We start from the raw sequence: 71,226 nt of genomic DNA, 5'->3' as shown, positions 1-71,226 counted from the left end.
AAGTACTTTCAATATGGATTCCTGAGAAAACACAAAACTCAACTGAAGCATGTTAAGTCCTACTTGTTTGTTAGCATCAAAATGGAGTATTAAATCTTGTAAGGCCAACAATCTCCCCTTTTTTAATGATGACAAATAAGAAGCAAAAATTTTGAGTGAGCCTTAAAAAGACTCCCCCTTTCAATAAGCTTCATCTTAATAGAATCAAAAATAATTTCATTTGAATCAATAATAATTTCATCAATATCATTCATGCTCATTTCAAATTCAAGCAAATTTTTTTGCTAAACACTTCTCCCCCTTCGACATCAATAAAAAAAATTATAATTTGAGTATATAATGATCAAGGGCAAATATTAATTTGAGTATATGTCTTACAAGTGTTAATGTATTAACATCAATTGATTAAGGATTATTCTCAAGTGATAACTCATAATAATACCCCTATCAATCAGCATACTCAATAATTTCTTGTAATTCATAAGATCAGAAGATGCAAAGTTTTCAGAGTTATCATTAACATTAGAACTTATAATACATCAAACTAATAACAAAACATTGCAAAAGTTTAGAGTTTCAGAGCTAGAAACAAATACATATAAAGACTCATAGTCTTTGCTTACACATACTCCCTCTTTTTACAACAAAAACAAAATACATTCAGAATTTAAGCGCGTGTAACATATAGAATAGCAAAAACACCAACAAAAGTCTATATGTCAGAGTTAGTGTCACTATCTTCAGCAATTCCTTTTCCTTTGGATTGCTGCTTCTTCTTCTTCTCCTTCACCTTCTTCATTTTCAGCTTCTTCCTCATCAGAATTTTTACTATCCTCATTATCTGAATCAGTGTCATGTTTAGTGACATGATGCTCTATCTCAGCAATACGATTGTCTAATGAGGTATACTTGTCATCAATTATTGAGAGTTTATCTTGAAGAGAAGCAAAGTTTTCTCGCATTTTGAAACTAAAGCTAGTATAATTATGATAAAATGGAACAAACCAAGGTGGCATATCAGCTTCTTCAGGAGCTGGACTCCTTTCTTCAAGTGCAAGTCTTGCCAGTTTATTGCCCCGGAACATCCAACCCTCAGTATACTTTTTGTAACCCATTCGTTTCAATGTAGTAGATGAGAAAACATGGTAATGGGTTCTTTTTACTATTTTTGAAGCTGGAGAGAGGACTTGAAAATGGGCAAAGATTAAGGAAAGAATACAGCCATATGGAAGCCCAATTCTAGGAGGTTCAAGCTTCATCACCATCCACTTCAGTATAATACTGGATAAGTCTAATTTCTTCCCTTTTAGTAAGCACCACATAACAAAACAATCAAAATATGACACATGATCAAAGGATCCAGACCTCGGAATTATATTGTATGCAATGATCTTATGCAGAATTTATGCCTGAAGATTAAGCTACTTATATGGTGGAGAATGTCCAAAATACACAAGTGCATCATTCATCACAAGAGGTAGAAATTCTTGTGGTGAAAATCCTTGTTCCATGGTCCATTGCTTCTCAATTGGTGTACACTCAAAATTTCCATGCTTGATATGAAGAATTTTCCGTAATGAGTGTTGGGTAAGTGTAATCCTTTGACCATAAATTTCAGAAGTAATTTCATCTTCCTTCTTAACCAAGTTAGAATAAAAAATCTTAATCTGATCTGGGTAATGCCCTTTTACTTGATGAAGAATGAACTTGTCCCATCCTATAGCTTTGAACATTTCAATAATTTCAGGAAAATTTTCTTCAAAGAAAGTGACATCTAAAATCTTACAGAACATTGGTTCAATTGCATATATGTGATTCTGATACAATGATTTCGTGTGTGAAGAGACCAGGCATTTTTCTATGTCATCGTTGCTTGTAGGCTTTGAAGAAGACGAGGAGGCTTTGTCCTTCTTTCCCACAGTTTTGGTATGAACCATCTTGATATGTAGAAACCCTAGATATGTATGGAGTAGGTGTGTGATGGATAATCGTTGTGTGTAGCTTGGGAGAGAAAGAACTAAGAAGAAAGAGAAGAGAAGATGTTTTAGAGGAAGGAATACGAATGGACATACGTCTGTAGGGTTTAAAAATCATGTTTTTAAGTGAAAAGAACATCACCCGCTGCGAGACAGTCGTCTGTCACTAATTGGATAGTCGTTTGTCCACAGACAGTAGCCTGCCAGTCGACTGCTAGCTCACTGGCAGTCGTCTATCTACTATCTTTTACACAGATAGTAGCCTGCCAGTCGTCTGTCAGCTCTCTGGCAGTTGTCTGTCCTTACCAACTGAACTTCTTCCTTTTTAGTTAACTTCTCTTATATGTAACATGCCTAATTCTCGTCGAATAAATACAAATTGATCCTCAGCTAATGGTTTGGTAAATATATCAGCTAATTGAGCATGAGTATTGACAAATTCAAGAACTATTTCTTTCTTGTCTACATTATCTCTTAAAAAGTGATGATGTATATCAATATGTTTAGTTCGTGAATGTGATACCAGATTCTTTGAAATATTTATCACGTTTGTATTATTGCATTTTATAGGGATTGTTTGGTATTGAATTTTGAAATCCCTTAATTGTTGTTTCATGTATAAAATTTGAGCACAACAGCTCTCAGCTACTATGTTTTCTGCTTCAGCTGTAGATAATGCTATAGAATTTTGTTTCTTTGAAAACTATGAAACTAATGAGTGTCCTAAAAAGTGGCAAGTCCCACTAGTGTTTTTTCTATTTATTTTGCATCCTGCATAATCTGCATCTGAATAACTCATCATTTCGAAATCAGTTCCTTTTGAATACCATAACCCTAAATCTAGTGTGCCTAGCAAATATCTAAGGATCCGTTTTACTGCTGTTTGATGTGATTCCTTAGAAGCTGATTGGAACCTAGCACACATACACACATTGAACATTATATCTGGTCTACTCGCTGTTAAGTAAAGTAAACTTCCTATCATACCTCGATAATGTTTGGTATCAACCTGTTTCCCTTTTTCATCCTTGTCTAGACTAGTTGAAGTGCTCATGGGAGTTCCTATAGGTTTACTTTCTTCCATATCAAACTTCTTTAACATGTCTTTCATATACTTAGTTTGATTTATGAAAGTTTCATTTTTAACTTGTTTGATTTGCAAACTTAGAAAGTAATTTAATTCTCCCATCATGCTCATTACAAACTCTCTCTGCATAGTTATAGCAATATCATTACACAATTCTTCCTGAGTAGCTCCAAATATAATATCATCAACATAAATTTGAACTATAAGCATATTATTATCTTTGGTTTTTATAAATAAAGTGTTGTCTATCTTTCTTCTTGAAAAATTATTTTGGAGTAGAAATTTGCTTAGCCTATCATACCAAGCTCTAGGAGCTCGTTTCAATCCATATAGGGCCTTAGTTAGCTTAAATACATGATTTGGATTTTTAGAGTCTTCAAAACATGGAGGTTGTTTAACATAGACTTCTTCATTAATATAGCCATTTAGAAATACACTTTTTACATCCACTTGGTATCATTTGAAGTCTTTATAGGCTGCATAGGCAAGAAGCATCCTTATTGCTTTCATTCTTGCTACAGGGGCAAAGGTTTCTTCATAATCAATGCCTTCTTCTTGATGGTAACCTTGTGCTACAAGCCTAACTTTATTTCTTACAATAACTCCAGTTTCATCCTTTTTATTTCTAAACACCCATTTAGTTCCTATGATTGACTTGTCTTTGGGTTCAGGTATAAGTTTCCGTACATGACTTCTTTCAAATTGATTTAGTTCCTCTTGCATAGCCATGATCCAAGAGTCATCTTTTAAGGCTTCTTTTATATTCTTGGGTTCATCTTGAGATAAGAAAGCATAATGATTACAAATGTTTTTTAATGAGGCTCTAGTGGTTATTCCTTTTTACGATTCTCCAAGAATTTGGTCTTTTGGGTGACTTTTAGCATATTTCCATTCTTTAGGAAGCTTCAGATTTTCTATAAGGTTTTCATTTGGATCATCATTATTGTTTTCTTCTTTTATTTCAAGATCTTCTTCTTTTTGTGGAGTATCTTCTTTTTCATCATTCTCATTTTTATTGTCATGATTGTTTGATTCATCAAATGTTATGTATATTGATTCCATAATAGTAAAGGTTCTTTTATTATAAACCCTATAAGCTTTACTATTTACAGAGTACCCTAGGAAGATACCTTCATCAGATTTTGCGTCAAATTTTCCTAGATCATCTTTAGTATTAAGGATAAAACATTTGCATCCGAATACATGAAAGTAGGAAATATTAGGTTTTCTACCTTTCCAAAGTTCATATGGTGTTTTGTCTATTTTTGATCTTATTGATACCCTATTTACAATGTAGCATGTTGTATTTACAGCTTCTGCCTAAAAGTATTTAGGTAGATTATTTTCATTCAACATTGTTCTTGCCATTTCTTGTAGAGTTCTATTTTTTTCTTTCTACAACTCCATTTTATTGTGGAGTCCTAAGTGCGGAAAAATTATGGTTAATTCCATATTCATTACAAAATTTTTCAACATTTTTGTTTTTAAATTCCCTACCTTGATCACTCCTAAAGTTTGTTATATTATAGCCCTTTTCATTTTGTAATTTCTTACATAAAGTAATAAACATGTCATAGGCTTCATCTTTGTTTGCTAGGAATAATACCCAAGTGAATCTTGAATAATCATCCACTATTACAAAAATATATTGTTTACCTCCTAGGCTTAAGGTTCTAGTTGGACCAAATAAGTCTAGGTGTAGCAATTCTAAGGGTCTTTTTGTATATATGTATTTTTTCTTTTTGAAACTTATTTTAACTTGTTTTCCCTTTTGGCATGCATCACATATCTAGTCTTTTATGAATTTTTTATTAAGTAGTCCTTTGACAAAATTTTTCTTTGATAATTTGGATAATAGGTCCATGCTAGCATGTCCTAGTTTCCTATGTCATAACCAACTTACTTCATTCATTGTTGTCAAACAAGTTATGTTTTTATTTACTAATTTCTCAAGATTTATGTAATAGACATTATTTATTCTATGAGCTATAAATAGAGCTTCTTTGTTCTTAGGTTTTTGGATAACACATTTTTCTTTCATAAAGATTATTTCGAACCCTTTATCACTGTTATGTTTAATCCTTCTACTAATAGCATATTATCTATAGTGAGTAAAAGTTCTTTACCAATTTTACCGATGTTAATGATTTTACCTTTGGCATTATCGCCGAAGGTGACGTATCCTCCATCCTTTTGTTTTAATGTAGTGAACTTGGTCTTGTCACCGGTCATGTGCCTTGAGCATCCGCTGTCTAAGTACCATTTATCCGTTGACGGTGTTGTCTTAAAGCATACCTAGAATGGAGGATTTTTTGTCTTAGTCTTTGGAACCCAAATTCTTTTAATTTTCTTTGTTTTGTTGTTAGTTCCATTATTGACTCTCCATTCCCTTTGCACTTTAACATACTTTCTCTTTAGTGGGCAGTCAAACATTACTTGACCTTTAGTCTTACACATATAACAAGTGGTGTGTTCATGCTTGTTGTTTGATGAAGTGCTAGCATAGTGCTTGGCCTCCTTAACAAAGTATCTCATATATAATTTCTTATTCTTTTTATTTGTCTTACCATTATAACCTATCCCTTCTTTATTTCCATGTAGCCTTTACTGTCCAATCATCTTTTCAAAATTATTTTTACCTTAGGTAAAGTTATATATAATTTTCTCTTTATCCTCTACTAATATCTTAAGTTTATTTACTTCTAAATCTTTTTTATTCAAACTATTTTTATAAGTTTTGCTTAATTCTTGAGTTACTTTATTTACATCTTCTTCTAACTTCTTAATACAAGTGTCTTTTTCTTTTTCAATAATTTTGAATGATTCAAGTTGCTTTAATAGTTCTTTATTTTGATCTTTCAAAGTTATATTTCTCTTAGAAATTTTTATGAATCTCTTATGCAAAGAAAACAACTCAGCTTGCAATTCCTTATAGGAAGGCATGCTATCACATGACTCATCACATGACTCATTGTAAGATTCTGTAGAGGAATAGTAGAAGTTTACCTCTTCATCATTCGCCATGAAACATATGTTTGTCATCTCTTGTCCGTTTGATCCATTTTCTGTCTTGCTGGAGCTTGAATCATCCCACGTAGCTTTCATAGCTTCCTTCTTTTTCTTCTTGTCTTTCTTGAACAACGGACTGTCTGGTTTGATATGCCTTGGTTTCCTGCAATGATAACATATTGGAGGTTCATTCTTACTTTTACTTTCCTTCCTACTTGTCTCTCCTTTTTCAGGTTTCTTTTTATTGAACTTCCTAGGAAATCTCTTATTTCTTCTATAGAACTTGCCTAGTCTCTTAGTGATGAATGTTAATTCATCTTGATCTAAGTCACTTGTCTCACTTTCCTCTTCACTAGAGTTGTGGCTAGACGCTTTTAGTGCAACAGATCTTTTATGCTTTGGTTCAGGATTCCTTTCTTTTAAGGTCATTTCATAGGTAAGAAGTGAACCTATGAGTTCATCTAAAGAGGTAGTCTTAAGGTTTCTACCTTCAGTGATAGCTATAGCCTTTGGTTCCCATATTGAGGGAAGGTATCTTAGAATTTTTATGATCATTTCGTAGGTAGTATAAGTTTTCCCTAAGGCACTCAAGGAATTTATTATATGGGTAAATCTGGTATACATACTTGATATTGTTTCATCAGAATTCATCTTGATTGCTTCATATTCGCTTGTTAACATGTCTATCCTATTGTCTCTAACATCAATAGTTCCTTCATATGTCACTTCTAATTTGATCCATATTTCTTTAACCGTCTTGCATGTCATGGCCCTATTAAATTCGTTAGCATCTAAGGCACAATATAAAGCATTTATAGTGCTTGAATTGGTTTGAAGCATTTTATAATCTGAATCGATCATATCCCTTTTTTCTTTTGGAATATGTTTTCCTTCAACTATTTTAGTGGGAATAAGGTCTTCATCCATTCCAAAACGTATAATTATGTCACAAAAAATTGGTGGACGAGTTGAGGATTGGCCTTCACCAAAGGGTGCTACTCCTATATTTTCCATTTGATCTTTTTATAGTTTATTGTTAGGAATTACTATAATAAGGCTCTAATACCAATTGAAATTAGGAATATCTTCCCAAGAAGGGGGGGGGGGGGTGAATTGGTTTTTTAAAAAAATTGTTCCTTTAGAATTAGTTCTTTAAAGTTGTAAGTCTTAGAAATAATCACAATCAACATAGCAAGATCAAACACTCAATTTATGTAACAATATATGTGAAAATTCGCTGCACTCAGTATAAGCCCTGTATCATAATTATTCTTCTTCCCAATGTTCAGTTTTTAAATAAACTTTCCGATTAATAGGTCAAGGATAATCAACCAACGTAGTCCCTTTCGGTTTCTGCAATCAATGCTGATTTATCCAAAACGAATTACCTTCCGGTCTATTTAACAACCAAACATTCAGAATTGAAATTTAAAGCAACCACGCAGATTATATCCTTGAAAAATAAAGAGTAGAGTAGAGAAAGAAGAACACATGGATTTTTACGAGGTTCGGCTTCAACACAGCTTACGTCCTCGCCTTTGGCCAAACCGCCAAAGGATTCACTATTACCGTTCCTTTATCAGCCGGAACAAAACCAATTACAAGCACTCCTTGGGTAAGGCTAGAGCCGGCCTTCTCCAAACAATCTTCTCTTATTTGGTCCAACGATTCAATACCCAAATCGTCAACAAACCCTGTTACAAAGATAGAAAAGCAATATGTACAAGAACTTGCTCCTCAAAGAGTTGATTAGTACAGATTTGAAACACTCATGCACTTCAGTAAATTGAGAATATGAATTTCAGAATAAAGCTCTTAGAAACTTATCACCGTGGATATCTTTCAATGAAAGAATCAGAAACTCAATGATCAAACACAGTGAGAGATTTCAGCAAAAACTTCTCTTAATTTCGAGCAAAGATGAGAGCAATTTGAAGCACTTTCAGAAATTCAGAATGAGAGAGAGTATGACAGCAGAATGTTAGTTCTTAATGATCTTGGTGTGGAAATCAATGTGTCTTAAGGGTATTTATAGATGTAGAAAACCTTCTTGCTTATTCCCCAAGAATACTTAAACTTGTTTCCATAAATTAAACTTATTTGAGTTTCCAAATATTTTCATTTCAAAAATTATATCCATTGGAAAACAGAAAAATGCCGCGAGGCAGACAACTGTGAAGTCCTGACAGTCGTCTGTCCATTTAATATAACAGTGAAAATCATAGGGAGAAAGGTGACAGTCGCCTGTCCCTTGAGTGGCAGTCGTCTGCCATCAGAATATGAGGTGACAGTCATCTGTCCATATGGTGACAGTCGTCTGTCTATGTGTAATTTTAAGCCTTTCAATAACATAGAGGGTTAACAGTCGACTGGTGAAACCTTCACAGTCTTCTCACTCTTCACTGACAGTCGTCTGTCGGAGCCTTGACAGTCGTCTGTCAAGCTTTTGTGTTTCAGTTTTAAGCCTTGTTAATTTAGCTAGTCGTTTGTCTATTAACAGACAATCGTCTGTCCACTGAATGATTTTATTTTCTAGTCAATTTTTGATTTCTCTCTCATTGTTGCTTGGAATATAGATTTGTTTTAACTTTAAAAACATATTCTAAGTTTTATCTTAAGGTCTCTAAGTCTCTTTGCCTAATGAGCTTCAAAATGAAAACTTCATACTTGAATAAACTTATAGTACTTGCAAAGACTTGTCCTAAGTACTCAATAATTCTTCTTTGCTCTGAACTTTCTTTGTTGCTAGTCTTTGATCTCTCAGAATTTTTTGATTTTTCATCTCTTTAAACCCTCTTGATATTTCTTCATCAATTCAGACTTTAAGCTCTCATGTTGATTTTCTTTAATCATCATGCTCTGATAGTCTTCAGACTTTGATCCATGCTACATGAGTACTTTCAATATGGATTCCTGAGAAAACACAAAACTCAACTGAAGCATGTTAAGTCCTACTTGTTTGTTAGCATCAAAATGGAGTATCAAACCTTGTAAGGCGAACACTGCTGTAGAGACCTGAAAAATTTTACCGAATTAAGTATTAAAAGAGAGGGGAGAAAATAAGTTTCCTAAAAGTGTTCAGCAGGCCTTGTCGACGAGGCCAGGTCATTCGTCGATGCCTCGTCGACGAGGAGCCTTCTAGGGCATGTCGACAGGGACATGTGTCTCGTCGAGGAGGGATTACCGAGAGAGGTGTTTTCAGGTCTGAAATTTGTCGACAAGGAGTAAGTGCTTGTCAACGAACCTTCTTCTTGCGCTCGTCAACGAGATAACGTGGCTCGTCGACGAGTATGCACTTTCTAAATATGCTAAACTCAAATTTGAAGCAAAAAAAAAATATGGCATGCAATTCCCTCTCTCTCTCTCTCTCTCTCTCTCTCTCTCTCTCTCTCTCTAACTTCGCCCTCCTCTCCTTCTCTCTAGCTTTTTGGCTCGGTTCTTTGCCGGATCGACGATCTGAAGCCTCCACGTTACTCCTAGGAAGATTCTCTACAAATTTACTAGAGTGATTTGTTGGTTAGGCTAACTTGAGAACCATCCCAAAATTTGGGTAAGTTGACTATTTTAATGTTTATTAAGGTATTTGGTATTTTTAGGCTGAGGAAAGGTATTAGATGAGTTTATACTGAAGTTTCGTTAGGGGAAATGTAAATTTTAGGGTGTTGAGCGGGGAACACCATGGGTGCAGGATAGGTTAATTTGTGGGTTTTTCAATAATTCAGGTAAGGGGATAAACTAAGTCAGTCTTCTTATGAAAATATATTTATTATTTTATAGCATTTAATTTCAGGTAAATATGTATATTGTAGAATTATGTTTGGGAATACTGTTGTTGATCAGAAATATGATTTTCATGTATAATATCATAAATATGATTTTAGAACATATTTTATGTTTTGAATATTGCCCTTTCTGTATGGCATGAGTAACATTTACCATGGAAATTATGTTAATGGAATATTATGTTTCCCTAAAATAATCATGTATTACCAATTTTTAGGAAAAACCATAAAATGGTATAGGAACTATGTTCTAATATATTATGTTAAACGGTACAAAGATTTCATGATTCAGTATGCTATGATATGCCAACGTAGATGCCGTGATTTACATATGTTATGCCGGTGCAGATGCCGTGATTCATGTTGGTGCAGATACCATAATCATGTAAGATATGACAGGATTTATGAAACATTAATATGTCAGTTATTGCTATGGAATATGAAACAACTGTGTTCAGTATATAAAACTTATTATATGATATTAGAACCCAGATGGTATGATTTGGTTTAGTTTCAAGAGCACGGTACCGTAACTATATATTCATAATTATGATAGTGTTACCACACGATCAGTAGTGTGGGAGATGGCAGTTGATGTGGCTTTAGTATAGAGTGGAGTTGTCCCCCTAGCAGTCCGGGACGAAGAGGAGCAGGCCCATCGTACTTATAGACTTATGTTTGATCTAGCATGTCGGCCAGCCATTGCTAGGTCCCGCCTTTGGGCTACACAACCTAGTCATGTGGAGGTAAGACATGACATCAGCTAGCTATCCATCTTGAGTGTTATTTCAGTATTGTACAGTTATATAAGATGATTTTCATGTATATAAATCCAGTAAGCTTTATGATGATATGACAATTCATGTTTTACTTAGTTCTGTTATAAACAAATTTTACTAAATATGTTTATTATATTGTTTATATGTATAACACGAAAATGCTCATAACACCACACACTGATGTTAGTTTATTTCCCTTATTGAGAGGTGTCTCACCCCCAGCATTTCAAACATTTTAGGAAATCCAGGTAAAGGAGCAGATAGAGCTCTGTGATAGTAGAGTCCGACCAAACTACCTTGTCAAAAGAGTGAGTGTTAGAGCCAGGGTTGGATTTATTTTTGGGTTATGACCCTAGGGCACCTTTTTGGTCTTTTGGGATGTATATATGTATTTGACGTGTTTCGTAAAATTCTGGTATTGTATTGGTTGGATGACTTAATATGTATATGATTTTATGTTTTCCGCTGCTTAGGTATCAGAGTTGTATTTCTAGTATATCCCTAGTATCCATGGGTCCAGGTTGATTATGTTTTATCAGCTGAACAGGATAACAGAATTATTAAATTAAATGATATTATAAAAAAAATCAATAAAATAGCTCTAGAGTGCAGAGGAAACAATACTAGAGTATAGGAAAAGGATTTGAGGTTTTGTTTTGCAGTTTAGAGGCAGGACTTTCATGGCGGTTTTTGTGTCTTTCTCGGGGTGATGATTTCAGGAAAGTCATAGTAAACTATTGCCAACTTGTGTTTCTAAAGTGTAGGACTGAATCTTGAAATAAGATAAGGATGTCAAGATAGGGGATGTTGGTTATATGCGCAAGTTATAAGGATAGGGTCCCTAAGTCATGTTTATTGTATTTTCAGAATGGACCCTAGAGGAGGTAGTGCCCATGCGAGCGATAGTGATGGTACAGAGCCCTCGAGTGCAGGTGGGGTTGATTCTGATGCGGTGTTACGCAGTATGGCTGAGTAGGTTATGGCTGAGATTGCTAGGAGCAGAGAGCAGGAAGGCCCGTTTGCAGGCTATGGGTGCACGATAGAGAAATTTACCAAGATGAATCCTTAGGCATTTTCAGGAGGAGTTGATCCTGCAGTCGCCAAGAATTGGATGCAGGAGATCGAGAAAGTTTTGGCAGTATTGTAGTGCACAGAGGAGCAGAGGATCCTCTTCGCCACCTATAAATTGAAAGGGGAGACTGAGAGGTGGTGGATTGCGGTGAAGCTTTTAGAGCAGCAGAGGATGACGTCAATAGTAATGACATGGGACCGATTTAAAGAATTATTCTTTGATAGATATTTCCCAGCCACTGTCAGGGAAACTAAAGTGGAAGAGTTCCTGAATTTGAGGCAGGGACAGCAGTTGGTCTAACAGTACATGGCAAGGTTTATCGAGTTGTCCCGCTTCGCCTTGTTTATTGTACCTGATGAAGTAAGGAAAGCAAGACAGTTTGAAAGGGGTCCGAGGCATGAGATCTACAGGCAAGTTATGGTGCTGAAAATATAGGATTTTGTTAAGTTAGTTGATAGAGTAGCTTTGGCTGAGGTCGATGAGCGGTTGGGTGTAGAAGAACAGGGACAAAAGAAGAGGTTCACACCTTCAGGATTTTAGTAGGGCTTTGATCAGGGTCAATGGAGGAGAGGAAACTATGGCAGGGGTCAGAAACAGGAGACTGGGGGGCGTGAGATTCAGGGTGCTCAGACCTACCCTGTATGTCAAATATGTGGAAAGAGGCATCTGGGGGAGTGCCGAGCAGGGAGAGGTGTATGTTATCGTTGTGGAGGATCAGGGCATCTAGCACGAGATTCTCCTACACCTATTGGTACTGCTCCTGCTCCTAGGAAGTTTAGGGGAGGTTACCAGGCGCCTTGTGGAGGTCAGCAGAGGAATGCAGCCCCAGCGAGAGTTTATGCTCTGACGCCAGGAGACACTGAGACTGCCGCAGACGTCATGACAAGTACCCTTACTATTTTGTCATGCCATGCTATTATTTTATTTGATTCGGGTGCTACTCATTCTTTTGTGTCTACGAACTTCATTAAATTTTCTAAAGGTGAGACCCAGTTATTGGATGTAGAAATGACAGTAGCTTCATCGACTGGTTCAGTGGTAAAGTGTTGTAGGGTACTCAGAGGCTATCTAGTAGAAATTTAGGGGAGAGTGCTACCTGTTGATCTAATTGTACTTGATATGCATGAGTTCGATGTAATACTGGGTATGGATTGGCTGGCAGCTAACTATGCTAATATTGACTGTCATTTGAAAGAGGTGATCTTCAAACCACCAGGCAAGCAAGAATTCAGGTTTGTGGGGTCGTGGGTGTATTTGACAAGTATGGTAAAACTCTGGTATTGTAGTGGTTGGATGACTTGATATGTATATGATTTTATGTTTCCCGCTGCTTAGGTATCAGAGTTGTATTTCTGGTATATCCCTGGTACCCATGGGTCCAGGTTGATTATGTTTTATTAACTCAACAGGATACTAGGATTATTAAATTAAATGATATTATAAATAAAATTTGATAAAATAGGCAGGTCATTACACCTACACCCGATGCAAGTCACCCTTATGTACTTTGGCTCAGGTTCCTACACCCGATGTAAGTCACCCTCATATACTTTAGCTCGAGTTCCTAAATCCGATGCAAGTCATACTAAATTCAAATAATATAAATAAATAAATTTGGTGGCTATTGTCTCCACCGTATATGTGTATGATGTGCATGGGTGATGGGTAGCATGACTTATATTATATTTATATATGACACTATCTAATTTATTGTTTTATAATTTACTTATAATGATGTGTAAAAAAAAATGTGTGTATCTTCAAATCAAGAGCATGGTGCTCTTTATATTTTCTAAGTTATACCAAATTATCCTAACTATCCCATTAATTTGGGTAGTCACCCTCATGTACTTTGGCTTAGGTTCCTGCACCTGATGCAAGTCACTCTCGTGTACTTTGGCTCAGGTTCTTACACCCGATACAAGTCACCCTCGTGTGCTTTGGCTCAGGTTCTTACACCCGGTGCTAGCCACCCTCGTGTGCTTTGGCTCAGGTTCCTACACCCAAGCCGTCCTCTTCAACCCTTTGTGGGTCCCTACTAATTACTAACTCCAATCAAAAGCTACTGACTACTAATGGCTTAGGAGACTTACTTAAATGAGGCGTTTCATCCCGATAATCAACAACTCAATTTGCTCTAACCTGGTAAAAATAGGCGTTTTTAAATCTTTATAGCCATATTGCTACAAAATAACATAGGAATAACCTTCACTGTCATTTTCAAGCAACAATGCCTATAAAGAGTAGCAGTTGTAGACAACCTACTTTTTACCAGGTCGTTTTAATTATGGAACACGAGTCCTAAATCAAATTAATCCAAAAGTTAGGATTTTTCATCATTAATTGACTGTTCCTAAGTTCCTAGGCTGATAGGGTTGCAATGGATTTACTTAGCCATGTTCATAAGTGTACCTAATTGAGTATTTCAAAATCATATCATTAGAAATTTAAGTGAGGTTAGGAATTTTTAAAATCATTGCCTTGGAAAAATTATTGATTAACTAAAGATACTTGAATTCTTAATTCATATTCATTTTCATACACGAGTAAGGGCCCTAAGTTGATACAATTACAAATGAGTTACCCACCTAATCATGTTTTTAAGTGCTGATTACTTCAAGACCAGGTCATGGGAATTTAAGTGGTGTAAAATCATTTGCTTTGGCAAAATTCTTTGAATTTAAATTCCTGTTTGTTTTCATACATACATAAGGGCCCAAGCATGCGTGACTAAATGAACATGTTATTAAGGGGGCACGTGCCCAAATCATGAGGTACAAAAGATACAGGGAAAATACAGAGAAATAAAGTACATACAAAGGAAATACAGGGAATTGTAGTGAAAATACAAAGGAAATAAAATCGAATCAAAATCTTCAAATATCATGTGCGAGCATATTCTAATGCTTCCTCGGTGGTCTTGTTCACCAAATTGGAAAGAAATGCAAAAAAGTCATAAATGTTAAATGAAAAATCAAGGGATATTTAAACATGTGCGCAGAAGGTTACCTTGGTTAAGGGACAGTTTGTAAACAAATTCTTAAGAGATATTGCGAAAATTTGAAATGTTCCGTCCTCAGACTCGCTGCCAGAATCTCCATTAATTAGAGAATCAACCCAATCGCGAGAATTAGGGAACATATCACTGTTGGAAGGAAAGCTAGCAATCGATTACTGCTAGGAAGGAAATAAAAGGAAAAATACTGACTCGACCTTGCCTAAACCGACCTAGGACCTACCCTATAAATAGGGAGTCTCGCACAGAGCACAAGACACTGACAATTAAGAGAAAGACACACAATTGACACAATTAAGAGAAGGAAAAGGAGTGCATACTGAGAGCAAGGAGGATAGGCAGTAGCTGAAGGAAAGAAGTTCCAAATGAAGTTTGCAAAGCCGTAGCAACCTTGCAAGGATTTCAAGATTTGGAGCCAACCCCTCAAGAGGCATACCCACTCGTGCCTAACCACCCCATCTAAAGAAGGCACTCCATAGTGCCCGCACTCAGAATTCAGAAGTCATCCCAGAAGGACACCCTAGGCAGACAATCTATAGACTCACAAGAAGGACAAGAAGACTGGAGGAGAGGAAGACACGAGGTAAACTAAAGGCTTTTCCCTTCCTGTTTTACAATCTACATGTTGAACTATGTTTGAGATATGGAATGCAGGAACTCAAACCCAAATTTGGGTTCAATCCTAACCTGAACCTGAACTAAACCCCGACCAGGCCCCTTAAACCTAACTTGAACCTGAACTGAGCCCCCGACCAAGCCCCCTAAACCTTACCTAAACTTGAATTGAGCCCCAACCAAACCCACAAACGTTTTTTGACCCAAGCCCATCAACCCCCTTAAAACCTAGCCCATTTTTAAAAAACCTAGCCCACCTATTTTAAACCCGTCAAGCCTAGACCAAGCCTATGTGCTTTAAAAACAAAACCCAAAGCCCATAAACTTCTTTTAAAAACCCAAGCCCAAGCCCATTTGTCTTAGATAAGACCCAAAACCCACTTTAAAAAACCGAGCCCATTTTTATGAATAAAACCCAAGCCCATTTTTTAAAAAGAAAACTCAAGCCCGTTCATGTTAAAAATAAATCCAAGCCCATCTGTTTTAGAAAATACCCGAAGCCCTTTTAAAGAGAAGCCCACACCCATTCCTTTTTAAAACCAAGCCCATTAAACCCTTTTTAAAACTAAGCCCATTTAACCTTTTTTTTTTAAAATTGAGCCCATTGAACCATTGAACACGAACCCACGGGTTGACTTGCATGAGTCAACCCCGTATCAACTCAATGAGTTAGGGTTTGGACAAGTCAACTCATCCTTGAACCCTAACGTTTTGAATCTGAAACCCTAAAATCGACTAAACACGACACCAACAACCAACACTCGATTCACACACAGTGATGAAGCTTACAGACAATCACATACAGAAAACGAAAAGATTTGAGTAGGGGAGGTTATACTTTTCTATTGCACCATTGAACCAAATAGACCCCCATTTTTAGATATAGCACAGAACTGCACCATTGGAACACCCTCGGGTGTTCTACAGTTTGCCACTGTAAAGGCGAACAAAACTGAGTTTTTCAGTTTAATAGAGAGAGAGAGAGAGAGAGGAACTGTAAAAATGCTTCTAATTTTTTTTGAAAAAACAGAGAGGTGTAAGGGTGGAATTTCTGATTTTAGAGAACAAGGGGTTTCAGAAATAGGCCAGACGAAGATTTAAAACCCTAGGGTTTCAGATCACTCGAGGAAAAGAAAGAGAGAGAAGAGGGAGTTGCTGGTATATGAAGATCTGAGTTAGGGTTTCAGATCTCTCGAGGAAAGGAGAGGGATAGAAGAAATAGTTTCAAAAAAGAGAACAGAGAGTTTCAGAGAGAGAGGAGAGAGCCTCGGAGAGAAGAGAGAGGGAGAGAGAGAGAGAGCAATCGAAAAATGGCAAAAATGAAAATTTTAGGCTTTTATATGCTCTGTTTAAAGCCACCAACACCCGACATGTGGTGCCCCATCCTCCACATCTTCATGGTGTTACGCGGCCTCTTATTAGCCGTTCGATTTGTGCTTCTCCGCGGCGATCATGATCATGCCACGTCGATGATCCGGGTCACTTCCCTTTGCCCCTCTTGCTAGCCGACACGTGGCCTCTAAACGTCATCATGATGTCGTTCCTTGCGAGCCTAAGTAATCGTGTATATATGTCTCCATGTATGCCACTTGTCTTCGCCTGAAGCTGACACGTGGCTCGACTTGATGACCCAGACCAGTTCTCTATGAACTGGTTGACCCACTAAACCAGTTTTTGAACTGGTTCCAATTAGTTTCTTTATTTATTTTCATATTATATTATCTATTTAAAATTTTGGGGAAAGTATAGAAAAATCACCAAAAAAATCAGGAAAATTCAAGAAAAATTATGAAAAATATTTTCGAGGCCAGAAAATAACTTTTCGTACATTTTTCACTTGAAAAAATAGAAATGGGTTCCAAAAACCTCTAGAATTTTCTTGAAATATTGTAAATTATTTAGAAAAATTCTATAAATTTTGAAATAAATTTGGGAGCTATTTTTCATAAAATATTTTCTTGATTTTCGTCCCTATGATTTCAAAAAGGGGGCATGGGCTTTTTAAGCCTCACATGTCTTAGTTCTGAGGGATACTCTATATTAAATATATTGTGTGAATATTTTTATGGTCTACTAGTATTTTGTAAGTTTACAAAGGGAGTAAAATTAAAAGGCTATTAAATTTAAAATGGGATAATTATCAACTAATTAGGTATTGTTCGTAGAACAGGTGTATAGGGGGTGCTAGTACCTTCTCCTCACACAACCGAACTCCAAATCCCGATCATGGTAACACAGATTGATTCTACCCTTAATTAGGTAGTAATCATGTGTTCTAACCACACTCCAAAAGGTTAGTGGGGACTCCAACTCCATTTTTCCCAAAAATATCAAATCACATTTTTCATTCGCCCACCCTGAGGGCACCCTCGTGCTCGAGACATCACGACAACCTGTCAACAGAACCTTCAACGGATAAAAGTTGAGAGCAAGTCTTCTGAAAATTCAGCCAAATCGTCGATGGTTTCCCCTAGTACTGATTCTACTATGTCTTCCTCCTTTATGTATGTCATTCTCTCAACAATATGAGCCACAAAACACAACATATTTTTATTCTTGTTCCTTTCTTTTCTTTCTCCTTCTCCTGTACTCTCAATATCTCTCTTCTCCTCTCTCCTCTCTTCCCCCAATCCTCTTTCTACTCTCTCTCACTCGTCGCAGCCTAGGAGCCACTAGCCACCACCACCACCTCTGATGGCCTCAAAGGTAATTCCCACTCTCTCTAATATTCTTTCTTCTCTCTCTCAAATCTCTCTCTCCAAATCTATTTCAATCGTTCTCTCAATCTCTCTTTCTATCTCACTTTTCTTTCATTTCACTTTCTCTAACTCTTTTTCTCAATCTCCTTTCTGCAGGTTAACTAGGTGTAAGCTTGGGCTTCAAGCTTTTGCCCTACCTTTCATAACAAAATTTAGGAAAGTTAAATTCAAATATCTCTTTCTTTGATCTCTCTTTTCTCTTTCTTTTATGTTTTCCTAGGATTTTCTCACATTTCTTGTGAGTCAAATAGGAGTGATTGGAGGTTGGTTGAACTAAGGTTAGGGTTAGGTTAACCAAAGTTGGGTTAACCAAGGATAGGTTGGTTTTTTTTTTTTTTTCAAATTCTAGTAGTTGGGTTAGGGCTTTGGTTCATGTTTGGGATGGTTAGGCTTAGTGTGGGCTTGGCTTTGTTAGGCTAAGGGCTTTTGGATTTAAGTTTTAGGTGGGTTTGGGCCTTGGCTTTAGATTTATATGGGTTAAAGCTTTCGGTTAGTTAGCTATTAGGTCTTAGTTAGGTTGGGCTAGTTAGATTTAGGACATGAGTTGGGTTTAAGTTTGAATAGGTTGGGCTAAGGGCTTAAGTTGGGCTACCATGGGTTAAGGCTTTGGTTGAAGTTTGGGCCACTGGGTCTTGGGCCTGAGTCAGTTGGGCCTAGGAGGTTTTAGTTGAATGGGTCTAGGTCCAGGGTAGGTTAAGATTGGGTTGACTTGGGTTGGGGTTATTAGACCGGTTTGGGTTGACTTAGATCCAGGTCATATTGACTCGAATCTAGGTTGTTTGACACAAGTATTTGGGTACAATTTAAGGATTTGGGTCAAGTGACCCAAATTTCAAGGACAATTTGTTTGGGTTCTTTTGAATTTTTTTAGGGTTTTTGGTGGGTTTTTAGGTTTTTTTTTTTTTTTGGGGGGGGGGGGGGTGCTCTGTAGGGTGTTGGTTTTGGGATTTTGGTGATTGAATTTTAGGATTTTGGCAGGTTACTACTTTCTTCATTTTTGGATTTTGATGGAAAATTTTAGTTTGAGTGGGGGTTTGAGGCAGGGTCCAGGGTTCAACAAAATATGAATCAAGGCAGTATTCAAAATATTTAGGAATTAAAAAATCAAATTCAAATTTTCAAACAACCCCTTTCATCTTAATGTACTGCAAACTGATTTCTATCCAATCATGCAATGGATTTCAATTTCTTTTCATTTTACAATACACCTTCAATCAAACATTGTGGACAACTTAAAATGAAATAGAAATAGGGGATAGAGTACCTACCTTCTAGGCTTTCCTTTTTCTTGCCTTTTATCCTTTGAGCTTCTCTTTGCAGATTTCTGAATTTTGCTTTACACTCCTCCCTTCTTTCCTTTCTTCTTTATTGCAAATGCCCATTGAGCTTCTCTGTTCTACTCTGAATACCAAAAGCTTCCTCAGGTTACTGCCTTACCCTCCTTTGAATTTCTTTTAGCCAAGCATTCTCTCCCCAACCTCTTCTGAATATTTTGAGCCAAAATTCTCCTCAATAACCTTCTCCAAAGCCCCTCCTTCTCTTTCTTTCTATGAGTTCTGTCAATTCCAAAAGTCTCTAAAGCCTCCTCTTTCCGCTCACTGATTTCTCTTCTACTAATGTCCATCAAAAAGTCTCTCTTAATTTTCCCCTTTTTCCCAGCCTCCTGAATTTTGAACCTCTTCCTATTTTTATAGGTATTCTAGCATAGTAACCAGTTCCATGGAAAAATGCAGAATGTGGTTGGCCATGGGAACCAACCACATGGGAAAGTGAAGCATGGGGACTAGATTTATGGGAATATGGTGCGTAGGGAAGGGAAGGCAGCATGCCATGGCTGCTCATGGGGAACAACCGCGAGAAAGGGGCTATCAATTCCAACTAAAGGCCACCAAATTGGGCTTCTTGCCGCCCTCAGCCCATCCCAAAATTGGGCTTTAGGCTAACAATAGGCCTTAATTCACTCAAAATAAGCCTATAAGAACTATCACTTCAAAATAAGGCGTAAAGTGGGCCCCAAATTACTAATTAGCCCAAATTAGGTTACAACATAAATAGTGGGCCCACTAATCACATCAAGGCCCCAAGGGGCTTTAAATCACAAAATTAGCCTAAAATGGGTCCAAAATGCTTAGAGTGTGAAGCTAACTTGAAAGCTCTTTTGTGCATGAAACCCAATACAAGCAACCCCAAGAATAAAGCTCAACCTTTCTTCTTTTTTTTTTTCTCTTAAATATTGTACTTGTAAAGCATATGGATAAATGAATATAAACAACACTTTGTACAAAAAGCCCCATGAATAAAATTTCATTTCCGCGGAGTGAGGCTGAGATTGTTAATTCCAGGGATCTAATTAGGTGAAGACCTCATATGACACCTGTAACTAATGCCAGAGAGGACTAAAAATTAAAGAACAAAATTAAAATCCCTAAATTTTTTAGTATATAACGGTCAAATAAAATGGGATGTCAACAAATATCATTTTCTTAATTTATAATATTACAATGGAATGAAAAAGGTAAAATTGTCATTTTATTAAGAGTAGATTTTTTTTTTTTCCCACTAAATATAATTATTGAGTAGTATAAGGTTCTTTTGTCTATAAAATTAAATATCATGAGATTTTTTTTGATAGTTTTCAAAAACTCAATGGGTTGTGCGTCATATTCAAAAAAACTCAGGAGTATATTGCTAAATTTTTCCTTTATTTAAAAGTCTATAAATTGAATTGATTTGATTTTCATTTTTTTTAATAAATAAATTTGCCTAAAGAGCCCTCTTTTTTGAAACTCGATTAACTTTCCTCCAAACCTATGATTTTTCAATAAATTCTTGATTTCAACTACCCAAACACATCATTTTTCAAACATCATCAAATCTTCAAATTTTTAAATGAATGAGACAATAAAAAAAATTCATCAATCAAAAATCACTTAAAATTCAATAATTTTAATGTCTAAAATATGAATATTATTGCCTAAATAGTTTCCACAAAAAGACACTAATCTCCTTAGAGGTTTCAAAAATACTATTTCAAAAATACTAAAGACTTTTTCCAAGATTTCAAAAATTCTATAAACCTCTATTTAGGTTTACCTAAAAACCACTAATTTCTTCTTAGATAATTTATTAAAAAGACAAGAATTTTGATGAGTGCAAGTGTCTCAAGAAATCAAATAAATTTGTGAAATTTTGAAACCTCAGAAAAGTCACTTTCTTTTTACCAAACCTGAAAAAGTGAGTATCTTTTATCCTAATTTTTTCCCCCACTTCTTGCATTTTATTTTCTTTGTTTTGGAAGATCATCTAATGCATTTTTTTTTTAGGAAAAAAAGTATTTGCAACAGTACATCCTCATAAAAAACTACAGTCAGAAATTAAAAAAAAAAAATGTTCAACGGCGTACCAAAAAATTGTTTAAAAAGTTCAACATTATGGAATCTCGCATGAAAACCAGATTAAAGGCTATCCATCAATCCAATAGTTAGGCAAAAACACAAGCCAAATTTATATTAAAACAGACTATTCATCTCTTGGGAACATTTACATCCAGGGGGAAAAATGTTAAAAAGTATTTTGAAGCAGTTTTAAGGCCATACAAAACATCAACAGAAGGCAATATATGGGATGATGACCACACACACCACTTCCATTTTCATTTACACGTGCATATCGTCAAGCATCAGCAGCCTTCTCGGTAGCTGCAGCCTCCGAACCCATGCTTGCACTTGAATTTGCACGTTTCACTTCATAATCCTTTACAGCCGCTTTAATTGCATCCTCAGCAAGCATGCTGCAATGCAGCTTAACTGGGGGAAGAGAAAGGTGTTTTGCAATCTCCCTGCAATTCAAATAAAATCAAATCATTAAAAATGGGAATCTGAATACCAGCAACAGCATGAATGTTGCCAAGTTTGCTGGGGTCTGAAGAAAAAATAAGCAAAAGTGAGCACACAATAGGCGCCACCACAAGTTGCAAGGGCACGTTGTGTTTCCTAAAGAAAGGTAACCGGTCATGTGGCCCTTATCTGTATGGCATATCATTGTTCAGAGATAGTTAACAAAGAAGCAGAAATATGCAGGTCATCATAGACCGGTCATAGGGCACCCGAGCAAGAAAACAAAATTCACTACACGAGTGCATGGTATGGATCACCTCATTTAAATTAAATAATATATTGCGATCATTTGTTCTGGTGGCCTCCTGCTTTCAATGTAGATTTCATCATTTTGTGCCCTTATTTGCCGCCACACAATATTGCAAAGGAAAGCACACATTTGGTTTGCAGGATGAATGGAATTAAAAATTGAATGAAGAACACGTGCAAATCAAGTGACTAAAAAGATTCCATTTTATTCCCCTACGTATCAAATATAGTCAATGTAACCACAGCTTTGTGACATTGTATAGTTGAATATAATTTTTTCACTATACACTTGAAATAATGAAAATACAAAATTAGCACAGTATTTATTCATGTCATGTTTTCCCCTCTTCAATTATGGCCTGTTCGGTGACATTGATGTTCCCCATCTTCTATTTTTATTTTCAAAATTTTGGATGTGTTTGGTTATCACTTCCGAATTCATGCTTTTGTCATTTTCAAATATTTCTGTTTTCATTTGTTTTGTTTCCGAAACTCCGGAAACAGAAAACATGTTTGATAAACCAATTTCTTTTCAAATAATCTGAGAACAGAAACATAGAACATGTTCGGTAATCCTGAAAACAAAACATTAAGAAATTTCATTTAAAAAATGATACAAAAGCCTATGGTTCATCATCCATAAACTATAGCACATAATTTGTAACTCAAAAAGTGCCAATTCCAACACACATCACAGCCCGCAACACATAATAATGGCAAAAAAAAAAAGTGACTAATGATAAATGCTAGTGTCAAGATATCAACCTAAACAAGCTAACTTTTAAATTTCTTCTCTAATCTTCTATTGTATCTACTATAATCTGAAATTGAGTTCTACTTCTGTGCTGCTCTTCTATTGTTTTTCCTTTCTATAAAAAGTATTACCATGTCTGATCTTACATATTCATCTCCAATGCTTTTTTCTTGTTTTGAGAAAGGGGATCCAAGATTTTATTGGTTTCCCTGATAATTCTTTTTTCTTCTTGATTTCAATTCTTTAATTTGAAAGACATTTTTTCTTCCAAATGAAAATGTCCATTTCTTGGTTTTCCATTGGCATTTTTATTCTCTTTTAAGTTCACCAAATCATTGTATCCACCACATGGTTGTTAAATCAAATTTATGATTTGTAACATGGTATCAAGGACTATCGCACCAATACCAGTTGCCTTCCATAACAGTCCATCCAGCTTTGCTAGATGACATAATCAATAGTGGTGGACTAGGAAACTTCCAATAAAACAACAACAATCAAGCCATAAGTCCCACACTCCCACTAAATGGGGTTGACCACATGAATCCTCGTATCATTCCACACAAATTAGGGCTATATCTTTCGAAAGTTAAGTGTTGTCAAATTCTTACCATCAAGTTTTATTCTAGCCGTACACCTCCCCTCCTACATTAAGTAGCTCACTCCTTCCAGTGCATTAATCAGCCTGCATTGCAAGCGCCCACACCATTTTAACCACTCTTCCGTTATCTTTCCACAGGTGCTATCCCTGGCCCACCATGGATGTGTTCATTACTTAATTATCTTTTAGAGTTGTACACTTATATTCATCCACCTTAGCATTCTCATTTGAGCAATTGTTCAGATACGTTGTTTCCTAGTTACCTGTCATTCTGATTTTGTAGCCATCACTTTCCTTTTAATTTTACCAGTCACAAAGCATGCCCAAATCATTCCTTCATCTTACCTAACCTGCTTCAACACTATGTACTCTATGCATTATATCTTCTTTTCAATTTCTCCTTCAGCTTGCATAATATATCCAAAGTATTAAAATAGACTAGTTCTAAGAATTTCTTGACTATCAAGCTTATATTTTACCTAATATTCCCTCCTAAAATGACTAAAATTACATTTCAAGAATTTTGTCTTATTTTCACTTATCAACCTCTAAATTCTACAGCTTCTTTCCATAATTCCAGCTTAGATTCTACTCCACCTCTAGCTTCATCAACGAAGACAATATTCTCTACAAACAAAATACACCACAGAACCTCAATTTGGATATTCCTAATAAGTTCATCCCTCACTAAAGCAAGAAGATAAGGATTCAACACACAACCCTGGATACACTTGCTCCCCAGATTCTACCATTGTAGTCAGAACACCAGTCATTACCTAATTCCATATATACTTATGGCATCTACATATAATCCATGAACTCCCTTTTTTGTAGAACCCATCAAAGAACTCCAGTCGGTACCCTACACTTTCTCTATGTTAATAGAAACCATGGGCAAGTCACTTTTTTTCCCCAACCATTTCCATTTATCTTACTAGATATATAGCTTCTACAGTTAATCTCCCAAACATAAAACCTGGTTGATTTTCTAAAACCCTTGTTACAACCTTAATCTTTGTTTGAGTACACTTCCCCAAAGCTTCTGACTCATAAGATTGGTGATTTAGGTGGTGTCATATTACAATGCAAAGTGGAAGAATGGAATAGCATCTCTCATCCATGTTTAGATCATTGCTCACTTCTCTACGTGAGCTCACTAAAAAGTTTCTTACACCCCAAGACATTACAATGAAGGAAATTCTTGTTTGAATAACTGCCTCCAACTCATAAGAAGATTTTTCAAGCTTATCAACGTTTATGTTGAATAATTGGGTAAAATGGAAGACCTAAACTCAGTGATAGGTCTCTCCCTCTGTTTATAATATATGTCAAGTACAATTGGAATGACCATAATACCCTTACTTATACTTATTACAACCAAACTTTAACAATTAATAATAATGCTAAATGACTAAATAACCATTAACATTCGCCCATAATCTGGAGCACATATATCATATGCTCCTAGCTTGTTACAAATGAATTTCACACGAGCACCTCCCAAGGTTTTAGTGAACAACTCAACAAGCTTAAACTCGGACTTCACATGTGTGGTTGTATGAGCTTCTATACAAATTTCTCTTGAATAAAATGACAATCAACTTTGATGTGCTTTATTCACTCATGTAAGATAGGGTTGGAGGCAATATGAATAGCAGCTAGCTTATCACACATCAACTCCATAGGTTGAGAATGAGGAAAACCTAGTTCTTTCAACATGTTCTTCAGCCAAACAAGTTCACATGTAGTGTGTTGTGCGCCATAGCACTGTATTCTGACTCGGCACTCGACCTGGCCACCACAATTTGTTTCTTGCTTTCCAAAGATACCAAATTACCACCAACAAAGATACAATACCCAATTATAGATCTTTAGTCGGAAAGTGACCCGGCCTAATCTGCATCTATATATCCCTAAATATGAGTGACCTCAATCCTGATATAAGAGACATCTCCCTAGTGCACCTTTGAGATTATCTCAAAATGAGAATTACTGCATCCCACTGACTTGTTCTCGGGAAAAAAAGAAACTGATTCACAACACTTGTTGTGAAGGATATATCTGTAGGGTGACTAAGATAATTCAACTTTCCAACAAGTCTCCTATACCAACCTAGGTTAGGCAACAAATCATCCATATCTTACACTAATTTACTATTGGGATCTGTGAGTGTGTGTGTGTCAACATGTTTGGATCCCAATAACCCCATCTCATCTAAATGATCAAGAACATACTTTCTCTGTGAAAACACAATTCCCATACGAGATCCCGATACTTCTATACCCAAGAAATACTTCAATGGTCCCGAGTCTTTGGTCTGAAACTTGATTTGTACGAAAAGCTTTAGGTCTTGGATGTCGATCATCACTAGTGATCACAATATCATCCATATACATAATAAGCAAAATCCTGCCAGATGGAGTATGACAATAAAAAATAGAGTGATCTACTGCACGCCGATGAAGGCCAAACTCAAGTATTACAGCACTAAAACGGTCAAACCATGCCCTTAGAGATTGTTTTAATTCATACAACGATTTCTTAAGTCGACATACTAAGCTTGACTCCCCCTGAGCAACAAACCCAGGTGGTTGCTCCATATATATCTGCTCATGAAGATCACCATGTAGAAAAGTGTTAAAGCTTGATATATAGTGTTGACCCACAACCTAACAGCTTAAGCTTTTAGGTAAAGTGGTAATTTAACATGGTATCAGGACCAATTTCCAGGAGGTCCTGGGTTCTAGTCTTGTTGCCCGCATTTATTGTGGTATTTTAAAAAAAAAATTATCATGTTCCCTACCATGGGTGTTATTTATCATGTGTTTATCTCTCCATGTGTTGTCGGGCTGCACGTGTGGGAGAGTGTTAAAGCTTAATATATATTGTTGACCCACAACCTAATAGCTTAAGCTTAAAGTGGTAATCTAACAGAAAGCATTCTTCATATCTAATTGATGTAGCGGCCAATGACAAGTGGTGGCTAAAGAAATGAATAAATGTACTAAGGCAAGTTTAGCAACCAGAGAGAATGTGTTAGAATAATTCAAACCATACACCTGAGTATACCCCTTAGAACAAGGCAGGCCTTTAAAAGAGCCACAGAACCATCATGATTGACTTTCACAGTGTACACCCAGCGACAACTAACCACAGACTTATTAGGAGGAATAGGTACCAAATCCCAAGTATCATTATCATGTAGTGCACACATCTCTTCAACCATTGCGGTCCTCCACCCAGAATGGGATAGAGCTTCAAAAAAAGATTTTGAAAGAGCAACAGAAGACAGAGTACTAACAAAACAGTAATAAAAGGGTGACAAGAAATCATAACAAACAAAATTAGAGATTGGATGTTGGGTAACAAGATCATCCGACAAGGGAACTAGAGGCACAGTAGTAGAAATTAAAGAAGGCTCTTCCCCCTTGAGTCACCATATGTATACCTACAAATTGGGATGATCCAAGCGACGAGAAGAGCTCAAACTGGATGAAGATGTAGGAGGATTAGGCACAGATACTAGGTTTGGATCTAGAAGGCAAGGCCGAGGAAGAGAATCATTAAGGAGAACAAAACTCAAGGAATCAGAGTAGTATGGCGTATACTCAAAGAAGGTGACATCAGCAGGGACAAATAATTGATGTAAAGTGGGACTTTAACATCGATATCCTTTTTTAGTATGAGAATAGCCAAAAAGATACATTTGATAGCACAAGGATCCAACTTATCTATTCCTAGAGTTAACTAATTGTCAGAGTACACACAACCAAATATATAAGGAATGAAGAATAAAGGAGCCTTAGGGAAGATCACTAAATATGGGATTTTATCGCCAAGGACAAAAGATGGCATTTTATTGATGAAGGAGCAAGCTATGAGCACAGCATCACTCCAAAAAACTTTGGGGACATTCATTTGATACAATAGGGTACAAGTAACTTCAAGAATATGTCTATTTTTCCGCTCTGCAACCCCCATTTTGTTGTGGAGTGTAGGCACAAGAGGACTGATGGATCATATCACTACGAAATATCCCCTAGAGCTAGTCATATGGGTATTGAATTAGGCACTAAAGTACGCCTTAGCATTATCACTACGAAATATCCCAACTAGCATATCAAACTGAGTCCTTATTTGGGAACAGAAAACACAAAAATATCAAACAACTTTGAATGATCTTTCATTAAATATAACCAAATCATCCTAGAGTAGTCATCAACAAGTGTAACAAAGTACCAAAACCCCAACTTTGATATGACACAATTTGGACCCCAAATATCGAAATGGACTAGCATGAAATGACTAACCACTCGTTGTCGACTCGGGAAGCAAAGGGAACACAATGATGCTTGTCCAACTGACAAGACTCATACTCAAGATTTGACACAAAACTCAATGTAGGAACTAGCTGTTTCAACTTCTCCAAGGAAGGATGATCAAGGCGACAATGGATTTGAAGGGTGTAGTTGTGACTGTGCAGGCAATGGGGGGAGAAGCCGACTCAAAGTAGTGAAGTCCACAAGTCTCATGTCTTGTGCCAATTGTCTTTTTCGTCTTTAGATTCTGAATAACCACAGAATCAAGAAAGAAAGTGATAGAACAATTTGGTGACTTGTAAGCTTATTAACTGACATGAGATTGAAAGGAGATTTAGGAATGTATAAAGCAAATGAAAGAAAGATGGAAGGAGTAGGCTTACTGTTCCTATCCCCTTAATAGCAATAATGGACCCATCAGCGAGGGTAACGTGAGAGGTAGGTTTTTAGGATACCGAAGATCAGAAAAGAAGTTGGTTGCACCTGCTATATGGTTAGTGGCAGCAAAATCGATAACCCAAGGACTAGTAGGAAGGATAGCAGATGACATAAAAACTTTAGGATTACCTTTCAGGGCAAAAGAAGCAATGTGATAAGATGCTTGTTGAGAAGATTGATACCATAGAAACTTTGAATACTCTTGTTATGATATAGTCACGGTACACAGTTTGCTCAAACAAGTTAACAAAGGAACCATAACTTTGGGATTTGCAAACTCCATCCCAACATTCATAAACTCATACCAATGACCAGAAGATTAATTGTTGGAACAATCAGAACAACCATGAACAAGGTGACCAACCATGAACAAGTCACGAATAAATTAGTACAAGACTGCCACAACACCAAGAAGCTCAGACAGCCTCAAGAAAGCAACTCACAGCACTGGAACAATTGGAGAAGTGAACTGCTGAAACTACCATGGAGAAATCACCAACTTACTTTAATAACACTGCCACAGCCTCACAAAAACAACTTATGTGCACTGCCACTACTCCAAGAAAGACACCAATGACTGTTACTAACACCAAACAACAACTAAAGAATTACCATGAGTGCATGGTCACAACAAAGGTTGGATCTTTGAGAAAAACACAAGTCAAACAGCATGATATTTTGATATATGGAAGGAGTTAGAACATTGAATCAAAAAACACAGCAAATCCCACTGTTGCAGACCCAATAAACTCAGTAACCATTGATAAAATGCTTCACGAAGCATCAAACAACCATTCCTTGGGTGCTGCACATGAGCAATTAAAAAAGGTGAGATATTTGGGCAAAAAACACCATGAAAAACTCCAATAACATGTTAATAGAGGAATTGGATCACTGCTAGATCATTTCAGGTCAAAACCATGCCTGAAAGTGGCTTCAAGCGCCGACGCGTGGGGTCAGCCCTGGCAACCTTTGTCCGACGTGTGAGGGCACATGGGACACTGCCTGGAGGTGGGATTCCAATAGGAGGCAGATCGGCAGTGTCTGTGGGTGACTATGGTGTTGGTTCTGACAAATCTATAGTGGATTTGATGTTCTCGAACTAGCAGTGTCGCCCAGAAAGTTCCAGCGACTGGACTGAATTTCTGCTGCTGCTGGCTGTTTTCTAGCGTTATAGTATCGCTGAAAAATTTTCTATGACAATAGACATGCAGCTGATTTTGGGTTTTAGGCTTTGGTTTTGATGGTTGTGGTAACACTTAGGGTTTAGGTTTCAGAATCATGCTCTGATACCATGTTGAATAATTGGGTAAAATGGAAGACCTTAACTCAATGATAGGTCTCTCCCTCTATTTGTAATATATGCCAAGTACAATTGGAATTACCATAGTACCCTTTCTAACTCACACTTATTACAAACCAAACTCTAACAATAAATAATAAAGCTAAATGACTAAAAACCATTAACAGTTTAAAAAGAGCTAGGAGAATTATCTCATAAAAGCCTCCAAAATTCCATCACTTGCACCACAGCACCGCTAACAAAATATATTTTTTTAAGAAGAAAATTTTAATTTTTTAAATCCAAGAACATATAGAGATTAGAGTTCCTGAGCAGTTAAGGAGATAAAACTTTGCAATTCAAATACATGCACACATGAGCTGAAGAGTTCCCAGCATGTTCTACGCAACACGTAAATGCTTATGCCTCTACCTCTCCTTCTCCCTCTCTCCACAAGTATTTCAGAAAATGACATGCATGTTTCTGTCCAGCGACATGTCAATCAACCTAAACAATATTGGACATGGCCCCCATATATATGTCCTGATTACTTCTCAATAAAATAAACCATTCACAGAATATGGTCTAAATGGCTAAAGATAAGTCTCTCATCCAAATCATGAAGGCAGAGTGCACTCAAATGCATTCACATGACCTCAAGGTAAATTCACCTCTTCCAAATGCACTCGGCATAAGGAAGCTCATATCAGATTCACATCCCCATAAAAACACACACTGCCTAATTAAAGTCCCTCTCTTATTGCGAACAGAATAGGGGGACAAAATGCCACCGCTACTATGCGCTTCAATCATGAAAACATAAAATGTACCACAGTTACAAGTTGGTCTGGTTGGGGGGGGGGGGGGGGGGAAGGTGGGAGGAGAGGGGGTAGTAGGTGCAGCAGTAGAGAAGAAGAGAAATGTAAAAGAGTACAATCAGAGCGTCTGTGAAGTGTCATATGTACATTAATATTACCAAAAGTACATAAAAAATATAAAATACACAGTATTTCAGAAAGAGAAATGTTCAATATCAAGATATAAAATAGTATAATACATAAAGGCAGTATTTTTTTTTTTTCTTATTTTGTAATAACACCTAATTGGCAAAAATTACTTCATATCTAGTTAACTCAAAATAATGGACTCTTGGACATATAACCTACTAAAAATATTCTGGGATTTATAATGATGGGAACAAGGTTCTATCATGAAAAGAGATATATTCTCCATGGTTAGAGCGATGTTCTGAGAAAGCACTGGGGAACCAAAATTCTAAAAAATGGAATCAACACCTAGTTAGAAGAATTACTGAACCAACAAATGCACACAAAAATGAGTTTCCAGAATGAAACCTTACTAACTATCCAGTTTTTTCTTGAACTGAAATTTTAGCAAGTGAGAATTACTTTAGACATTGAAAAGAAATACTTGAATTAGTGTGTCTAGTGGAAGGCCATCTGATCACTACCCAGTCCCATTTATGCCCTCAAGAAATTTTTTAAACACTGAAACGTGGCTTAACAGGATGGTCTGCATCCTTAAATTTGTTTATGGCTTTCCTCAAGCTTTTCCTGCTAAGAACTAAAATACACTCAAGATGCCATAAAGAAATGGGAAGCAATCCCAGGGGTGGAAATACATGCACGACCCTTCCAAGTTTTGTGAGAAGTGCAATTCCATCCTTATAATTTATCACCAGTCAAAAAAAGTTTCAGAGCCAGTTCCCCAATCTACCCTCGAACTCTTGAATGACTCCTTTACTACTGTTTTGTTACATCCATAGCTTGCCTCCCCTACTTATTATAGATCATGGTTTTAAATCGCGGTAGCGGGTAGCGTAACGTAACGGTAACTGGTGTAACGGGAAGCAGGAGTAGCGGATGTTACATAACGGGAAGTGGGTGTAACGGCCGTGAATTTTTTTTAAGCACGCACAACCTTGTGCATATTAGCGTACTTGCATGTTTTAAGCTTTTGGCCATTCTTAGAAAAGGTTTTAGTGTATTTTGGACCCTTTAGTTCAAGTAACTAAGTTATTTGGTAAGGGCAACAAGTTTACATTTGTTTTAAACCATCATTGATAGAAAATTACGTGTGTGCGCGTATTTATACTTCTCATTGTTCTCATCTGTGATAAATTCTTATGTGTGCTAAATGAATTAATAAAATAAAATACATTATACACTCCATTAATCTATTAGACACATAAGACATACGAATAATATAAATATAAAATAGTTAGAAAAGAAAGAAGGTTGAAGTTGAAAAATAAAGAACATAAATATCACATTACTAATATTATTAAAAAAAAAAATTCCTTAACAAGTTAGTATTTTAAAATTGTTAATTAATGCATCTATTGTGAGTATTTAAAGAAAAAGTAAATTTTGTATCATTGTCATCCTCATTATAATCTTTTCCACCTCTTGCCACTTGGTATATTGATAATGATATATGAAAGAGAGAGAAAAAGTGAAAGAAAAAGTAAAAAATAAAATATTTTTTTGGTGTAACAGTCCTGTAGCGGTTACGTAACAGCCATAGCGGCCTTTACGTAACGGTCGCGGTTCGTAACGGCCGCTACGGCCGTGATTTTTCTTCCCACCGATTTCGCGGTGTGTAACGGTATCGGTAACCCAAAAAACTTTTACGTAACGGCGTTACGTAACGGTCGCGGCCTTTTTTTAAAACCATGTTATAGATATATGCAAAATAATCACATGACTCAAAGAATGAGTGTGATTAGACGAGCACCAACAAAAGTATGCGAGAGAATAGAACTCACGTATTCTTGATAGACAGAATTTCTTCCATTTGTTTCCCTTTCACCCATTCAGTAGCTGAAAATTAGAAAGGTAGCAATTAGAACAGATGTCATAGCTTTAGGACACTGAACTAAACAAATCAGAATTAACTATTTGCAAGATAATGTCTGCAACTCTGCTGGTAGATATTACATGCAAGTAATAGCATTAATAAGTTATCAATACATAATCAAATGATTCAAAATACATGCCTAATCAAAATTATTACTCAGAATTTTTTTAGGAAAAGAAGAAGATTTATTGAGAGTGATAAAAGGACATACAAGAAAGAATAAGAAGGCATTCTCCAGACAAAAAATGAAGAAGCACAATAAAGCAGCCACCCTTGGATTTGGGTTTGTATTGGATTTGAAGAAAATGTAATATAAAATTGTATTAAAAATTTTAAAAATCCACTCAAATCTAAATCCAAGGTCCAAAATCTATGCTCCCAAACGCAGCATAATTTTTTTTAAAAAAAATCACTGCTATCAATTAATTTGCGAGACACATAACAAGTCCATAAAAAAAATAAAATAAAGATAAATCCCTGTTTTTCCCACAGAATATCCTTCAGGAAAAAATTCTTCCCACCATAAAAAAGAGGGAAAAAGAACAGTTCCTCTATTATGAATAGGTTACTGCAACAGCTAGAACTTACCTATGAAGGGTTTGTTTGCTAATTGTGGTCATCAAAATAGTTGGAACTGGCAGTAGTTAGAGCGGTTACTAAGTTGTTTGGCTGATATTAATTTTCGATTAACTGGTTGAGAGAGTTCAAGATACAGAATAAATAGAAGAAGATATACTCGGAGAGCAAATGAATGAGATTACAGTATTTCAATGCCATCTTCTTCTCTTCTTCCTACATTTCATAATTTTTCCATTTATTCTTATTCTTCTCATGTTCCAGAATAATTATGATTACTTCAGTTAAAATCCCAAAATTAGGGCCAAAAACATAATAATTGATATTTGAACAGTCAATTCCCAGCGGGAATTTCACTGGCAGAGAGAACTTGATTTAAATCAATTGAAGAACAACCCCAGAAGAATTAGGATGACTGGTTGGAGCTTCAATCAGCCTTCACAAAATTAAGACAGGAAACAAGGGAATTCATGCAAGAAACCTCTAAGAAATTTGAAGAGCTGCTTTATTTTATCAAGAATGGTTTCAGAAATAATGGTGTGCAGAGCAGGGATAGGACATCAATGATGGAGGTAAATGCAGTTATGAATGACCAAGTGGCTGTTACCCTCTCTTAGAGAAGAATGGCATCTAGGTAAATTTAGCAAAAATTACTATAAACTGACAAAGGTAGATTTACGCCTTCTTAATGACCATGATCCAAGAATTTGGGTTCTAAATAGTCGTGTATTTTCAGATTCATGAGCTTCCAGAGATTCAAAAGTTGGAAGTGAGTTAATTATATATGGAAGGAATGGCAGAGATTTGGTTCCAGGGATTTCAATTTAATAGACCACATGCTTTGTGGGAAGAATTCACAAGGGCATTGTGAGCAAGATTTGGTGGCATTGAGCAAGGAAAAATTATCAAATATTTAAATAAGCAGCAACAAACTTCATTGTCACTTCTTTGAATAAACCCATCACTTGTACCCCCTCATCCATCATCAAAATTCTGCCATCAAATTGTCAAACCTAATTTTTTTAAATGGCGGAACGAAAAATAGATCACAATCCATCAATCAGTTAGACCCTGGTCTTGCTGATGCTCAACTACAAAAGGGAGCAATGATTATGTTTTAAATGTTGAAAAAAATATTTTTGTGGTCGTAGAGGCAAAAATAGGCATTGTATTGTAAACTCCTGAATGTGAAGACAAGAAAGAGGACGGAACTATGGACATCACAGAAGAAAATGATGCTGATGAACTCAATGAGTGTATTACGATTTCTGTCCATGCTTTGGCTAATAGAATTTTCTGGAAGATAACATTTTTTTATGGGCTATGTTACAAGGGGGCCCATTTCTATCCTTCTTGCCAGTGGTAGCACTACTACTTTCATTCCTTTGGTCATTACGGCAGCGGGCTATCCTACAAAACCCACATACCTCTCAAAGTCATTGTGGCAAATGGAAATAAAACAGGATCCAAGGCTTGGAATTCTTAGTGGAAGTCACATTACTAAAGACCTACAGGAATGTGACAGAGTTTGGGGTTGATTGGCTGACACACCACAGCCTGGCTTTATTTGATTAAGGTTTTTGCATTTCTATTTTTATGAGGTAGGCACACAATTTTTCACATGGCACTAAGGATGGACCTACATGTCATATTATGAGTTACAAGGACCTACAAAAGCTGCTCAACAAGAGAGGACACGGCATTTGGGGACAACTGTTATATGTTTCAGCAAAGGTTACTCTCGATTGCATTCATCCTTCCATTGCAACCTTATTAAGTGATTAAGGATGGGTTTGACGAACCCCATAGTTTGCCTCTATCAAAATTGAAGATCACAGGACCACCAAATACCCCTCACTCCCAATGCCCAAGCAATTAACCAAAAGCATAGATATCCTCATATCCAAAAGAATAAGATTGAATACCAGATGTTATCCACAGGAATATCAGACCTAGGCACCATCTTTAAACATACACACAGCCAAACCATTGCCTTGCCCTTCTTATACAATATTTATAGGCTTCATGATCTACAAGAAAAATACCATCATTCATAGTGATAAAATTATTGTTCTGCCAATTTTGGCAAGAATTTTTTTCAAGCTATTGGATACAAAACTTAAGCACTGCTTCATACCACCACCCAGACACTGATTGAGCTAGATGGCTCTATCTTGCAGAGTGGCGGTATAACAATACCACTTATATTCCAGAATAATTATGATTACTGCAGTCTAAATCCAGAAATTAGGGATAAAAACATAACAGTTGACATTAGAACAGTTATTTCTCTGAAAAAAAATTCACTGGCAGAGGGAACTTGATCTGAATCAATAGAAGAACAACCCCAGAAGAATAAGGATGATCGGTTGAAGCTTCAATCGGCCTTCACAAAACTAACACTAGAAGCAAGAGATTCATGCAAGACACCTCTAAGAAATTTGAAGATCTGTTTTATTTGATCAAGAATGGTTTCAGAAATAATTGTGTGCAGAGCAAGGATAAACCATCAGTGATGGAGCTAAATGCAGTTATGAATGACCAAGGGGCTGTTATTTTCTCTTAGGGAAGAAGAATGGCAAGTGGGTGAATGTAGCAACAATGATAAGTTTCAGAGTTGGGAGAACCACTATAAACTGCCAAAGGTAGATTTCCTTGTTTCTTGTGACCATGATCCAAGAAATTGGGTTTGAAAAGTCAAGTATTTTCAGATTCATGAGGTTCCAGAGATTGAAAAGTTGGAATTGGAATCACTTTAAATAGAAGGGCAGAGATTTGGTTCCAGGGATTTCAATCTAATAGACCACATACTTTGCAGGAAGAATTCACAAGGGCATTGAAAGGTTGATTTGGTGACACTGGGTAAAGCAAAACTATCAAAGATTTAAATAAGCAGCAACAAACTTCATTATCACAGAGTACCAAGACATTTTTGAGGAATCAGGGGGAAAAATAAATAAATAAATAATTGGCCGTTGTCTAGGTTTGTCTAAATTCTAATTTGTTCCACCTTTCTGAGTTGATTGAAGGAAGAAATTAGAGCTACAGAACAGATATTTAATCGCAAAATTTGTCTAGATCATTTGAGCTAGCCAGGCTACCAGAAACCACCATAGATACCTTGAAAAAAAAAGAGAACCATTTCTAAACCCATCACACTCTTTGAATGTTACAACTTCGAACAAAAAATTCTCATCCATGTCAGAAAATAATCAGTCCTTGACAAGTTATAACCTGAATTCATATTCTTCTCTCTCATCCATCATCTATAGCCTGCTCTCAAATTGTCAAACCTAATTTTTAAATGACAAACTGGAAAACATATTCATAATTCATCAATTAGGAAAAAACCTGGTCTTGCTGATGCTAAAGTGCCAATGCAACAAGGATTATGTTTTAAATGTGGACAAAAACATATTCATGGTCATAGAAGCAAAAATAGGCAATTGTATTGTAAACTATTGAATGTGAAGACAAGAAAGAGGATGGAACTACTACACTATGGAAGCAAATGATGCTGATGTATTAATAAGTGTATTACAATTTTTATTCACGCTTTGGGTGGTAGAATTTCTCAGAAGACTGAATGTTCTCAGCTATGTCAGAAAGAGGCTCATTTCTATCCTGGTCACCGGTTGTAGCACTACTAGTTTCATTGATCCTTTGTTCATTACAGCAGTGGAATATCCTACAAAACCCACATCACCTCTCAGTCATAGCAGCAGATAAAAATAAAACATGAGTCAAGGGTTGGAACTTTCAGTGGAAGTCAGATTACAAAAAACCTAGGGGAATCTGGCATAAAGTTGGGGGATGATTAGCTGACATTCCACAACCCTGTTTTATCTGATTACAAGGTTTTCACATCTCTTTTTCTGTAAGGTCAGCAAACAATTTTTTACATGGCACTAAGGAAAAATCTACAAGTCAGATTATGAGTTGCAGAGAGTTATGAAAGCTGATCATTGCTCAACAAGAGAGGACCTGGGCATTTGGGGACATTTGATAGAGATTCAGCAAAGGTTACTCAAGTGCACATCCATCCTTCTATTGCAGCCTTGCTAAGTGGATTTAAGGATGAGTTTGACAAACCCTATAGTCCGCCCCTATCAAGATGAAAGATCATTGGACCTCCAAATACCCTCACTCCCAATGCCCAAGCAATTAACCAAAAGCCATGCAGAAGTTTTCTGGCAGTTTTGGCAAGAGTTTTCTCGAGCTATTGGGTACAAAACTTAAGCACTGCTTACCAACAAGACTCAGGCGGTCAGGCAGTGCTATTGATCATTTTTTAGAGAACTACTTACAGTGCATGTGTGGTGCTCATACCACTCTTGCTGAGTGGTGGATAATGCCAACCATCATACCACTTTGGAGATCAGTCCTTTTTAAGCTATATATGGGTATAAGCAGACTCAAGTATTTCTCGTCCCATTTTCTTCTACTCTGCAGCTTCTGTGAAAGAATCATTGCTACAGCAAGAAGTCACAACAGATGATTCAATCTTTGCATAATATCTTGCAACTTGCCCAAAATTGGATAATATGCATGTGGATTGAAATAGAGCATAAAGGCAATTTGAAGTTGGTGATATTGTTTACCTTACTCCACCCTTGTAAGCAACAATATGTAGCCTTATGCTGTCAATTGAAGCTAGCGTCTAAGTATTATGGTCCTTCTATGGTTCTTGAGAAGTTTGAGCTGGCATATTACCGGTAACTTCCCTCTGATACTCTTGCTTATGTTTCATTTCATGCCTCTCTCCTCAAGTAGAAAGTGGGTGACAAAGTGGTGCCTTTTTCAAACTTTTGCAGCAAGTGAAATTACCAAAGGCTTTCTAAACTTGAACCAGTACCTATTCTTCAAAGCAGTTTGGTTCATCGTAACCATCAGGCCAATTCTCAGGTGTTGATACAGTGATCTAACTCCAGCAAAGATGACGCAACCTGGTAGAAAACTGGTTTTTTCTGCATTTTCAGTTTCCTCATTTTCAACTTTGATGACGAAGTACTAAAGGGGCGGCATTTTCACGCGGGTTTTGCAAAGTTGTAAATAACTGATACATGGGGTCAAGGCTATGCTAAGATTACGGTCGTTTTGCTAAGCTGGGTTATCAAATTAGTTGATTGGTTAATGTTCTGTTAATTTTATGTCAGTTTAATTGGAGGTACATTATCAATAGAGAGAGAAGATGTAACTGGAGAGCAAATGAATGAGATTGCAGTATTTCTTCAATGTCTTCTTCTTCTTCTTCTTAAAGTCCTCAATAATTAGGACTAGTTGTTTTAACACTGAAATAGTGCTAAAAGAACAAAACATCCTCCCTGAGCTAATTTCAAGACGGGTAATATATTTTTTCCACAAAAAGTAAATAAATAAAATCTTAGAAGGGCAAAAAACATAAATGCTGTAAAAATCATTTCCTCTGAAAAAATAAAAACCGTCATTAGCATTAAATTTTTCCAAAATTTATCGTGAAGGAACAACTTTTCCCGGAGAAAATTATTCAAAATTTCAAATAAAAACAAAACGAGACCAACATACAGACCTACGGAGGAAGAAGCTATGGCTGATCCACATCCGAATGTCTTGAAGCAAGCGTCGACGATCTTTCCAGACTCTTCGTCGACCTTGATTTGAAGCTTCATGACATCGCCGCAAGCGGGTGCGCCGACGAGACCCGTGCCGACCGTGGGATCGTTCTTGTCAAAGGATCCGACATTGCGGGGATTGTTGTAGTGGTCGACGACCCTCTCGTGGTAAGAACGCGACAGCCGCTGAACGGCCGGCAACTGGGCCTCCCGGAACCCCAGCCCGAGGAGCCTTCTGCAGCTGAGCCTCAGCATTTCGTAAGGTCCGGAACTCTGATGCTTCAGTTACAGGTGCTTTGATTGATGTTTAATGAGAACAAAAAAATAAAAATAAAATAAAAATTAAGAATGGGGGTGCTGTGAAATCAGGGCGGAGGAAGGAGGGGCCGTTCCGAAATTAAGAATACTTTTGGGCTTTGTCGTAAATTGACAAATGTCACACTTTCGAATAAGCGTGGAACGTTCTCCGCGCAACCTTATCCACAGGATGAACAGCAGAACAGTGCAGGGTAGAATCGACATAACAATAATAATTCTTTTTTTAAACAAGATTTTTGCTTAATTAAAATCGAAAATATATATATATATTGCTAATAACACCTTTCATGAAATTTATTTTAATTTTCTAAAATTTAAATTATTAAGAATTTTATTTATGCATTTGTTCAAGTTAAAAAAATAGAGTAGATACTTTATGACGACTTAATTCTATGAATTAAGATAATTAATTATTATATTAATGATCACGCTATTGTCTCACTTTTAATTTATTTTTAAATTATAATATTATTAACTTGTCTCTTTTTTTCAAATTTTAAAATTATCTTCTACTTTTTGTTTAACTAATTATTATATTAATTATTGCACTTCTCTCTCACTTTTCATATATTTTAAAATTTTAATACTCAATAATTCTATGCCTCTCTCAAAGTAAGGCATTTATTTTATTTTTTATTTTTAAACTATTTTTTTCACTTTACTCATCTTATTTTTATTTCTTTTAAGTTTAATTTAATCTTTTTATGCTCTCCTAAATAAGAAATTCTTCAATATTTTTAAAATGTGATAAAATAACTTGAATAATGCAGTTGAAGTACTAAATTTTATTATGAATTTATTGCTTAATGTTCACTATATATGTTATATGTAAAGCCCAATGCATTTCTTAATACGCCAAAAAAAAAATGATATAAGAAATTGTTTCATCATATTAATTTGTGCTTGGCTGTGAATTTACATAATATGGCTAATTGGATCATATTATCCTTTTTCATTGTTTCTTATGCCAAGTAAAATATTTTAAGTCATAACAATTAAGCCCCCGTTTAAGAACACTTAAAAAATAAATATTTATAATATTTATCACTTAAAATAAGTATTTTTATTAAAAAAAAATTAACGTTTGACTTGTACTACAACAAACACTTTTTGCAAAAAATGTTTTTTTGGAAAATAAATATTTTGAGAACTATTTAAAAGAATTTTAAAAAGTATTTTAAGATAATTTTTTTGTCACTTATAAGTGACACTATTCATAGGCAGAGTCAATTTTATAAATATAAGAAAATTTAGCTGCTATATTATAATTTTTAAAAAATACATTAGAAAATAATCATATACTATTTTATTATGTATTATAATATATTAATTATTAATGAAATATAATTCAACTATAGAATTAAGAAGAAGAACCATCTATTAATTTATATTAATATTAAAAATTAAAAATATTAGTTTAATTAATAATATTGTTTTAACATAAATTAACATGATGATCTTATGTTATAAATATAAATTAAGAACAAGACTATTGTTAAACAAAAAAAATAATATTATATTTTTTACTTAATAAAAATATTTAAATATTAATTAAAAATTAGTTAACATAATTATTTACTAATTTTTAAATTAAAAATTAATCAAATATTATTTAAGTATTAATTAAAACATATGAATTATTAATGAAATATAATTAAATTCTGCAATGAATAAAAATAACTATTTCTAAATTTAAATTAACATTAAATCTTCTAAAAATTTTAATTTAGATATTGATACTATTATTAGCATAAATTATTGTGATAATCATATGTTATAAATATACATTAGTAACAAGATTATTGTTAATTGATAAATAATATTATATTATTTTAGTTGATATAAATATATAAATTTTAATTAGAAAATTAATATAATTATCTTTTAAATTTTTAATTATAAAAATATTAATAATTTTATTTAAATTTATTTTAAAATAACTATATATATATTATTTTACTATGTATTATGACATATTAGTTAAAATAAATCAATTATGAATTGAGTAAAAAATTTTATTAATTTAAATTAATATCAAATAAATTAAAATTTTGAATTTAGTTAGCAATATTATTTTTATCATAACCTAATATGATAGTATTATGTTATAAATATAAATTAATAGCAAGATTATTGTTAATCAAAAATAATAATTTTATATTAGTTTTTAAAATAAAATATTTAAATTTTAATTATAAAAAATTAAAATAATTATTAATAAAATTATTAATTAAAATATTAATATTTTCGATTTAAAATATATTTAAAAATAATCATATAGTACTATAACATAAGTAAGTATTGAAATACCACTTATCTTAAACACAGCCAAATACTATTTATAACTTTTAGCACTTTTCCAGTTCAGCATTTATTATTAACTCTCATTAAATTCAACACTTTTTTTAGAAAAAAAAAAAAAAACAATTTTGTATAAGTGGTTCCCAAACTATCCCTTAAACTTTATCAAATCCCTCAAAATTAATTAATTTGTTATATAGTTAATTTATGTGATATTATATTTATAAAATAATTTGAAGCTCATTAATATTTAAACATGTTTATACTTTATGGTTTAAATGAGAACATTATATTTCCCAAATTATTTTTAAATAATAAAGTCCATTTTATATTCGATTAGACATAAAAATAAGAATTATGTTGACCTATTTTGTTGAACTTGTGTTTAGAACCTTATGATACATTATTAGTTTTTAAGCCAAAATGCTAGTAGAAAAACATCCTAAGCACCTTTAAAATGCAAATGTTCTTCTCGCGTGAAATTATATTTTTGATAACTTTCATCATCTTAGATTGAAATTTAAATTAGGCAATTTTGCAACTTAGAGAGACACAAGACCATGGCTATGGAATTTGTGAAGTGAGTTGACATGATTATCCAATTTGATGGTCAAAATTTGAGAATCACTCTACAAAATGATTGCAAGTTCAAGGAGTAAGATGTCAAAACAAAAATATAAAGATTGAATTGTAACTATGTTAAATTTTAAAAGCTATGTAATCCTCTTTTTTACTATTAACTTATTAATGATGAAAAACAATATTATTGGGCTTGGATAAATGGGAAAGTGGGTTGACATCTATTATGTTGATTTTTTGAGTCCAATCCCTATTTTGATTATGACAAATCACAACATCTCATCAGTGTGTTTAGTGTATGAACATGTTCATCCTTTTAAAGCACAGATGATGCTGCAATATGGAAGCCGTAAAAACACTTAGACAATCATACCTCGGCGTATTCCATAAGAATTCAGAGAGCAGAAGATTGGAGACTTTATTTATCTTTCAGTTGTAATAGTAATTAAGTTTGAATGTACATGCATATCATATGAATTAATTGAAGCTCATTAATGACCTTAGATTGACCTTAGAGAACTCCAAGTATCATGAAAAACTTTTTATTAAAATTGTTAAACTTCTACAAAAGGTTTAAAATGAGTTTGAACTTAAAATGAAGGCAAAAATCACTTTTATGAAAGGGTCAGTCGACTGGCCTTATAGGCCTAGTCGACGGGAGTGTTCAATTGCCCAATTTTATAAGGCTTAGTAGACCGGCTCTTGAAAGTCTTATAAGCTCAGTCGATCGACAAATTTATTTGACTAGATTATTAAAGGCCCAGCCGACCAGCCACTTTAAAACGTTTGAAGTCTAGTCGACCGGATCTTAAGCCTGGTAGACCGTTTCTCGTGAAAAGGAAAATCGCCCTAGGGCTAGTCGACCAAACCTCAGGCCAGTCGACTGGACCTTTTGGGTTCAGGGCATTTTAGCCTCCAACGATCAGAAATTTTGAAATTAAAATATTATTAAAATGTTCAACGGTCATATAACAGCTATAATTTGGATTTATCTATAAATATGAACCCAAATCACTTGGAGAAGGCTGGAGAATCTCTTTGGAACTTATTTAAACATCTTTTGATTCTCCCTCCATATTTTATACCCTTTTGTGCTTTAAATTCTAATTTTCTCCTACTCTTCTTGAAAATCGTTTTTAGAGAAAATCCTTTTGGGTTTTAATTTTGAATGGTTTAAGCATATATTATCTTTCATATATATGTTGCTTGATAGCCTTTTTATTCTTATGTTTTTCAAAGATTAAATTTCTCTCATATATTTTCATTTGGAAAATACTTTTTTGAGAAATTTCTTTTGAGTAGTTTGAGCTTATAACCTTGCTCATATATATTGCTTGAGTGCCTTCTTGCAATTTGATAAGGTCAATAATTTTATGAGAAAACCCTAGTTTCTCCCATTTACCTCTTTTGAAAATATTTTTAGAGAAATTCACTTGGGTTACTCAAGGGTGCTTTGAGCATATATTTCATTTATACATACTTGCTTGAAAGACCCCTTAGTCTTGAATGTTTTGAGTATAATTACACTCATATTTATTACTTCAAAGCATTCTTGTTCTTGATATTTTCTAAGGTCAAATATTTAAGAAAAGTCATTTTTCAAACTTTCAGTTTTACTTGAAATATATTTTGAGAGGAAAATCAAATACTCTACCGAACTTCAATTTATAAATCATATGAGTGTGCATTTAGATTTTAAATTTTACAAACTAGTTTTCATAGAAGCATTTTTAATTGAAACAAAAAGTATTTTTCGAAACAGCTCTTCGCGGTTTGGGTTGTGAACCGTGGCCAAGTGAGGGTACATCACTTGGAGAGGTAGCTCCGCCTAGAAGGAGTGGTTGCGGTGTGATCCGCATTGAGCGAGGGTACCTCACTTAGAGAGGTTGGTCTGCCTAGAAGGACTAGTTTACTAGGCATGGGGTATCGCCTGAAGAGGAGGGCTCCATCCTACTTAAGGAGTGTTGTAAAGGGGGTTTCCACCTTGTAAGGAGTGTAAATGGTTTGGTTCCGCCCACTTAAAGGAGCTGATTAGTGAAATCCTTGGGAAGTTTGCCCAAGGCGAGGACGTAGGCAGGATTGACCGAATCTCGTTAAAAATCATGGTGTTATTATCTCTCTCTCTCTCTCTCTCTCTCTCTCTCTCTCTCTCTCTATCTCTCTCTCTCTCTCTCTCTCTCTCTCTCTCTCTCTCTCTCTCCTCTCTTATCTACTTTATATTTCCGCACGTGTATGTTCGCATTCATTGTTATAATTGTTTTGCATACACAATTGAAATTATGATTGGGATATTGATTGGTGAATCGATTTAATTAATCCGCAAAAGTTTTTAAAACCCAATTCACCCCCCTCTTAGGATCACACTATTCCCCTCATATTAGTCAATTTGAACTGTCGAAATTTACATTACTAATCAGCTATAAAAACAAAATATCAAGGAATGAAGAAGGTACAACTTTACAAAATAACAATGTAATTTACCCTTATTTATTTTTTATTATGATGTTAAGTATGATTTCTATCCTTGGTCAAGTGAACTAGTAGAAAGAAATTCATAAAACCGGTCTCATTTAGTGGAACTTAAGGCTTGTTGTTGTTGTTGTTGTTATTTATGATTTCTATATAGTTTTTAAATATTTATGGCAAAATTATACTAAACATGAGTAAGGGTACTACTACCCAAACACATACATGTGTTTTTCTAATTTATTGTTTAATAGTAAAATAAATTGGAGATAGTTCTAAATGAATCAATTGATATCAACTAATACAATAAATATACATCATTATACAAGAAATCTTAGTCTTATTTGAGCCCCGATAAAAATGAAATGGGTATACCTTTTTTTTTTTTGATTACATAGGAACTCCAGCCACCAACAAGCCCTTCAGACCCCCTGGTGCGACACCAAGCTTACGGATCAATGTCCTCCACCCCTAGGTCTCGCCGATCAAGGCAAAGTTCGGATGCATACACGGTTTTCGTGCATCAGTTAGATGTTTAGCCAACTCGACCCCCGAGACACATCTCTATTACCATCCACAGTCCTCACTGGCTTATAGAGTGAACTCTCACTATCCACTGGTATCGCTGGCTCTGTGAGTGTATCTACCTGAAATTGAACCTCCTATGCTCCTTCTTATGTGCTGATGTCTTTCCACCGTGCCATGCCCATGGGGGCATATACCTTCTTTTTATACTAGCTTAGTAGCTTGGATTAAGTTACTCCAATTGGCATAAGGGATGGAGGTCCCTTCGCTGTTCTAGTGAAACCCTAGCCGTCGTCGCGACGAGGAAGACGACGATAGCCTGGAGCGTCCTACTATTCCGTGACGACAACCTTGGCTGTTTCGTTACTTTTGGGTGTCCTTCTCCGGCATCACTTGAACAAGGTCGCCGCGAGGTGCTATTCTCTAGCCGTCGTTGTGAATGATGATGGAGTTGGAGAGTTTCGACTTCTCCAGCTGCACGCGTTGGATCCGTCGCCCTAGATGGCGTTTGGGGGTCCTTTCTCCGACCCTCTTTCTGCCCACGAGGTTGCTGTGAACTCTTGTTGCCGTCGCGACAAGAGACCACGATGACAGCGGTTAGAGCTCTACCTCTGGACTTCGGTGAGGCGCCCTTTGTTCCATCACCCCAAACAGCGTGGGGAGTCATCGTCGGTGTTGTTGGCGGCTAGTGGTGGAGTTGGGACTGACTCTCGTGCAGGTCCAAGGGAAAGTAGGAGTTGCTCGCTAGTGCCGCCATCTTCGCTGCTTCAAAGAACACGTCTGCCTCAGCATTTTTGTGTTGCCATCTCCGTCGTAGGTTGCAATGGCAGTGGTACTCATCGGAGAGCAGTAGAGGCTTCTGTGCTGCGAGAATCTAAGACGGCGACAACGACGAAGTGGTGACAACGAACCTGTGTTGGCGACATATGGTGACGGAAGATGTAGGTCTACCATAGGTTTGGTTTTTTTTTTTATTGATTATTTTGCATTTTATTTTTTGGTGTTCAATATGGAATAACTGTTAGACATGACCGTACCGTCTACAGTAGCTGTTACCAGAGGGTTGAGGGGCGGTGTTGACACTAGTTTATGGGTTGAGGGGAGTGGTTCGGGGGATAATAAGGTCGAAAAGGGGGAAGGTTTAGCTGGGGGGAAATTGTTTGCGGAAGCCTTGAAGAGGTCAATTCTATCTTCAAAATTCAAAATCCCGTTGAGGAAATCGGAACTAATTAATGGAGAATTAGGTTTTGTTATCTCGGATGTGGAGAAGGAAAAGGCTGTTGAGGATCTGAAGTTTGCATTGGTGCTTAAATTTCTTTCTGCAATGTCGTCTATTGATGTCCTTCGGAGGCATATTATCCAATCCTGGGGTCTCTCTGAAGTCATAATGATAAGTTTTATAGACAACTATCATATTCTGTTGCATTTGGTAAACGAAAAGGATTACATTCATGCACGGGCAAGAGAAGGAAGATGGGTGGCAAGGTGCCAATTTCGGCTTTTTAACTGGTTTGTAAATTTTGATCTAAACAAGGAGCCATCGATCGCACCTCAGTGGATTTTCCTACCAGGTTTGCCTTTACATTTATATAGAATGGACTGTTTGCAAAGTTTGGCCACTGGATTTGGTAGATTCCTAGGGACAAATAATGTCACATTATATAGAACATGAGTCACTGGTGGGAGATTATGTGTTGAAGTGGACTTGCAGAAAGATCCTGTGGAGGGTTTTCCGTTAGTGGTAGGACAAAAACATAATTGGCAAAGGGTAATATATGATAAGAGGGGTTTCTATTATAATGAATGTTGTAGACAAGGTCACACTGAAGTAGCATGCCGGTTTGGAGTTAAGCCTAAAGATAAAAGGAAGGTAGGTATGAGGAAGGAGGGAGATGAGATGGCTTGGAAAAAAGTGGGTAGAAAAGAGAATATGATAGTTGAAGAGGAAGGTCCTGTTTTGAAGATTCAGGATCAAAGGGTGGAGAAGAAGAAGGATGAAAACGTGAGTGGTATGTCGAATGAGATTAAGAAAAATAAAGAAATTGTGAATGAGGTTAATAATGTGGGCACTCAAAAAGTGGATGAAGTTAATTTGGTAGAGAAAAATGGTGGAGAGAAAACCGATCGTTGTCAATACCAGAAGTCAGGGGTGGTTGGGGTGCAGGTAGAACTGAGAGGTTGTTTTAGGTCTGCCCAGGAAATCAGAATTGTGTATGAAGGAGGGAGGGGAAAAAGTTGAAAAGGACAAGGATGGGGAGGTGATTTTTTTGGAGGAGGTGGATGAGAGAGAGGGGGATGTGGAGGGTGTAGGGTGTAGGGATAATTATGATGTATTATCTAAGGGAGATATGGAGGTTTGCATTAATACTCAAAAAGAATATCACTTTGATCCAGGTAATGTGACAGTTGGTGAGTCGGAAGGAAGAAATAAAGACGATGGTCAAGTGAGAAAGTCTAAGGGGGCTAAGGTAGTGCCTCAAAAGTTGAACTTATGATGGACAAAATTATGTTTTCGAATTTAAGAGGGTTGGGCACGTCGAAGAGAAGATTAAAACAAATTGTGAAATATCAGAAAGTTTCGATTTTGACAGTTTCGGAACCTTTTCAAGATATAGAAAAGATAAGAAGGTGGACAGTATATTTGCAAATTACTAACTTCTGCTCTAATGTAGAGGAAGGTGGGAAGATTTGGTTGTTTTGGAAAGATGATGTTCAAGTGGATTGGGTGGGTGCCTCTAATCAATGTGTGACAGTTTTGTTAACAGAGGATAGAGGCTCTTTGCTTCTTACTTTTGTATATGCTAAATGTTATCATATTAAGAGAAGAGATTTATGGGAACAGTTTCAGGGGCTGTCGAGTTTTGATGTGGCTTGGGTTGTTATGGAGGATTTTAACGTAATTCAGTCAGATGAGGAAAAGGTAGGAGGTAGACCTCGCTTGGGTTCGTCTATGGCTAAATTCAATGGTTGTATTAATAGATGTGGTTTATTGGACCTCAAATTCAAAGGAAGTCAATTTTCATGGTGTAACAGCCAACAAGGTTTGATGAGAAGTTGGGCGAAACTCGACAAGGTGCTGATTAATAATGTTTTTTCTATAAAATATGGTAAAGCTAAGACATCTTTGTTGAAAAGAAATGCTTCAGATCATTCTCCTATCATTTTACAGCTGTGTGTGGGTATGGAAAGGTATGTGCCAGCGCCTTTTAGGTTTTAGAATATGTGGATGTCGCATAGGGATATTTTGGAAATGGTTGAATCATCTTGGAGAGAACACATTGTGGCGGATTCAGGATTGTGTAAATTGGCGGGTAAATTGAAAAGGCTAAAACAAAGACTTGGGGTGTGGAATAAACAGACTTTTGGGCGTGTTGGTGGTTTTATTCAAGAGTTGGAGGAAAAGGTAGAAAAATATGAGAATTTACTACAGACAAAGTACTCAGAATCAGTTGAAGAAGAGTTCCTTATTTCTAAGGCTGAATTGGAGGTTTGGTATAAAAGGGAAGATGCTAGGTTGGCACAGCAAGCAAAGTTGAAATGGTTGATTAACGGTGATCAAAATTCAAAGTTTTTTCATGTTGTGATTACGCATAAAAGGCGTAACTCTTGTGTAAATTCAATGATGCTTCCTGATGGTTCGGTGTTGGAAAATATTGTTAGCTTTACTGTGATCCCAAGAGGGGGGGTGAATTAGTATTTTTAAAATTTATCCCCTAGTTATTCCTCCTAACAGCAGTATGTTTACAATCCTATGGTCAATCTAGTACAAGTAATATAAATATATCAAGAATTAAGTAAAGTAGTTTAATCAATCACACAAGCACCAGAAAGCAGTAAAGAGAGGGTGACACTCAGATATGTTATCGAGGTTCGGCCAACTGCATACGTCCCCGCCTTGGCTAACTAGCACAAGGATTATCATAATAACTTGCTCACTTAAATGGGTGGAGCGGTACCTATACAAACTAGATCAATTAGCACAGGGCTGACCTCAACCTTTACACCAATCCTTACCGGGTTAAATTACCGCCCCCTCAGGTCACGCCTGGAATCACTCAGATATATAATCAGTTGGTACAATACAAGAGTGCTTTCACGTAAAGCAGATTTGTACCCAAATGCGTTCAATCACATGCACCACAGATGATTTAAAATGTAAGCTCAGTGTGGTATAGATAGTTCAACTCTCAAAGGTATTTTCTATCAGTGTAATGCGTACGTGAGAGTGTCAACAAGCAATCTTTGTATTTCAATATGTTCTCAGTCAAGATGCTTAAACAAAGATATCATGCAAGATTCAAATATCTCAAATAGCAGAATATGTCAATCACTTCAAATAGTGTATATGCTTGGTTTGCAAAGGATATGCAATCTTTGTATTCAGAAAATGATATAAACTTGAATAAATATTGCCACAAAGATTAGTATATCAAACACAAATATCTTTCCACAAAAGTGTCAATATGAATACCACAAGATATTTAAGTAAGTTTGAGAATATTTTTGCAAGTCAAAAACAAATACAAACTTCGTAAGATATTTCAATAAGAATGCAACACTCGGAAGTTCAATACAAGTCTTCTTAGGGTAGGCTTATTAGAGAAGCCTCCTAAGAATACTTAGGTTATGCTCTCGTAAAAATCAATTCAAACACTCACGAAATGAGAGAGCAAACCTCTAAATAAAAACACTCAATACATTTACAAATGATTCAAAGAAGTGAAGAAGGTAAGTTTGAGTGGATTTGGAAAGAGTATGAGCAGTAGGAAATATTTTGCTTGAGAGAGAAATTTGGATTTTTGATTTTGCTAATCAACTTGCTAATTTACCCAAATGAAGGGGTATATATAGACACCCTATGATTTTTGATTGTTGGAGACCTATTAGGAATTATTAGAAAAGTTTAATGACATTTTAAACATTTTAACCCTTTTTAAAAATATTAACTGCGGTAAAAAATGAGGTGTAACCCGAGAGGTCCGATCGACCAGAAAGGTTTCGGTCGACCAGATCTCATATGGTTCGGTCGACCAAGGAATTTTTGAATTGAATGGTCGGTCGACCAAAAGTGCCTTTCCAAAGGCGATTTTCCATTTTACCGAGGTTCGGTCAACCAGACTGTTGGTATTTTTCCCAAGGACCCTCGGTCAACCAGGTAGTTGGAGTACAAAATTGGCTCTATCGACCAGATGGTCAAATTGTCGACCTCAAGGGGTTTCGGTCGACTGAGGGGTTCTGAACTACATAGGTTCGATCAATTAGAGCCCTTGTCAACTGTTGACCCAGGCCTATTTCGGTCGACCAGGGCAAAATGAACTGCAAAATGAACTTCCTTGGCCGGTCGACCGAAAGTGCACAATGTGTGCATTTTGTTCCTATTTCAATACACATTCACCCTATTCAAGTGCCTAAGGCATGCAAGTGCAAAGGTGAGTGTCCTAGAGTCATTTTACGTCCAAAATCAAGACACCGAAGGAATCCGGTGTTGATCGACCGAAGGGTAAACCCTAAGGTCAATTTTGATTTAAGGTTTGTTTGAGCTTACGTAATAAATCATGCATGTGGTATGTGTGAGCTTATTACAAACTAGAACCCTAATTACTATTATAGACCTTTGAATAAATATAAAACACAATACAATTAGAAAATAGGTCTTCAACTTCACTTTTTCTTTGTGCATTGTAATTTGTCAATATAAGTTCCTGCACAAAACTTCAAACACTCATTAAATACAATGAGTATTTATCATAATCAAAACCAGACGTGACCTATAAGGTCAACATTCTTCCCCTTTTTGATGATGACAAATATGACAAAAAAAAAAATATAGGGTTAAGCCTAAAAAGGCTCCCCCTCATAATATGCATCCAGTTTATGTTTAAACATACCTATTATTTTTGCTTCTTTCCATCTCCCCCTTTTGGCAACAGCAAAAAGGGCCATTTGAATTAAAATCCAAGGCAATGGGTGATTATTACATTTATACAAGAATAATTTTGGAAAGAGTTTTTAAAAATTTCGGTGGAGTGCCGTTTGTAAATCGGACTTTCCAAAAGAAAACTTGTATAAGTGTAACCTGTTTGAGTTGAAATTTCCTAGAAATTTATCCACAACTACTCAAACAGTTCAGTATGGTCCAATCAAGCAAATAAAATATCAATATGAACATGAATTGGACAAATTGTGCAACACAGATGATAAGCAATATATGCATGTGACAGAAATATGAATTATGCATACAATCAACTTTTCATAAAGTCTCAAGCAAGAAGATAAGTCAACAATAGAATTATTTGCTAAGACTTGAAAAGTTCCCATGAGAGAGCTCCCCCTAAAATTATGCAAGATATGAGACATTTAAGTTTAGGAAGCTTCTCTACTATGCATTAAGCCTAACTCACGTCTAATTTGTATGAATCTATCCTCGGGTAGTGGTTTAGTGAATATATCGGCCCACTGTTCATTAGTGCACACAAACTCAAGAGCCATATCTCCTTTTTGCACATGATCATGAAGAAAATGATGTCTAATCTCAATATGTTTAGTTCGTGAATGTGAGATAGGATTTTTAGAGATGTTGATTGCACTAGTATTATCACATTTAATCGGTATTGTTTCATAGTGCAATCCAAAATCCACAAGTTGTTGTTTTATATAAAGAGTTTGGGCACAACAACTTTCAGCCGCAATGTATTTAGCTTTGCCTATGGATAAGGCAACTAAGTTTTGTTTCTTGGAGAAACAAGAGATTGTCCTAAGTAATGACAAATGTCACTAGTGCTTTTTCTATCAACCTTACTACCGGCAAAGTCAGCATCCGTATAACTAACAATCTCAAAGGTAGTATGCTTAGGGTACCACAATTCTAATTCAATAGTCCCAACTAGATACCTAAGGATTCGTTTAACAGCTTTTAGATGAGATTCCTTAGGAGCAGCCTGAAACCTAACACACATACAAACACTAAACATAATATCAGGCCTACTAGCAGTGAGATATAGGAGACTCCCAATCATGCCACGATACAATTTTACGTCAACAGGGATTTCTTGCTCATCTTTATCAAGCTTAATGGAATGGTTCATAGGTGTACCAATCTTCCATATTAAATTTCTTTAGCAAGTCCCTAATGTATTTAGATTGGCATATGAAAGTTCCATGATTAGCTTGCTTAATTTGTAGCCCTAAGAAGAAACTGAGTTCACCCATCATGCTCATTTCAAATTCACTTTGCATGCATTTGACAAACTCATTACACAACTCATCATTAGTTGCTCCAAAAATAATATCGTCCACATAAATTTGAACAAGGAGCATATCATCATTTTTGGATTTGATGAAGAGTGTAGTGTCAATTTTGCCACGGGTAAACTCATTTTCTAGTAGAAAACCACTAAGCCTCTCATACCAAGCTCTAGGAGCTTGTTTCAATCCATACAAGGTTTTAGATAATCAGTAAACATGATCAGGAAATTTATGATTTTCAAAACCGGGTGGTTGTTCTACGTATACCTCTTCATTTATGTAGCCATTTAGAAAAGCGCTTTTAACATCCATTTGGAACAATTTAAAATTTTTAAAAGCGGCAAAGGCAAGTAGCATACGAATGACTTCTAATCTAGCAACAGGAGCATATGTTTCATCAAAGTCAATCCCTTCTTGTTGGTTATATCCTTGGGCAACTAGTCTATCTTTATTCCTAGTTACTACCCCATTCCCATCTTTCTTATTTCTATATACCTATTTAGTTCCAATTATGGTGTGCTCATTAGGCCTAGGGACTAAAGTCCACACTTTGCTTCTCTCAAATTGGTTAAGTTCTTCTTGTATGGACATCACCCAATACTCATCCTCTATGACTTCTTTGATATTTTTAGGTTCTTCTTGGGATAAGAAAGCAGAATGATTCACTATATTTCTCAAGGAGGATCTTGTGGCTACACCACGGGATGGTTCGTCTATGATTTGATCTATAAGATGATTTCTAATGTATTTCCAATCTCTAGGCAACTCTTGATTTTCATTTTCATTATCTTCAAGTGATTTTTCATTTGCTTCTTGATTTTCACTTGCATTGTTCTCAATAGAAATTTTCTCTAAGCATTTTCTAATATCTATATCATCTTCATCATCTTTATTAGAAAATGGATTAGACTCATCAAACACAACATGAATAGATTCAATGACAGTTAAAGTTCTTTTATTAAAAACCCCATATGTTTTGCTATTTAATGCATAATCTAGGAAAATACCTTCATCAGATTTTGAGTCAAACTTACCTAGATGTTCATTATCTCTAAGCACAAAGCATTTACAACCAAACACATGAAAATAGGAAATATTAGGCTTATGGTTGTTCCACAATTCATAAGGGGTTTTATTAATTGATGGTCTAATTAACACCCTATTCATAACATAACATGCAATATTAATGGCCTCAACCCAAAAGTATTTAGGTAAGTTATGCTCATTCAACATAGTTCTACCTATTTCTTGTAGTGACCTATTCTTTCTTTCTACTACACCATTTTGTTGAGATGTCCTAGGTGCAGAGAAGTTATGTGATATGCCCTCTAAGTCACAATATTTTTCTATGCTTTCATTTTTGAATTCCGTGCCTTTATCACTTCTTATAGTGATTTAATATCCTTTTTCATTCTGAATTCTCCAACAAAGCTTGGTGAATTGTTCACATGATTCATTTTTATGTGTAAGAAACAACACCCATGTGAATCTAGAAAAGTCATCCACAATTACAAACGCATAAGATTTACCACCAAAACTTTGCACAGAATTAGGTCCAAATAGATCTAGGTGAAGCATCTCCAAAGGTCTAGTAGTAGATATGAATTTCTTTTTCTTAAAACTAGATTTTGTTTGCTTACCCATTTGACATGCATCACACATTTTATCCTTTACAAAAGACATCTTAGGCAAGCCTTTAACTAACTCTTTTCTAACAAGTTTAGACAATAAATCCATGCTAGCATGACCTAAACGCCTATGTCATAACCAACTAGCTTCATTTATAGCAGAAAAACATGTTACTTGTTGTGAAACTAAATTATCAAGAGAGGTAGTATAAACATTTTCATGTCTATCAGCAATAAAAAACACTTTGTGATCTGTTTTATTTTCTACTATGCATTTTTCATTTTTAAAAGATACTTTATATCCTATGTCACACAACTGACTTATGCTAAGTAGATTATGCTTCAGTCCATCAACTAGTAAAACATTATTAATAGTAAGAGAGGAATCCTTACCAACCTTACCTACCCTGATGATACGCCATTTGGCATTGTCCCCAAATGTTACATAGCCTTCATCCTAGGAAACAATTGATGTAAATTTGCCTTTGTCGCCGGTCATGTGCCGTAAGCACCCACTATCCAAGTACCATCTGTCCTTGGAGGAGGACGATCTTAGGCATACCTGCAAAATAAGCTAAATGACTGATGCTGGTCCCCAAATTTAGTTGGGTCCACGGGGGGTTAGTAGCAGGATCTCCCTTAGCTACCCATACCTTCCTAATTCTAGCATTCTTATTTTTAAGTGGACAATCAAATTGAATGTGACCAATCTGTTTACATTTAAAACATTTCAATCTACATTTAGGTTCTTTAGGAGGAATATAAGATTTTGACTCACATGTAAAATGTCCTAAGTAAAGATTAGGTCGTCTAACATTTTCAATACTATTAAAACCAAGACTCTCTTTACTTAAGGAGTTTCTTTGGGCATCAAGTAATTTTTCAAAGTTTTCTTTGCCCTTGGTGAATTTAAAAATAATTTTGGAGTTATCCTCCAATTTTCTCTCAAGCTTAACAATAGTGGTGTCCTTTTTCTTTTAAAAAAAGAGGCATGAGAGGTTTTTTCCATATTAAATATTTTTGACCAATTTTTACATTTCTTTTTCAAATCATTATTCTCTTTGGTTATTTTTCCTAACAATTTTGAAACACGAATATATTCAAACTGTAATTCTCTAAATGTAGGCATGCTGTCAGAATCACAATCATCAGATGAATAATAAGAAGATGATGAACAAGAAGACAATACATCATCCTTGTGTGCCATCAAGCACAGATTAGAGACCTCCGTGTCATTATGATCTGAATCTGAGTCGCTACTGCTGAATTGGTCCCATGAAGTCCCAGCTTTCATGGCTTTCTTCTTTCTTAGCCTCCTTTTTTAGCAGTGGGCAGTCAGGTTTGATGTGCCCCACCTTGTTGCAGTTGTAGCATGTAGGAGCATTTGATTTTTCCTTTCTTTTGCTGGACTCTCCCTTCTCATTAGTGGAGTCTTTATATTTTTTAAATGGCTTCCTGTTCTTCCTGAAAAATCTGCTAAACCTTTTGGTTAGCATGGTCATTTCATCATCAGTGTCAGACTCACTATACTCACTAGATGTTTTATTAGATACTTTTAGTGCAGTCACTTTCTTAGCCCTATTATACTCATTAAGTCTTTCATTTATGGACAATTCATAAGTGATCAAGGAGCCTATCAATTCATCTAAGCTCATGACCTTAAGGTCTCTACCCTCAGCAATGGTTGTAGCCTTGACTTCCCAAACAGAAGGTATGTAACGACCCGAATAAAATGGTAGTTAAATAATAAAAGAAAAGGGATATGGAAATCGGAAACGGAAGGAAGCCTAGCTACACCCTCAGTTTTCATAGGGACATAGTTTCCCTTATAGACAATCCTCCACACCTTCCAATCAATATTCTGAAGGTAGATGCGCATCCTCTGTTTCCAGAAGGTGTAATTAATACCACTGAAAACAGGAGGTCATGTGGAAGATGGTCCCTCAGGGAAAAGGGTCATGGAGCTATGAGTCATATGTGATCTTTTTGCAAAATAACAACTAGTCTATGCTACGTGGCTCTGATACCAATTGTTAGCTTTACCGTGATCCCAAGAGGGAGGGTGAATTGGTATTTTTAAAATTTATCCCCTAGGTATTCCTCCCAACAGCAGTATGTTCACAATCCTATGGTCAATCTAGTGCAAGTAATATAAATATATAAGAAATTAAGTAAAGCAGTTTAATCAATCACACAAGCACCAGAAAGTAATGAAGAGAGCGTGACACGCAGATATGTTATCGAGGTTCGGCCAATTGCCTACGTCCCCGCCTTGGCTAACTAGCACAAGGATTATCATAATAACTTGCTCACTTAAATGGGTGGAGCGGTACCTATACAAACCAGATCAATTAGCACAGGGCTGACCTCAACCTTTACACCAATCCTTACCGGACTGGATTACCACCCCCTTAGGCCACGCCTGGAATCACTCAGATATACAATCAATTGGTACAATATATGAGTGCTTTCACGTAAAGCAGATTTGTACCCAAATGCGTTCAATCACATGCACCACAGATGATTTAAAATGTAAGCTCAGTGTGGTATAGATAGTTCAACTCTCAAAGGTATTTTCTATCAGTGTAATGCGTACGTGAGAGTGTCAACAAGCAATCTTTGTATTTCAATATGTTCTCAGTCAAGATGCTTAAACAAAGATATCATGCAAGATTCAAATATCTCAAATAGCAGAATATGTCAATCACTTCAAATAGTGTATATGCTTGGTTTGCAAAGGATATGCAATCATTGTATTCAGCAAATGATATAAACTTGAATAAATATTGCCACAAAGATTAGTATATCAAATACAAATATCTTTCCACAAAAGTGTCAATATGAATACCACAAGATATTTGAGTAAGTTTGAGAATATTTTTGCAAGCCAAAAACAAATACAAACTTCGTAAGATATTTCAATGAGAATGCAACATTCGGAAGTTCAACACAAGTCTTCTTAGGGTAGGCTTATTAGAAAAGCCTCCTAAGAATACTTAGGTTATGCTCTCGTAAAAATCAATTCAAACACTCATGAAATGAGAGAGCAAACCTCTAAATAAAAACACTCAATACACTTACAAATGATTCAAAGAAGTGAAGAAGGTAAGTTTGAGTGGATTTGGAAAGAGTATGAGCAGTAGGAAATATTTTGCTTGAGAGAGAAATTTGGATTTTTGATTTTGCTAATCAACTTGCTAATTTACCCAAATGAAGGGGTATATATAGACACCCTATGATTTTTGACTGTTGGAGACCTATTAGGAATTGTTAGAAAAGTTTAATGACATTTTAAACATTTTAACCCTCTTTAAAAATATTAACTGCGGTAAAAAATGAGGTGTAACCCGAGAGGTCCAGTCGAACAGAAAGGTTTCGGTCGACCAGATCTCATATGGTTTGGTCGACTAGGGAATTTTTGAACTAAATGGTCGGTCGACCGAAAGTGCCTTTCCAAAGGCGATTTTCCATTTTACTGAGATTCGGTCGATCAGACCATTTTGAACTGGTTGGTTCGATCAACCAAATTGTTGGGATTTTTCTCGAGGACTCTCGGTCGATTAGGTAGTTGGAGGACAAAATTGGGTCGGTCAATCAGATGGTCAAATTGTCGACCTCAAGGGGTTTCGGTCGATCGGGGGGTTTTGAACTACATAGGTTCGGTCGACTAGTGCCTTGGTCAACTGTTGATCCAGACCTATTTCGGTCAATTGTTGATCCAGACCTATTTCGGTCGACCAGGGCAAAATGAACTGGTTTGGCCGGTCGATCGAAAGTGCACAATGTGTGCATTTTTGTGCTGTTTCAATACACATTCACCCTATTCAAGTGCCTAACGCATGCAAGTGCAAAGGTGAGTGTCCTAGGGTCATTTTATGTCCAAAATCAAGACACCGAAGGAATCCGGTGTCGGTCGACCAAAGGGTAAACCCTAAGGTCAATTTTGATTTAAGGTTTGTTTGAGCTTACGTAATAAATCATGCATGTGATGTGTGTGAGTTTATTACAAACTAGAACCCTAATTACTATTACATACCTTTGAATAAATATAAAGTACAATACAATTAGAAAATAGGTCTTCAACTTCACTTTTTCTTTGTGCATTGTGATTTGCCAATATAAGTTCCTGCACAAAACTTCAAACACTCATTAGATACAATGAGTATTTGTCATAATCAAAACCGGGCGTGACCTATAAGGTTAACAAATATTCAGATAGTCCATGATGAGGTTGTGAATTATTTTGAGCAATGAGGCAAAATAGTTCAGTGCAAAGGTCAAATCTGGATGGTATTATCCATTCAGTGGTTTCTAAGGAGTCTATAGGTCGGTTGAGGGAAGGACTGACTGAGGAGGAGGTTTATGAAGCTATTTCTTCTATTTCTGTGAATAGTAGTCCGGGACCGGATGAGTTTTGGTCTTTTTTCTATATTACTTGTTGGAGGATTATTAAAAATGATGTGATGGATGCGGTAAGAGAATTCTTCAGAGGTGATATGTTGCCTCGGTAATTTTGTTCCTCTTACATAGTGCTTATTTCTAAAGTAGAGGATCCTCAATCTTTTGATAAATTTTGGCCGATAAGCCTTTGTAACGTAATCTATAAAATTTTCTCCAAAATCCTTGTTGGTAAGCTTTTGTTGGTGATGTGTGATTTAATATCTTTAGAACAAGGTTCTTTTGTGAAAGGGAGGAGTATTTTTGAAAATATAACGTTTGCTCAAGAGATGACAAAATTATTACATAGGCGGGTGAGAGGAGGTAATATAATGCTAAAGCTTGATATGAGCAAAGCATATGATCAAGTGGAGTGGCAGGTGGTAGATCAGTTTTTCCATGCTTTTGGTTTTCCGGACTGGTTTTGTAAGTTGATTCAAAACTGTATTTCTACTCCTTGGTTTTTTGTCATGGTGTATGACACTTATAGAGGTTTTTTCAAGTCAAAAAAGGGCTTGAGGCAAAGGGATCCATTGTCGCTGTATATTTTTATCATCATGGAAAAAGTTTTTCCTAAATTAATTCAAAAAAAGTTGTCTGAGAAGCGAATTTTACCGTTTGCACATCCGTGTGGTGCACCTATTATATCGCATTTAATGTATGCGAATGATGTTGTTATATTTGCTAATGCTGGAAAAAAATCTGTTAGACAGATAATGGAGGTGATTAAGGAGTATCAAAACTGGACTGGCCAAAGGGTGAATAAAGATAAATCAATTATTTTTTTCTTAAAGAAGTTGGGTGTTCTGAGGAAAGGAGAAATTCTTCAAGAAACTGGTTTTAGTGAAGGTAAATTTTCTTTTACGTATTTGGGTGTGCCGATAGTGGATCGTAAATTGAAGGACTATTATTTTGACCCTTTAATTCAAAAAATAAGTAAGAGAGTTGAGCGCTGGAAAAGTAGATTGTTGAGACATGTGTTGTTGAGTATGTCATTGCATTTGTAGGCTGTTCTAAATGTCCCGAAACTGGTGATAAAAAAGATACAATGTATGTTTGCTTCTTTTTTCTGGGGTTTTAAGGATGGACAAGGAAAAATGAAATGGAGGGCTTGGAAGAAATTGTGTGTTCCTGTAAAGGAGGGGGGCATAGGAGTAAGGAACATTTCGGAAGTGCAACGGTCTTTGTTCATGAAGTTTGGTTCGCATTTATTAACTCAAAATTCTTTATGGGCTAGATTTTTTAGAGCTAAACATGTGAAAGGAGGACATATTGCTCTTTGCAGACCTCATGGATCAGATTCTTCCTTTTGGAGGAAAGTTCTGGAGGATATGCCTGAACTGTTAAGTAAATCTAAGTGTAAGGTTAGAGAAGGAGATGTAAATTTGTAATATGATAAGTTTTTAGATTCGGGACCTTTGTTTGCAAAGTGTACAGATGGTGCACACTCACATATCATATTAAAAGATTTAGTTATCAATAATGCGTGGGATGTGGAAAATTTGCAGAGGATTCTGGAGTATAATAAAGCGGAAGAAGTGATGGAAAAGGTGGGAAATCTTAGAAACTCTTCGGACATACTGCTATGGCTCCCAGAAAAGGATGGTTGCTTTAATACAAAGTCTGCATGGGATGTTATTAGAGTTAGAGCCCCAAAGTTTGAGTGGGCAAAGTGGGTTTGGAATAAATGGTTACCGAAGAAAATAGCTATTTGCATGTGGAAGGCCACTTTTGAGTGCTTAAGTGTTTATGAAAATGTGAGAAGGGTGGTGGTTTCGCTTGCTTCGGTGTGTAATTGTTGTGAGATGAGGCAACCAGAAGATATGGAGCATGTGTTAAATAAGGGAGACCTTACTACTAAGGTTTGGAGGAAGGTTTCAGTGGAGGTTGGTCTTCCTTTCCTTAAACAACAAAGTTGGAAAGAAAGAGTCCAAATGTGGTTTAATTGGGCTTCCAGATTTTCTCAATTAAGATCATTGATGGGTTTGATTCCTTATTTAGTAGTTTGGGGGCTATGGAGAAGGAGATGTGTGGCCAGAATGGAGGGGAAATTGGAGAGTAGTACAGATGTGTGGTTGTCCATTAAGTATTGGGTGGAGGTTTTGAGTAGGAACATGACAGGAATGACTTAGTTAAAGGATGCTGATTTTCGGATATTGTAGAATCTGAAAGTGCAAATTGTGAATAAAAGAATTAAAACTATGCAATGTGTGAGATGGCTAAAACCGGGGCAAGGGAGGTTGAAACTAAATTTGGACAGGAGTAGTTTGGGGAACCCAGGGCCGGCAGGTGGTGATGGCATCCTTAGAGACCATACAGGTTGTTTTGTGTTTGGTTTTTCAAAATATTTTGGGTCTTGTTCAAATAATGAAACTGAATTGAGAACTATGTTGGAGGGAATAAGGATTTGTAAACATTTGGGCCATACTAGTATTGATATTGAATGTGATTCGAATATTGTTGTAAATTGGATAAGATCAAGTAGATGCTCCTTGTGGTATTTATGGGATTTTTGGGAGCAACTGAGTGGTTTATTGGAGGGAGTAGACTTTTTGATAAAGCATTGGTATAAAGAAGGAAGTAAAGCGGAAGATGCCTTGGCTCGTCAAGGTGATAGGGGGAGGAATAGTTTGTTTACAAATAGTAGTTAACTCTCTAGAGTTATCAATGAGTTGTATAAATTGGAGAAGGTGGGTACAACTTATATGAGGTATGTTTAGTTGATTTCCTGTTGGTTTTTGTCTATGCTTTATGTTGTTTATTTTTTGTTTATTTTGTTACGTGATATTTGTTTTGTAGGTCCTTGTTTTGTTTTGTTTTGATTAGACTTGTAATCCTGTTTTGGATAAATGTTGGTGTTGTTATTTGAGAGGTCTTTAAAGTTTTGTATTTTGTTTCTCCCTTTTGATTGTCTTGTAACCACGGTATTCTTCTGCCAAAAGTGAAGGTCTATCAATAAATAAATGGAGGTGCCGCCCTTTTTTTTTTATAAAGTTACTCCAATTAGGTTCTATTTTGATTAATTTATATTAGCGATTGGACACACTTGTGTAATTTGTTTATTTATTTTTCATGCAATTAATTTTATATTTTAATTTTTTCTATTTCTATAATTTTGTTAAGATTGACTTGCTACAGCATTATGAATTGTTTGTATAGAATATGGTCTAATAAATATTTTTACTAAAATTTATAATTTATTGAAATATTTTAGAATATTAAAAGATAAAGATTTAAGAAAAAAAAATGTAGTTGTAGGTTAATTATTAATTAGTTAAAATATATATTTATTAGTATTAATTAGTTATGAGTTAGTTAATATTTTTTTTAGTATTATATCATCTTCGCTATTCAATCAATGAGCACTTATGTTTTTTTTTTTTTTTAATCAACTAAATATCTACATCACTTTCTGAATTTTTTTTATAACTTAGTTATATGTTATATCTATATCTCAAATATTTACTCTCTATCTTATTTTGAATTATTAATTTTTTATCAAAATGTAGTCAATTGCTAATGTTTTTCTGCTTAAAAAATTTATAATTTTTTATAGAAATATATTAGGTTGTTAAGAAATAAATATAAGTTCATGAGTTATAAATAATTATTAGTTAGTTGTGAAATATTAATTCGTTAGTTAAAAACAGTTATAAATTATCAGTTAATTGTGAAATATTAATGTGTTACTTAGAAGCAGTTATAAATTAATTACGATATGGCAAATATATATTTTTACTATTTGATTAATATTTATGTAGGGGTATTCTAAGAAGTGAAAGAACTCCCCTGAATAAAGAATAATAGATGACAAATAATAAACAGTCTATCTTTAACTTAATTTGTTCTCAAAATTATTTTATTTTTATTTTAAAAAAATTTTAGCTTGTTTAATAATTCAATAAAAGATTCTATCCCTTAGCAATATGTAATTTTGAATTAATTACAAGTTAGTTATGCATTTTATATTTTTGAAAGGCACTTATACATTATGTATTTATAGATTAATCAGAAAACATAGTATTGTTTGTATTGTTATTTTTTTACTTAATTATATTTTTTCAATAAATATTTTAGGAAACTAAAAAGCAGATGCCAAAATGAGGAGATAAAAAAGTTGACCAAAAAGAAAAAAGAAAACTTGTTATAGTGTATGAAAAAGTTGTTTTGAACTTTTTTTTTGTTTGTCCTACATTGGTGAGAAGTATTTTTTGGACTTGAGGTTGAAGTTATATAAAGAGTTCAACTCTTTATTTATAAAACACACTTCAAAGTTGTACTTTGTCAAGAAGTAGTGGATGGATTGTCGGTGCTCGAGAACGTAGGTAATTCTGTACCGAATCTCGTTAAATTATTGTCTTGTTTTTTTTAACTGTCTTTTATTATTTGTTTCTGCATTGCTTTAGTGTTTTTATATATTCAATAGTAATAGTTGTAGTATTGGTGTTTAACACAAGTGGGGTGCCCGACACAATAAGTGGTATCAGAGCCGACAGTTCATAACTTTGGATATGGGAGTGTGACTGAGGCTAAGAATGATCATCTAAACTACCAAGATGGATCCAAATTGGGTCAAGACGTGAGAGATAGGATTGGTTTGGATGCGCCATTTGGAATACAATCCGAGACATGTAAGACGACCTACTTAAGCAAATTGTTGGAGAATTTGTCCCGTAAGGGAGAAGATGACTTCCGTTCAAAGGGAACACAGTTGAAACTCACATGTGGTGGAGCTTCCATTCAAAGGGGGGCAGTTGGAACTCACAAGTGAGGGGGAGATTATTGAGAATTCCACTTGTGAAGTTTGTCTCCTATTGAAAAAGTGAGTATTTGATGGGTGCTAATATACATGGTATAGCCTAAGACTCAATAAGCTTAAGCTTTTAGGTTAAGTTGGTGCTCACCCATGTGTATCAAGCACACCTATGGACTCCTCTGGCATAACAATTCCAACTTATGTCTTTACATAAAAAATATAAAGTCAAATAAAGACATAAATAAATAAATAAATTAGTTAAACCGCTTAATGCTTGCAGCTCTCAATAGATTGAATATTTTGGAAATGTTAAAATCGTAGGGTAAGGTTTATTATTCCACTCATATGCAATGGAATAATTTTTTGGAGGATATGGACCATTTGTTCTTTAGTTGTGAATTCTCAAAAAAAGTTTATTTGAAAATTTTCTCTTCCATAAATTTGGCAAGGAACTGTGATTACGCGTCAAAGTTGTGTAATTAGGCGTTTAAAATCATGCATTAAAGATTATAATTTTAATTAAATGCCTAGTTATGTTCGGTATTTCAACATTGAGCTCATTTGAGTGAATTATCATATTTTTCCTGAAAAATTACGGATATTCGTGTTTTATTATTGTAGGATAATTTTTTAGAATTATAGCCGAGCCATGCACACAAACGGGCCGCAGGCACATGCAAATGAAGCCATGAAGGAGAGGCAACCTCAGCAATAAAATTGAATTTGGTCTTGCATTAGGCTCGTGGGTCGTGTGTGAGAAGACCGCGTGAGCTTTATGCACATGAATTCGTGCCATGCATGCGTGAACGTGAGATGAAAATGCAAGTATTCAAAGAAGAGCTCGCGTAAATGAAGCTGGTTTGGGCGGTGTATGTAATGATCCGAATAATAATGGTATTTAAATAATAAAGAGGGAGGGAAATGGAAATAGAAACAGAAGGAGGCAGTAGACTTGCGTTCGTCAATGACATTACACTTTGAGAGTAATAACCAAGGAATTTAGATCAAAGACTCGTCGACGAATACAGGGGATTCGTCAGCGAGGATAACATAGAGTCTCATCGACGAGGGTGAGTTTCGTCGAAGAGAAGATACCGAGAGGGGTTTTTGGGTAACTCTGAATTTCGTCGACAAAGGAGAGAGTTCATCGACGAGGAGCCTTCTTGACCTCGTCAACGAGGTGACATGACTTGTCGATGAAGGCAAGTGTATAAATAGCCCAAACTTCATTTTTAAGCATAATTTTTGGCGCATAACTCTCTCTCTCTCCTCCCTTCGGTCTCCCCCTTCTCTCTCTTCAATTTCGGCCCCGTTAGTCGCTGGATCGATGATCTAAGGCCACCATGATGCTCTTGGGGAAGTTCTCTCCAAATCTGCCGGAGCGGATCGTTGGTGGAAGCTAATTGAAATTCATCCTTGAGTTGAGGTAAGACTTTTTTATTTGAAATTTGGTCTTTCCACAGTTGAAGGAATTGATGTACTCGAATAAATACTGAAATTTAGTTCTAAGAATTATCATTTTCAGGGTACTGCTTAGGGTTTCCTACGGGTGTAAGACCCGTATTATAGAGGGGCTTTTCAGTTGTCAGGTAAGGGGATAAATTAAAACAGTTATTTTTCATTGAAATTACTATTATTTAATAGTAGAATAATTTTCAGAAAGCATGTGATTATATATGAGTATAATTGAGAAAATGTAAGTTTGGGAAAATACTGCAATTGTATAGGAAATGTGATTTTAGAACAGAATATATGGTTTTATTCAATTCGTGTGACGTGAATATTATTTTATAAATATATATTATACCATGTTAAGTTAGATTTGCAAAATAAAGCATGTTTACAAATCTTTTCATGAATAACATGATAAACGCAGTAAATTATGATTTTAGAATATATGATATGTTCGGCGCAAGCCGTAATTGATGATCGGCGCAAGGCTGTAATTATTCATGTTATTCAGCGTAAGGCCGCATTTATTCATGTTTTTCGACACGAGGCCGTAATTATTATGTTAATATAAGATTCAGAACATGTTATTATTTGATTTACAATAAACAATTTATGTTTATGTACTATATGTTATCAGAACCCGGGTGTTAGTTTAGTTCAGTTTCAGGAGCACGGTACCATAGCTTATAGATAAGATATCTATGATCAGGTTGGTGCTAACCACCCTACGAGGGGGTGGGAGATGGATAGTCGATGTGGTTTTCAGTGTAGAATGTAGACGTCCACCTGGTAGTCTAGACCAGGGTGTGGCGGGCTCATCGTACTTATAGACATTTTTGACTCGGCAGTGGTCGGCCAGCCATTGTCGGGTCCCGCCTTTGGGCTGCACAACCTGTTATGGGGGGTAATACATGACATCAACTAGCTATACATCCTGGGTAGTTTTCAGTATTATAGATTATATCAAATAATACATGATTTGTATGATTACTTGGAAGTATGTAATTATATGTTTATCTAATCATATTATGATTTATGTTTTATGGTATGTGAAATGTATAGTATATGTATTACAACATTAAATATTCATGTTGCCACACAGCTAATTTTAATTTATCTACTCTTACTGAGAGGTGTCTCACCCCAAGTTTAAATTATTTCAGGAAACTCGGAGAGACCGGTGGGTCAGGGCCGCCGTTGAGTGAGTTGAGCTTCCATACTGGAAGGGTAAGTTCTGATCTAGGATCAGGAAATTTTTGTTATAGGATCCTAGGTTTATCTTGATCTTTTTGGGGATTGTATATATAAATACAGTATCTTTGGGAATATAGTAGACTCTGGCATTATGTAATTATTGGTTGATGAATGTAATTTACATTTATTGCTGCCTAGGTTCCGCTGTGTATGGAAGGTGTCCCCGCTACCCACGGGTTCAAGTTGACTATTTTATTTATTCTACTTTTATTATATGAATATCTAAGCAGGTTGTTACAGTGTACTTGTATGAACTGTGCATGCATGAGCCATGCGTGAAGAGTAGTGATGTGACCACGTGGTAAGTGGGCTGCTAAGCCCATGCGCATGCACTAGGAGCTCCCGAAGCTGCCGAACTAATTTTTTTGAGAGTCAAAGTGTGGGCTAGCCGTGTATGAATTACAAGGGAGAGTTGGGCTTTGAAAATCAAAGGAGAAAAAGAGCCGATGTGACCCGCCCATGCAAGTTGAAGAAGCTGTGAATGAGCTTGTAGCGCCAGGCTTGGCCGTGAGTTCTGGAGGGCTGCGCATACGGGTCTTTGAGGGCAGCAAACAACCGAATTGGAGGAATGAAATAAGGTGGGAAAAGTCCACAATGGTGGGCTTTAGGTTTAGCTTTTAGTAGACTTTTTTGCGAAAATATTAAAGAAAAAAAACAAAAAACACAAATATGGAGGAAATGAAAAATAAATATCAAAATGTACCCAACTGACTTTCCAAAATTCGGTTTGGGTTATTTATTTATTTATTTATTTAAAGTCAGGGGTCATGTCTTGTCAGCTAGAGTTCGAAGGAAAAAAAAGGGGGTGGGTGACAGCATTGACACACGCGTCAGCACTCACCAACGGGAGAGGGAGAGGGAGAGGGAGAGGGAGAGGGGGAGGGGGAACAGGGTAGGGGCATTTAATGCATAGGGGAATTAAATAAAAAAAATAAAAGATGGGGAAAGTGAGTTTATTGCAGGTGGAAAAAAAAGCATGTATGCATAAAAATATAAATTAAATTTTAATAATTAATAAAAGAAATGAAAAAAATGAAATTTTTTTTTTTATTTCTGGGAGGAATTAAACACACACACACACACACACACATATATATATATATATATATATATATAATTTTGAAATAATAAACATATATTTTTTTTATTTTTTTATAAAATAAAAAAAAATGTAATATTTTTATAATTATTCAATAAACTAAAAACAAGTTACCCAACTTTTATTCCTCCCAACAAATTCAAAATACATTGTAGGAGTGAAAAAATAAAATTGCATGCATGCATAAAAATGTAAATTGAATTTTAATAATTAATAAATTTAATTACCATTATTATTTTTTATAAAAATTGAGCCAGCTCAGGGCTTCAATTTATGCATGAATGTGTCGAGTATTGTGAAACTGAGTCTGCCCCAGCTGAGTTTTGAACTCGCCGGGAAGTCAATGTTCTCTCATCTAGCAAGAAACTACTTCATCGACATGGAACAAGACGTGAAGTGCCCAATGATTCAGCTAGTAAGCTCGCCGTCGGGGGTTCTCGGTGATAGGGAATCTGATGCAACAAGGTTTCCTAATGCAACAAGCTTTCATTCATAAAAATGGCGCGCTCTGTCTTTCTTCTCTCTGTCTCCGGTGTCTCCCTCTTTGTGAGCCTCTCTACTTCCTGAAACCCTAGCAGAGAGGGCAATCGAAGGATGCGGTGCAAGTTTTACCACGAATTGCGGTGAGGGCAATTGAAGGACACTGATTGCGGTTGTGACCTTCTTTGTGATAAAACTCACATTGCATTCTTCGTGGTAAAACTTACACTGCTTCGATTACAAATTTTGAATAAAAAAATAATTAATTTTATATAAAATAATAATAATAATAATTAAATTCATTAATTATTATAATTTAATTCATATTTTTGCACGCATGCAAACTTTTTTTTTTATATTTCCTTGCCATTTTTTTAAATTTATTTGAAAAATAAATAAAAATTAGAAAATATTTTTTGTATTAGATTTATTTAGGATGCGGGGGTCTTTGGGATTTGATTTTGTGGGTGGGGAGGGGGGGGAGGCATGGGGTAGATTTTGGGCTTTGTGCGTGTGTGGGTTCCGAGTTTTGAGGGGTCTTTGGAATGCGAGGGTCTTTCGGATTTAATTTTAGGGGTGGAGAGGGGGGGGGGGGAGACAGAGGGTAGGCTTTGGGCTTTGTGCGTGTGTGGGTACAGGCGAAGAGTTGATGGCTGACGTTTTTTTTTTTTTTTAAAATTTTAAAGCCCAAACTGACTTTTAGAAAGTTGGTTGGGGAAGGACGGGGTAGGCTTTCGGTTTGTGCGTGTGTGGGTGCAGATGAAGAATCGACTTTTCTTCATTTTTTTTTAAAATTCTGGCTGACAAGAGTTGATGGTTGACAATTTTTTTTTTAATTTTATTTTAAAGCCCAAACTGACTTTTGGAAAGTCAGTTGGATACATTTGTGTAAATTTTCCCCATTTCCTTCATATTTGTGTTTTTTGATTTTTTTTAATACTTTGGTAAAAAAAATCTCCTTTTAGTATTCTTTTGGGTAGACTTTTAGTAGGGTTTAAAAAGAAAAGCAAGGTAGGGTTCTGGGGGGGGGGGGGGGGGATGAAGGTCTTCTCCTTGGCCTCTGCGCCACAGCAAAGAGGAAAACACAACAGCTACTGCCGCTGTGTTGGAGCATACCCACGGCCTCCATTCTCTCTATTCTCTCTCTCTCTCTCTCTCTCTCTCTCTCTCTCTCTCTCTCTCTCATCTTGTTTATTTATTTTAATGTTTGTATAAATAGATTGTTAGAGTAGGTTTATTTATTTTAATGTTTGTTTTAATACATTGTTGGAGTGTTTTAATATTGGATTGAATATGTTTCTTTACTTTATTGTTTGAGTAATTTATTAGATTAATTAATTTCTTATCTTTTATTTTGTTATTTTGAGTGCTTCAAGGTTTAATTAATTTGTTGTCTTAATTTAGTTTACATTTAGTTTGTTGTTCTTTTAATTAGTTGTTTTATTTTATTTTATTGTTGCAAAGAGTTATTGTGCGATTAGTTTGATGTGAAAATTTTGGATTGCAAACATGAGTAGCTAAATTCTACAACTTGGGTTGCGGGTCAATGTCGATTGCTTTCCATGATTTATTGGTTTTCCTTCAATATTATTGGTAAACTTTTATTGGGCTAAAACCGAAAATTGAAGACATCATTGATAAATTGCTGACTCTTATTTCTTATTTTGCTGTTGACATTAGGCACATCGAAACTTTGATTTAATTTAGGATTTTCATCAATTATTTTTTATATGAAATTTGGTTGATGTTTAATGAGAGTATTTATTTTCTTCCATTTGGATGTGGCAATTTTACTCGAGCTTTAGTATGAAAATTTCATCTTATTAATGTCTTGATTGAATTAACAAAAAGAGGAGTAAGACCTAGGGAATTAGTAAATGGTGGATGCAAAAGGATGTTGGACCCGTAACTCAAGTGTTTGATAAATTGTTTCAGTGAATCTGTTTTGTTTTGATTGCGTTATTGGATTTATATCTTTAGAATCTTGGTAGAAGTTAAATCTTATTTTAACATTTTTCTCAAATACTTTCCATTTTGTTTACTGTTTTCACAAACATAAAAAAAGCCCAAAAAGAATTTCACATCACATTTTACTACAATAGGTTTTCACTAAACTTTCACAAATACTTTGATATTCAGTGTGTTAACACCAGAGGAGTCCAAAGGTGTACTTCATACACATGAGTGAGCACCAAACTTGACCCAAAAGTTTAAACCCATTGGGTCTTGAGCTACACCATGTATATAAGCACTCATCAAATACTCACTTTTTCTAATGTAGGACAAACTTCACAAGTGTAATTCTCAACAATCTCCCCCTCACTTGTGAGTTCCAACTGCTCCCCCTTGAACGGAAGCTCCACTATATGTGAGTTCCAACTGCTCTCCCTTGAACGGAAGTCATCTTCTTCCTTACGGGACAAATTCTCTAATAGTTTTCTCAAGTGGGTCATCTTACGTGTCTCGGATATTATTCCAAATGGCGCCTCCAAACCAATCCTACCTCCCACATCTTAACCCAATTTGGATCCATCTTGGCAGTTTAGATCATCCTTCTTAGCCTCGGTCACACACTCTCACACCCAAAGTTATGAGCCATCGACTCTGATACCACTCGTTAGCACTAGAGGAGTCCAAAGGTGTATTTGATATACATGAGTGAGCACTAACTTGACCCAAAAGTTTAAGCTCATTGAATTTTGGGCTACACCATGTATATAAGCACCCATTAAATACTCACTTTTTCTAATGTGAGACAAACTTCACAAGTGTAATTCTCAATACAGTGGTCTCTGTGGAATATGATTTTGGACTCATCCTTGATACAACTTGACACTTCTGCACTTGGAAGCACAACTTAGAACGAGTCGCTGCTTAGATTGGGATAAAGAATTATCTTTATTATCCTCACTATGCTCTATAAGATTGGAAATTAAACTTCTTTAGAATGCTGTAATATATCCTCTTAATGTTTGAAATGATCTTTTATACGATAAAGAGGACATAAATGTACAAATGATAGTAAACAAAATTCTATTCATCGTAGACTCCATGGAAACTCTCCATAGAGTTAGACTTTGTTTTTTTTTTTTTTGGACATTTTCTTTGTATTGTCACTTTTGCATTCCTCCTTTTGTGCTAATATATATGCTTACCTTCTTCTAAAAAAATGCAGACCCAAATAATTATTAGTTATGATTTTTGATCCATGAATAAAAACGTCACTAATAATTAATTCATGACTATTTTTTCAAAATTTGTCACTATTAGTCACTATTAGTAATGGATAAACAACGATCAGGGTTTTAGAGAGAAGCAAATCATCACTAATACTAACCATTAGTGACATATTCCATAACTCACTAATCGCTACTCCTGATATCAGTTATTTGTGATAGTTTTTCATGGGTCGCTAATAATATTTTGGTTTTTTTTTTTTCTTGGGAAGTTTAGAGGTACCTACAAAATAATATATAACCATAATTCTTTCGTTATTTTATTCATCTAAAAACATAAATATAAACAAGTATAATATAATTTCACACTCAAATACATCTACAACCTCAATTATTTTAGCAATATTTTAAAAAAAATGAGTTCATCAATAAGCCTCTATCTTACCACCACCACCATCAAGCAATGAAGATTCTCCAAATGAGTAATTGGATAGTAAAATTAGTATGTTATGTTAAATTAACAAATAATACTTTAAAAAGTTCAAAATAGTATAAGAAAAAATTATTCAAAATAAATTATTAATATAACTCATATGATAGTGGTTTCTAGTTGCCCTAAAAACTAAAAAATGAATAAATAAATAAACGTAAGTTGGAAAGACACATTGCTAATAAATTAACATGATATTAACATCAACCTTATTATCTAGTCACATAATTAACTTGACAAGATAACCGACGGCAAACTGGAAGATCTTATCAACTTCGCAAGAAGTTTCAAGTGAAATAGTTTCAAGGTCATTTTTGGAAAAAAAAAAATCTTTAAAAA

The 71,226-nt window shown here is 35.5% G+C and overlaps 1 protein-coding gene across 1 annotated transcript; it reads right to left on the bottom strand.

The window, feature by feature from the left end:
• Positions 1-21,576: 21,576 nt before the first annotated feature.
• Positions 21,577-39,165, bottom strand: LOC131146945 (iron-sulfur cluster assembly protein 1-like). The gene is made up of 3 exons (XM_058096810.1): positions 38,639-39,165; positions 32,423-32,477; positions 21,577-21,933 (listed from the first exon to the last, which is right to left on the bottom strand). Exons 1-3 carry the CDS (start codon positions 38,934-38,936, stop codon positions 21,768-21,770), a joined length of 519 nt encoding a protein of 172 aa, XP_057952793.1. The 5' UTR covers positions 38,937-39,165; the 3' UTR covers positions 21,577-21,767.
• Positions 39,166-71,226: the final 32,061 nt, after the last annotated feature.

The sequence above is a fragment of the Malania oleifera genome, chromosome 13 (genome assembly GCF_029873635.1).
Source record: "Malania oleifera isolate guangnan ecotype guangnan chromosome 13, ASM2987363v1, whole genome shotgun sequence".
NCBI classification, from domain to species: Eukaryota; Viridiplantae; Streptophyta; class Magnoliopsida; order Santalales; family Ximeniaceae; genus Malania; species Malania oleifera.
The sequence above is the reverse complement of the archived record's forward strand: the minus strand, read 5'-3'. Positions and strand labels throughout refer to the sequence as shown.

Bases quoted from the DNA above. Each gene is read 5' to 3' on its own strand.
- LOC131146945 (XM_058096810.1), bottom strand. From the start codon at position 38,936: ATGCTGAGGCTCAGCTGCAGAAGGCTCCTCGGGCTGGGGTTCCGGGAG. The intron at 32,478-38,638 runs GTCTGTATGTTG...TCTAATTTTCAG, and splicing joins CATAGCTTCTTCCTCCGTAG to CTACTGAATGGGTGAAAGGG. The intron at 21,934-32,422 runs GTGAGTTCTATT...TTTGAATTGCAG, and splicing joins ATTCTGTCTATCAAGAATAC to GGAGATTGCAAAACACCTTT.